Genomic DNA, 72,089 nt, shown 5'->3' with positions numbered 1-72,089 from the left:
TTATGAAAAAGCTCAATATTTTAGTAGCATTGCTATGGAAACCATTAATAATCCAATTCCAAATGTAATCCCATTAGCGCTACTGATCTAAAAAACAACAATTGCGAATCTGATTACGGTAGCTCAAAGATTATATGAAATATGAGCTTCACTGAGAGCCTGATGAATTCGCGCTTGCATGCAATGTTGTCCTTGGTGCAGAGACATTGGAAATAGATAAAAAGACAGACAAACAATAGCAGAAAAAAAACCCTGATGTCATCTGTATGATTTATATCACAAATAAAAGATTTTGGAATGATTGTCATGTAAATGGTCTTCTCTAGTATTTGTACAGAATTATTTAGATTATGAAGAGAAGACGAGCTTTTTATCAGCCCATTGGTTATTATACAGTGATAAAGCTTAAGGTCCTTTGCCATGTGATGCTAGTCTGGGATCGAAGTTTTCCATGAATTTGGATTTCTGTAAAACTGCAGATAAAACCGGCCGACGTGTTTTTTTTTTAACAGCAGCCCATTTAGCTGTTCACTCAATGGTTGAATCTGGGCACAAACCAGCAAAGAAAATACTTGCCAAAACCTTTTAAACGCCAGAATGGTTCATCTCCTGATATATGCGGTGTTCTCGAAACAGCATTGGCAAGGACAGGTGCTGTTTCACATACTGAGCATCAAAACAAATACATAATTGAGGAACATCTTATGCTTGGGATAGGATTTTGTTCTTAACTATTATGTCTAGATAATAAATCCTGCATTATAGGAGTGAACAGGAAGTGCTTTGGTTAATTGGAATTGAATGGTTGGATTGGAATTGTGATGGGGTACATTTGATGTATTGTAATCCAAGACTGCCCAGGGGGAATGAAAGGCTGGGGGAATACCTTTTGTTCAAAACGCTCTCCCATTTTGTAGCACCCTATACCTTAGCTTGCCTCCACTGTCTGTCCGTCTGGCTGTCTGGCCTTATGGTTAGCATGAGTCCAACAACTTCAAAGTGTTCCACATATATAGTATCTGTAAGAGATTGATATAGCACAGAAGGAGCTCATTTGGCACTTTGTGCCAGTGTTGGCTTTTTGAAAGACGTATTCAATTGTCCCATTCCCCTGCCCTCCATCATAGACAGTCCCTCGAAAAGAGGATGACTTGCGTCCACGCCAAAAAGGGATAAGTTCACAAGTATTTCAATTAAAGACCTAATATTCCAGATCTCGAACTGCATCCTGAAGGGTGGAAGATGCCTGTGCGTGGATTTTTTTTAACGTATGGTGGCATTGCACACCAGCCACCACATGGACTTGACAGAGCTAGGTCTTGGTCCAGTGGCAAGGATTACCCAAGATGACTGGAGACCAGCTTTGCTGCACGGACCCAGTGCACACACATATCGCAGTGTGGGCTGGCCCATGCTGCCCCTGGGCCCTCGCCTCTTCTGAACCCCAAACTCACTCCTCTCCTGGGCCCCGGTCACTTCCCTCAACAAACTTTTGCCGCTCCTTCGCCCCTCCTGCTGTGCCTGCCCGCACTGCAATCAGCGACCTGACTCCATCTGCTGCTGAAACCCTCACCCATGCCTTTGTTGCCTCTAGACTTGACTATTCCAACAAACTCCTGGCCGGCCTCCCACGTTCTACCCTCTGTAAACTTGAGCTCATCCAAAATTCTGCTGCCAGTGTCCCAACCCGCACCAAATCCTGTTCACCCATTACCCCTGTGCTCGCTGACCTACATTGGCTCCCGGTTAAGCACCAATAACATAACTGACCGGTGAACCAAGGCCTGGCTTAGGGCCTGGCTGATTTGGAGGGTGTCTAAAATAATTGCCTTCCTGAAGCAGGGGAAGAATGCTGGTGAAGCCTCCACATACCACCCAATCGCCTTACTTTGCACTTGTTATAAAGTGCTGGAGAGGCTACTGCTCCGTAGACCAGCCCCCATCATCGAGCAAATCATTCCTAAGGAGCAAGCAGTCTTCCGGAGCGGCCATAACTGCTGTGACCAAGTGGTAGCCTTAACAACGCACGTCGACCAGGCTTCCAGCACCAGCTCAAGACCACTGCAGCACTCGTGGACCTGTCAGCGTCGCATGACGCAGTATGGAAGCATGGATTGCTTTTCAAGTACTCCACATTTTACCCTGCTGAACAACGATCCAGATTCTCTACTCCACACTTAGCAACCAACGCTGCCGTGTGTTCTCTGGTACCCAGAAGAGCAGATATAGGACATTGAACAATGGACTCCCACAGCGTTCTGTCCTGGCACCCATGTTATTCAATGTTTAGGATAGCACAGATGAATACGTGGCTTGAGCAGTGGTGCAGCAGGGAGGGATTCAAATTCGTGGGTCATTGGAACAAGTTGTGGGGGAGGTGGGACCAGTACAAACCGGATGGTCTGCACCTGGGCAGGACTGGAACCAATGTCCTAGGGGGAGTGTTTGCTAGTGCTGTTGGTGAGGAGTTAAACTAATATGGCAGGGGGATGGGAACCAATAAAGGGAGACAGAGGGAAACAAAAAGGAGACAAAAACAAAAGACAGAAAAGAGATGAGTAAAAGTGGAGGGCAGAGAAACCAAAGGCAAGAAACAAAAAGGGCCACTGAATATAAAAGGGCTGCAGGAGGGGTCAAAACTAAAAATCATGGTTTAAAAACTAGGATGAAAACACTCTACCTAAATGCACGCAGCATTCGAAATAAAGTAAAAGAGTTGACAGCACAAATCATTACAAATGGGTATGATTTGGTGGCCATTACAGAAACGTGGTTGCAGGGTGGCCAAGACTGGGAATTAAACATACAGGGGTATCTGACGATTCAGAAAGATAGGCATGAAGGGAAAGGAGGTGGGGTAACTCTGTTAATAAAAGATGATATCAGGGCAGTTGTGAGGGATGATATTGGCTCCAATGAACAAAATGTTGAATCATTGTGGGTGGAGATTAGAGATAGTAAGGGGAAAAAGTCACTGGTCGGCGTAGTTTATAGGCCCCCAAATAATAACTTCACGGTGGGGCGGGCAATAATCAAGGGAATAATGGAGGCATGTGAAAAAGGAACGGCAGTAGTCATGGGGGATTTTAACCTACATATCGATTGGTCAAATCAAATCGCACGGGGTTGCCTGGAGGAGGAATTCATAGAATGCATACGGGATTGTTTCTTAGAACAGTATGTAACAGAACCTACAAGGGAGCAAGCCATCTTAGATCTGGTCCTGTGTAATGAGACAGGAAAAATAAACGATTTCCTCGTAAAAGATCCTCTCGGAATGAGTGATCACAATATGGTTGAATTTGTAATACAGATTGAGGATGAGGAAGTTGTGTCAGAAACGAGCGTACTATGCTTAAACAAAGGGGACAACAGTGGGATGAGGGTAGAGTTGGCTAAAGTAGACTGGAAACAAGGACTAAACGGTGGCATAACTGAGGAACAGTGGAGGACTTTTAAGGAGCTCTTTCATAGTGCGCAACAAAAATATATTCCAGTGAAAAAGAAGGGCGGCAAGAGAAGGGATAACCAGCCGTGGATAACCAAGGAAATAAAGGAAAGTATCAAATCAAAGACCAATGCGTATAAGGTGGCCAAGGGTAGTGGGAAACTAGAGGATTGGGAAAATTTTAAGCAACAGCAAAGAATGACTAAAAAAGCAATAAAGAAAGGGAAGATAGATTACGAAGGTAAACTTGCGCAAAACATAAAAACAGATAGTAAAAGGTTTTACAGATATATAAAACGGAAAAGAGTGACTAAAGTAAATGTTGGTCCCTTCGAAGATGAAAAGGGGGATTTAATAATGGGAAATGTGGAAATGGCTGAGACCTTAAACAATTATTTTGCATCCGTCTACACAGTGGAAGACACAAAAACCATGCCAAAATTTTCAGGCCACAGGAATGTGGGGAGGGAGGACCTGGAGACAATCACTATCACTAGCGGGGTAGTGCTGGACAGGCTAATGGGACTGAAGATAGACAAGTCCCCTGGTCCTGATGAAATGCATCCCAGGGTATTAAAAGAGATGGCGGAAGTTATAGCAGATGCATTCGTTATAATCTACCAAAATTTCTGGACTCTGGGGAGGTACCAGCGGATTGGAAAGCAGCTAATGTAACGCCTCTGTTTAAAAAAGGGGGCAGGCAAAAGGCAGGTAACTATAGGCCAGTTAGTTTAACATCTGTAGTGGGGAAAATGCTTGAAACTATCATTAAGGAAGAAATAGCGGGACATCTAGATAGGAATAGTGCAATCAAGCAGACGCAACATGGATTAATGAAAGGGAAATCATGTTTAACTAACTTACTGGAACTCTTTGAGGATGTAACGAGCATGGTGGATAGAGGTGTACCGATGGATGTGATGTATTTAGATTTCCAAAAGGCATTCGATAAGGTGCCACACAAAAGGTTAATGCAGAAGATAAAGGTACGCGGAGTCAGAGGAAATGTATTAGCATGGATCGAGAATTGGCTGGCGAACAGAAAGCAGAGAGTCGGGATAAATGGGTACTTTTCCGGTTGGAAATCAGTGGTTAGTGGTGTGCCACAGGGATCAGTGCTGGGACCACAACTGTTTACAATATACATAGATGACCTAGAAGAGGGGACAGAGTGTAGTGCAACAAAATTTGCAGATGACACTAAAATTAGTGGGAAAGCGGGTTGTGTAGAGGACTCAGAGAGGCTGCAAAGAGATTTGGATAGGTTAAGCGAATGGGCTAAGGTTTGGCAGATGGAATACAATGTCGGAAAGTGTGAGGTCATCCACCTTGGGGAAAAAAACAGTAAAAGGGAATATTATTTGAATGGGGAGAAATTACAACATGCTGTGGTGCAGAGGGACCTGGGGGTCCTTGTGCATGAATCCCAAAAGGTTAGTTTGCAGGTGCAGCAGGTAATCAGGAAGGCAAATGCAATGTTGGCCTTCATTGCGAGAGGGATGGAGTACAAAAGCAGGGAGGTCTTGCTGCATCTGAATAAGGTATTGGTAAGGCTGCACCTGGAGTACTGCGTGCAGTTTTGGTCACCTTACTTAAGGAAGGATATACTAGCTTTGGAAGGGGTACAGAGACGATTCACTAGGCTGATTCCAGAAATGAGGGGGTTACCTTATGATGATAGATTGAGTAGACTGGGTCTTTACTCCTTGGAATTCAGAAGGATGAGGAGTGATCTTATAGAAACATTTAAAATCATGAAAGGAATAGACACGATAGAGGCAGAGAGGTTGTTTCCACTGGTCGGGGAGACTAGAACTAGGGGGCACAGCCTCAAAATACGGGGGAGCCAATTTAAAACCGAGTTGAGAAAGAATTTCTTCTCCCAGAGGGTTGTGAATCTGTGGAATTCTCTGCCCAAGGAAGCAGTTGAGGCTAGCTCATTGAATGTTTTCAAGTCACAGATAGATAGATTTTTAAGCAATAAGGGAATTAAGGGTTATGGGGAGCGGGCGGGTAAGTGGAGGTGAGTCCACGGCCAGATCAGCCATGATCTTATTGAATGGCGGAGCAGGCTCGAGGGGCTAGATGGCCTACTCCTGTTCCTAATTCTTATGTTCTTATGTTTACACCAGTGACGTGCCCGAAACAGAGTCCCGCAAGTTCGTATCCGTAAAACATGAATCTGTCCATCACCCTGACCAGTGATTGACAGAGGACAGAGGCCTACTTCCACTGATGGCGACTTCGGCAAATCCCACAACTGACCATCACCTCAACATTCCACCTCAACAGCTATTAAGCAAACCAAGCTTCGAAAGTCTCTTTTGCAGCTCAGTGGTAAACCATGCCAAAAAGACTCTCCTATTTAAGAGTCACGCTCGATCACATCTATTATATAGACAACATCTCCAAAACCAATCCAGGCCGATTTAAGCAACCTACCACAAACCCCTTTCAAATCTGGAAGGCCATTTTGGGCCGTCGCCGAAGCCCTTCAGCAATCTCCCCTCAGCCTTGATGACTGATGGCGAAATTGTGGAAGAACTATGACACACAGAATGGATTCCTTATAGAGGAGCCGACAGTACAACCTGAATGGTCAAACCTTCCTCGCAAACAGTGGACAACCATCAACCACCTCAGAACTGGTCACGGTCTGCCACTTTCTCCACAGGTGGAAAATAAAAGCATTCCCGTCATGCGACTGTGGAGCTCCTAATCAGACCCTGGAGTGCATCATTGAGCACTGCCCTCAGAGGAAATTCACAGGCAGCCTACAAGATATCCACACTGTTAGAAACATAGAAATATAGAAAAATAGAGAAATTAGGTGCAGGAGCAGGCCATTCGGCCCTTCGAGCCTGCACCATCATTCAATAAGATCATGGCTGATCATTCAACCTCATTTCCTGCTTTCTCTCCATACCCCTTAATCCCTTTGGCCGTAAGGGCCATATCTAACTCCCTTTTGAATATATCTAACGAACTGGCCTCAACAATTTTCTGCGGTAGAGAATTCCACAGGTTAACCACTCTCTGAGTGAAGAAGTTTCTCCTCATCTCGTTCCTAAATGGCTTACCCGTTATTCTTAGACTGTGACCCCTGGTTCTAGAACTCCCCAGCAATGGGAACATTCTTCCTGCCTCTAACCTGTCCAATCCCATCAGAATTTTATATGTTTCTATGAGATCCCCTCTCATTCTTCTAAACTCCAGTGGATACAGGCCCAGTTGATCCAGTCTCGCCTCATATGTCAGTCCAGCCATCCCTTGAATCAGACTAGTGAACCTTCGCTGCACTCCCTCAATAGCAAGAACATCCTTCCTCAGATTAGGAGACCAAAACTCAACACAATATTCTAGGTTTGGCCTCAACAAGGCTCTGTACAACTGCAGTAAGACCTCCCCGCTCCTATACTCAAATCCCCTCGCTATGAAGGCCAACATGCCATTTGCCTTCTTCACCGCCTGCTGTACCTGCATGCCAAACTTCAATGACTGATAAACCATGACACTCAGGTCTCCTTGCACCTCCCCTTTTCCTAATCTATCACCATTCAGATAATATTCTATTCCTGTTTTTGCCACAACAGTGGATAACCTCACATTTATCCACATTATACTACATCTGCCATGCATTTGCCCACTCACCTAACCTGTCCAAGTCACCCTGCAGCCTCTTAGCATCCTCCTCACAGCTCACACCACCACCCAGCTTAGTGTCATCTGCAAACTTGGATATATTACATTCAATTCCTTCATCTAAATCATTGATGTATATTGTAAATAGCTGAGGTCCCAGCACCGAACCCTGCGGCACCCCACTGGTCACTGCCTCCCATTCTGAAAAGGACCCGTTTATTCTGACTCTCTGCTTCCTCTCTGCCAACCAGTTCTCTATCCACGTCAATACATTACCCCAATACCATGTGCTTTAATTTTGCACACCAATCTCTTGTGTGGGACCTTGTCAAAAGCCTTTTGAATGTCCAAATACACCACATCCACTGGTTCTCCCTTGTCCACTCTACGAGTTACATCCTCAAAAAATTCCAGAAGATTTGTCAAGCATGATTTCCCTTTTATAAACCCATGCTGACTTGGACCGATCCTGTCACTGCTTTCCAAATGTGCTGCTATTTCATCTTTAATAATTGATTCCAACATTTTCCCTGCCACTGATGTCAGGCTAGCCAGTTTATATAATTCCCTGTTTTCTTTCTCCCTCCTTTTTTAAAAAGTGGTGTTACATTAGCTATCCCCCAATCCATAGGAACTGATCCAGAATCAATTGAATGTTGGAAAATGATGACCAATGCATCCACTATTTCTAGAGCTACTTCCTTAAGTACTCTGGGATGCAGCCTATCAGGCCCTGGGGATTTATCGGCCTCCAATCCCAGCAATTTCCCTAACACAATTTCCTGACTAATAAGGATTTCCTTCAGTTCTTCCTTTTTGCTCGACTCTCGAACCCGGAAGTTTATTTGTGTCTTCCTTAGTGAAGACAGATCCAAAGTATTTGTTCAATTGGTCTGCCATTTTTTGTTCCCCATTACACCGGAAGCTTTCTCCGGTATATCTGACTTAGATATTGACACCTGATTTGCTTTACTACTACCAAATGGAAGAAGAAAAAGATGAAGAGGATAACAGATGATGTTTTCATGGGAACTTGCGCTTGTAAAATCCCAGTGAAAGAACCAGGTAATGAGAGGATCTATCTGGTTAGATGGGCCAAGTGGCCTTTCTCATCACTAACTATCTTATGATCTGCAACATTTTAAAATTCCCATCCTTAAAATTCAAATCCCTCCATGGCCTTGCCCCTCTCTATCTCAGTAACCTCCACCAGCCTCTACAACCCTCCAAAATCTGCTCTCCTCCAATTCTAGGCTCCTGCACATCCCTAATTTCCTTTGTTCTCCCATTGACAACTGTGCCTTCAGCTGTCTAGGTTCTAAGTTCCGGAATTTGTTCCCTAGACCTCTCCCTCCTTTTAAGACGCTCCTTAAAACCAACCTCTTCGACCGAGCTTTTGATCATCTGTCGTAATATACTTTATGCGGCTCGGTGTCAAATTTTGTTTGAAAACGCTCCTGTGAAGTGTCTTGGGACATTTTTACTACTTTAAAGGCGCTGAATAAATGCAAAGCTGATCGACTGACCATGCTCGACAAGCTCCATTGGGCGGGCCACATTGTCTGCATGCCCGACACGAGACTCCCAAAGCAAGCGCTCTACTCGGAACTCCTACACAGCAAGCGAACCCCAGGTGGACAGGGGAAGTGTTTCAAGGACACCCTCAAAGCCTCTTGATAATGTGCAACATCCCCACCGACACCTATGAATCCCTGGCCCAAGACCACCCTAAGTGGAGGAAGAGCATCTGGGAGGGCGCTGAGCACCTCGAGTCTCGTCGCCAAGAGCATGCAGAAATCAAGCGCAGGCAGCAGAAGGAGCGTGCGGCAAACCAGACTCCCCACCCACCCTTTCCTTCAACCATTATCTGTCCCACCTGCGACAGAGACTGTAATTCTCATATTGGACTGTTCATGCACCTGAGAACTCACTTTTAGAGTGGAAGCAAGTCGTCCTCGATTTCGAAGGACTGCCTGTGATTGATGTTGATGATAAATGCAAGTTGTTATTCTGCTCTGAGAAGTTCCACGCACGCACACACTCAGATAATGCTACTTTCTGTTGGACACCGGAACAATCTTACTGTTTCTTCTCTTCAAGAAGTGGACAGAATGCAATGAGTGTGTGAAGACAACTTTGCCTGAAGGACTGTGACTGACAGGATGATGTTCGCGTAAAACCAATTGGCTTTTCTATTACCCCATGTTGCCTCTACAGAGTAAATACAAGTACTTTAAACCAAAGCATTAAATAAGGTTCTCCAATACACCATAACTTTTAATAGGATTTTGTTTGTTCCTTTATGACTCTCTCACTATTGCAAAACCTTTCTAAAGCAAGGTCTGTATACAACCATTTTCTTGTATTGCTCCCAGTGTTACCACTATAAAGGGTCTTTATTGCGGTTGCCAATGGGAAAATAGATGAGAGTAAAGAGGTGGGTGGTGAATGTACAGTGTTCGTTTGAAAACCAGAAGCTTATTCTGTGCTTCCAACTCCCTCGGGTGCCGTTAGCACAATAGCAGTAGGGATTGTTGCGGACTGCGACTTTCATCTTTTCTCGGGCCCCTTCAGTGAATGGAGCTAATCCCTCATCCACCATCGGTGGTCACAGCCATGATTCACAGCACGCCGTCCAGCACTGAGAGCTCCCGAAAGGTACAACGTCTACGGGCTGGATTTTCCGGTGATGTCTGCCTCTGTTTTTGCCCCGGAGTGGTGGCAATGGCGGCAGTGAGCTCTTCTGGTCGGGCGGTCAGCCTCCAGGGTTTTTCGGGGCTGGTTTTGCGGGAGGCGTGGAGCATTCCCGCCCGGAAGAGTTGAGCCGGTATGTAACGACCCAGGGGTTGCAACACCGGCTCGCCTTTGGACTCCCGCCCGACCCGTATGCCCCGCAGCGCCCCCTGCTGGGACCCCCTGTGAAAACGGGCGATCCCAGCTATACTGGCTGCGCTGAGGTAAGTGATGTCCACCTCTGGTAAGTGTGTTTGTTTTTTCTTTTATTTCTTTTTTGAGATTTATGTTGTGGTGGCGTGGGTTATATATTGGAAATGTTGTTGGTCAGGTTTTTGTCAGGTTTTTTCTCCCCAGGCCTCTCTCAGAACGCTCCCAGGCCAGCTCTTTTGTTCGGGATTTTTGCATGCTCAGCTGGCCTAGCGCCCTAAGAGAGGTCTGCAATGCCTCCCTTAGCGCTCTGTCCCACACTCAGGACCCAGCTGCCCAATTTTGATGACTGAGATGCAAACTGTTTACTGCCCCACCGCCATTAACGCCTCAAAATCATCAAAGCCAAAATTCTAGCTACCTGTATGACACCTAGAACATGTCAAAGTGAGTGGCGGCCCCATTCAGAAATGTTGTTTTTGGAAGGACATGAGCTACTGTCAATCATATAGTAATTGGTGACTTCCCTTAGCAACCTATTCATTTCAGAAACCGCAGGAGAGGTATCGAATGCACACCTTCTACCACCTGTAAAATCAGGACAAACAACAACTTGTATTTATATAGCGCCTTTAACATAGTAAAATGTCCCAAAGTGCATCACAGGAGCATTATAAAACAACATTTGACACTGAGCCACATAAAGTTTGGTCAAAGAGGTAGGTTTTAAGGAGTGTCTTAAAGAAGGAAGCAGAGGTAGAGAGGCAGAGAAGTTCAGAATGGGAATTCCAGAGCTAAGGTCCTCAGCAGCTGAAGTTATGGCCGTCAATGGTGGAGTGATTAAAATCTGGATGATCAATATTATGTCTGTAATGTACTTATGAATGACTCCACGATGCAATGTGTTGTACTCAAACTGTAGTGACCTTTGTCATTTATTCCAAACTCCAGAGTAAGGCACAAGCATGGTGAGCAGCCTTTTATACTGGGCCCTGCCACCAGGGCAGGAAACCCCCAGTTGCACCCTCTAGTGGAGCCAGCATGTATATACACAGTGTAATCATTATTGATTGTACATCAGTCTCCATCTTATACAACCACACAGTGACTACACAGAGAGTACATCCATAATCTGCATATACAACACTCAAGAGGCCAGAATTAGAGGGTGGTAGATGTCTTGAAGGGTAGTGTGGCTAGAGGAGATTACAGAGATAGGGAGGGGCAAGACCATGGAGGGATTTGAAAGCAAGGATGAGAATTTTAAAATCCTGGCGTAGCTTCAAAGAGGATGGGGTAACAGGTCAGGTCCATGAGTACCTTCTGGCCTGGGGAGGAATTCCTGAAGAGTCCAGTTAAAATAGATTTCACTTTTTAAAATTATTTGTCAGATAAATTAAGAGTAACGAGGACATAGTCTGTTTGCTTCAGAAACCTAAACACCTGAGGAGAGATAGTCTCAGAGGAGCATAGGTGGAAACATGAGTAGGCCATTCAGCCCCTCCAACTTGTTCAATCAGACCATGGCTGATCTGTACCTCAACTCCATTTACCTGTCTTTGCTCCATATTCCTTGCCTAACAAAAATCTATCAGTCTGAGTTTTGACATTTTTAATTGACTTAATCTCAATGGCTTTTTGGGGAGAGAGTTCCAGGTTTGCATTACCCTTTATGTGAAGAAGTGTTTCCCGACATCACCCCTGAACAGCCTAGCTCTAATTTTAAAGTTATCATAGAAACATAAAACCATAGAAATTTACAGCACGGAAGGAGGCCATTTCGGTCCATCATGTCTGCGCCGGCCGACCAAGAGCCATCCAGCCTAATCCCACTTTCCAGCTCTTAATCCATAGCCCTTTAGGCTATGGCACTTCAAGTGCACATCCAAATATTTTTTTTAATGTGGTGAGGCTTTCAGGCAGTGAGTTCCAGACCCCCACCACCCTCTGCATGAAGAAATTCCCTCTCATATCTCCTCTATACCTCCTCCCAATTATGTTAAATCTAGGCTCTGTCAAGTTATCAGATCAACCATGAAGGGCGGAGCAGGCTCGAGGGGCCATATGGCCTACTCCTGCTCCTATTTCTTATGTTCTTATTATGCCCCACCAGACGAAACAGCTTATCTCTATCTACTCTATCAAATCCTTTATGCATCTTAAACACCTCAATGTGACCACCCCTTAATCTTCTATACTCAAAGGAATGTAAATATGTCTTCAAAATGTAACCCCTTTAGCCCTGGCATCATTCTGGTGAATCTGTGCTGCACCCCCTCCTAGACCAATATATCCTTCCTGAGGGGCAGTGCCCAGAACTGAATGGACTACTCCAGATGCGGTCTATCCAGAGCAGAGACCTGTGCTCTCCTGACCAGTCTATCCGGAGAGCATTAACACTCATGTATTTGAACAAAATTAGCAGGCATTCCAGCCATGGTGTACAATTTATCTTGGTGTACAGTGGGTATCTTGCTAGCCTCCACCTGTGGTCTGCCAATCTACCTGCTTCATTGTTTATCAGGTCTTGCTACCCAGAACTAAAACAATATCTGATACTGATGAGCCTATCTAGAGAAAACTAACTGTTGAAGGAAGGGCGAACTTGCATTTGCACAGCACCTTAACAAGCATATGAACATAAGAATTAGGAGCAGGAATAGGCCATACAGCCCCTCGAGCCTGCTCCGCCATTCAATAAGATCATGGCTGATCTACAACCTCAACTTCACTTTCCTGCACTATCCTCATATCTCTTGATTTCCCTACAGTCCAAAAATCTATTGATCTCAACCTTGGATATACTCAAGCACTGAATTACTGTTGAAGTGCTGACATTGTTGTTATGGAAGCAATCAGGGCAGCCAATTTACACACAGCAACTTACTAAATGACCACGTAACTTGGTTTTGGTGGTGTTTGTCAAAGGGGTTAGCTAACGCCATGGAATCTTTTACGTCCACCTGAGCAGGCACGCGGGGCTGCGCTTTAATGTCTCATCAGAGAGACGACAGCTCCAAAATTGCAGCTCTCCCTCTGTGCTGCACTGAAGTGTCAGCCTAGATTGTGTGCTCAAGTCTTGGACTGGGGCTTGAACCCATGACTCATCGAGGCAAGTCGACCCCGCCAAGGTCAACCAATTGAACACAGAGCGCGGATGAACGTGACATATTTCTGGTCTGTGTAGCTCCGTTTCTGAGCACTAAATATACTAAACCATTGAGAGAGCCCTGTCTGTCTGTCTACACGGTCTGACATCCGGTGTTCTTATTGATGCTTGTAACACTTGTGAGAAGGAATCTCAGAGTACTTTAGCTTCACCAGGTCAGCTCATGCTTATGATTCATGTTCATTTTTTTTCTGTCAGACTACTTCCACGCTACTTAGAGATCGACTCCAAGCATTCTCATGGGTTAGTGAACAAGAGCTGTACCATATAAAATTGCCCCTATAAGCAGGCTACAGTACAAGCACAATCCTGTACGCTGTCTGGTTACCTCTTAGACACTGAGAGATAAATAAAACAGACAGTCATGGGATTTCAAAAAATGGATTTATGTTTGCCACATTGAGCGTATCGTAACACAATAGATTGCGTATCATTAGGATGTTTTCATTCCAGTGAAATAACTTGCCGTGAAACATATTCCAGCTCAGAGTCCCAACTTTATAGAATCATAGAATGGTTACAGCACAGAAGAAGACCATTCGGCCCATTGAGCCCGTGCCGGCTCTCTGCAAGAGCACTTCAGCTAGTCCCACTCCCCCGGCCTTTCCCCGTAGCCATGCAAATGTTTTTCCTTCAGGTACTTATCCAACTCCCTTTTGAAAGCCACCATGGAATCTGTCTCCACCACTCTCTCAGGCAGTGCATTCCAGATACTAACCTCTCGCTGTGTAAAAAAGGTTTTTCTCATGTCGTCTTTGGTTCTTCTGACAATCACCTTAAATCTGTGTCCTCTGGTTCCTGATCGTTCCGCCAATGGGAACAGTTTCTCTCTATCTACTCTGTCCAGACCCCTCATGATTTTGAACACCTCCATCACATCTCCTCTCAACCTTCTTTGCTCTAAGGAGAACAACCCCAGCTTCTCCAGTCCATCCACGTAACTGAAGTCCCTCATCCCTGGGACCATCCTCGTAAATCTTTTCTGCGCCCTCTCTAAGGCCTTCACATCCTTCATTAAAGTGCAGTGCCCAGAATTGGACACAATATTCCAGTTGATGCCGAACCAGTGTTTTAAAAGATTCATCATAACTTCCTTGCTTGATTCTATTTAAATAACATTTATCATTGTAAAATTTTACTTGTCAACTGCTTTAACTCAAGGGCTTTTCTTCCTTAGGGCTGGATTATCGGTCTTCTACTGCCCCTGTGCATTGGTGGTGGTAAGCACTTCCAGTGCCCTGCCAGAACATTCAGTGCCGGTTTGAGGGGGGGCCGCAGAGCATTACCGCCCAGAAGTTGCGAGCCAGTGTGCAATGCCTCTGGTTGCGACACCGGCTCGATTTTTGGCTGCCGCCCGATCCGTAACGCTCCGTAGAGCGCCGTGCTGGGAACACCTGTGCAAGCTGGCGGTCCGAGTTGTAGCGGCAGCTGTCAGGTAAGTAATGTCGACCTCAGGTAAGTGTGATTTGTTTTTTTTCACAATTTATGTTGTGGTGGCGTGAGCTATGTATTGGGAATGTTTTTGGTGTTTATTATCGGGTATTTTTTTTTTCCCCTCTGGCCTCTCTTAGTGTGCTCCGAGGCCGGCTGTTTAGCTCGGGATTTCCACTTGCTCAGTCGGCCTAGCACCCTAAAAGAGGTGTGCAATGCCTTCCTTCGCGCCCTGCTCCAAACCCAGGCCCAGCTGATGAATTTTGCTAACTGAGGCGCAAACAGTTCCCAGACGCAAACTTTACCGTCCCACCACCATTACCGTCCTGAAATGACCAGAACGGAAAATCCAGCCCTAAAGCATATTTTTTAAGAACTTTATGCTTACCACGCTGATGGTTGTCAGTGCTGAAATGAGATACATTTCCACTTCCTTTGTTCCCAGTATTACCGTTAAGCACTCCCATATTAGGTGCAGCACAGGTTATCTGCAAGGTACAATGTGTTGCCTTGCGAATATGCCTGAGCCACCAACCTCTGAAATGGTTGCTTGATTCGAGGACTAAGAGACACAGTTTGAGGTTTAGGATGTCAAAGTAAAATAGAATATTTAGGCAAAATCCCTTCGAAAGAAGGCGAGAAAATGATTGCACCATGGAGGATGTTAAACGCGAACTGAATAAATTAATATTAGGATATGGAGCTATTTGTTCTACATCCATGGCAAGGAACCTGATAGGAGATTTGTAGAGATGCACCAATGGTCTTCTCCTGCCCAAAACGTTACGATGAGAGTGAATTTCCTTATTGTCTTTGTTGCATTAGCGATGCTGCAATGATGTTGGAACAATTTTTAGCGAGGAAACTCTTTTTAAACAACTTGATTTTATTCTTCATGAATAACAAAGCAATCTATTTTAATAAATTATTGGCCAATCTAAACATCTAGTCACCCAACTCTTGTCTAGCAGCATGCTTCCCTTGCCTTTCCATCACCCATTCCAGGGCCAGCTGAGTGCCAGGATCGTGGGAGATGGCTGGCTCCTCATGTGATACAGAAGGATCATGGGACTGAAATGGCCATTGACATTTTGCAACCCTGCTGTCACATTTGACCCTGAAATGAGCTTTCAACCACATATCCGCAGCATAATTAAGACCGCCTATTTCCATCTCTGTAACATCGCCCGTTTCCGCCCTTGCCTCAGCTCATCTGCTGCTGAAGACTAATCCATGCCTTTGCTACTTCTATGCTTGACTATTCCAACACACTCCTCCCAAATTCTACTCTACCTAAACTAGAGATGACCCAAAACTCGCCTGCCCATGTTCTAACTTGCACCAAGTCCCGTTCACCCATCACCCCTGTGCTCGCTGACCTACATTGGCTTCCGGTTAAGCAAGCCTCGATTTCAAAATTCTTATCCTTATTTTCAAATCTCTCCATAGCTTCGCCCCTCCCTATCTCTGTAATCTTCTTCAGCCCCACAACCCCCCGAGATGTCTGCGCTCCTCTAATTCTGCCCTCTTGAGCATCCCTGATTATAATCACTCAACTATTGCGGGTCGTGCTTTCTGTTGCCTGGGCCCCAAGCTCTGGAACTCCCTGCCTAAACCTCTCTGCCTCTCTACCTCTCTTTTCTCCTTCAAGACGCTCCTTAAAACCTACCACTTTGACCAAGCTTTTGGTCACCTGCGCTAATTTCTGCTTATGCGGCTCGGTGTCAAATTTCTTATCTCATAATACCCCTGTGAAGCGCCTTGGGACGCTTCAGTATGTTAAAGGCGCTATATAAATGCAAGGTGCTGTTGTTGTTGTTGTGGCCTATCAGTGAGCTTCTGGAATGAAGACGCTGCTGGCGAGGTTATGGTGGCGTGAGTGGGAGCAGCTCTGAGGAATTTCAAGGCTCGGGATTCAGAAACTAATATAGCGTGTTTATATTTGCTAATAACACCAAACTACAAGGGGCAGCAGAATAAGAGGAGGTAGCTCTGAAATGACAGCATGAGTTGGATCAAAGATGTGTGTAGACAGAACAATGAAATTTAATGCAGACAAGTAAAATACTGCACGTAGGAAGAAAAAGCTATTATGGATGTACTCTGTGAATCGCGTTGAAATATCTAAAGAAAGATTTATATCGTACCTTTCATGACCACTGGACGTCTCAAAGCACTTTACAGCCAATTAACTACTTTTTGAAGTGTAGTCACTGTTGTCATGTAAGTAATGCAGCAGCCAATTTGCGCACAGCAAGCCCCCATAAACAGCATCATGATAATGACCAGATAATCTTTTTTTCTGTTATGTTGAAATAGTGCCATGGGATCTTTTACATCCATCTGACAGAGCAGGCGGGGCCTCGGTTTAACGTCTCATCTGAAAGACAGCACCTCTGACAGTGCAGTGCCCCATCAGCACTGGAGTGTCAGCCTAGATTTTTTGTGCTCAAATCCCTGGTGTGGGACTTGAACCCCCAACCTTCTGACTCAGAGGCAAGAGTGCTACCCACTGAGACACAGCTGACACTGCAAGGGTAAAACCAAAAGACCGAGGAGTCCTAGCAGGCTCATTAATGCAAAATTACAATCAATAAAGACAACAGAATGGTGAAGTATATATTTTTTTAATTCATTCTGGGGATACCAGCATTTATTGCCCATCACCAGTTGCCCTTGAGAAGATGGTGGTGAGCTGCCTTCTTGAACCGCTGCAGTCCATGTGGTGAAGGTAACTCCCACAGTGCTGTTAGGGAGGGAGTTCCAGGATTTGGACCCAGCGACGACAAAGGAATTATGATATATGTCCAAGTTGGGATTGATACGTCCTTACTACACAGTATAAATGCACAAGAGGCCCATGCTTGAGAGAAGGTCAGTCTGTGACCTGTCCTTTATTCCTTAGCACTCAAGTGATGAAGGTGGGTGGAGCTTCCCCTTTTATACCTGAAGGTCCAGGTTAGGAGTGTCTCCCACCTAGTGGTCAGTGTTCTCACGGTGTACAACTTAGGTCAGTTTATACATGGGTTACAATGCTGGTTGAATACATGACATCACCTCCCCCCGCAAAGTCTTATTGGGATCACAGGTTGAGTCTCTGGTGGTTTACGTTCCCTTGTAGAGCGCCTGAGTTGGGGCTCCGGTTGTTGGGCGCTGACCTGAGTGTCTGCTGTTTGCAGTGCCTCAGGCCTGTCTGGACTGCCCACAGTGACTGGGCTCTCCTCCCTTTGGTTCCGGTGTTCGGTCACCTGTGGTGGAGTGAACTCTATATCGTGTTCTTCCTCTGCTTCTTCTATGGGGCTGCTGAACCTCCTTTTTGTTTGATCCACATGTTTGCGGCAGATTTGTCCATTGGTAAGTTTAACTACCAGAATCCTATTTCCCTCTTTGGCAACCACAGTGCCTGCGAGCCATTTGGGCCCTGCAGCGTAGTTGAGGACAAAAACAGGATCATTTACATCAATACATCGCGCCCTCGCATTCCTGTCATGGTAGTCATATTGTGACTGGCGCCTGCTCTCGACAATTTCTTTCATGGTGGGGTGTATAAGGGATAATCGGGTTTTGAGCGTCCTTTTCATTAGTAGCTCTGCGGGTGGAACCCCTGTGAGCAAGTGTGGTCGGGAACTATAGGCCAAAAGGAGGCGTGATAAGCGGGTTTGTAGGGAACCCCCTTGGAATCTGAGCATCCCTTGTTTGATTATCTGCACTGCTCGTTCTGCCTGGCCGTTTGAGGCAGGCTTGAACGGTGCCGTTCTAACATGGTTAATTCCATTGCCTGCCATGAAGTCCTGGAATTCAGTGCTTGTGAAGCATGGACCATTGTCGCTGACCAAGATGTCCGGTAGACTGTGGGCGGCGAACATTGCCCATAGACTTTCTACCGTGGCAGAGGATGTGCTTGAATTTAAAATGTCACACTCGATCCATTTGGAGTAGGCGTCTACTACAACCAAAAACATTTTCCCCATGAAAGGACCTGCGTAGTCCACATGGATGCGTGACCAAGGCTTGGCGGGCCATGGGCTAAGGGGGGCTTCCCTGGGCGCATGGCCCAGCTGGGCACACGTGTTGCACCTGCGAACACAAAGTTCCAGATCTGCGTCTATCCCTGGCCACCAAACGTGTGACTTGGCAATTGCCTTCATCGTGACAATGCCCGGGTGCCCATTGTGGAGTTCTCTGATGAACACCTCTCTGCCCATCTGGGGCATGACTACGCGATTTCCCCACAGTAAGCAATCGGCCTGAATCGAGAGTTCAGCCTTGCGCCTGTGAAATGGTTTAAATTTCTCAGGGCATGCCCTGTACGTGGCTGCCCAGTCCCCATTCAGGACACATTTCTTGACTAGAGACAATAGCGGGTCTCTATTTGTCCAGACTTTAATCTGACAGGCTGTCACGGGTGAACCTTCACTTCCGAAAGCTTCAACAGCCATGACCATCTCAGCACCATGCTTAGTAGCCCCCTCAGTGGTGGCTAGTGGGAGCCTGCTGAGTGCATCGGCGCAGTTTTCGGTGCCCGGTCTGTGCCGAATTGTGTAGTCATAGGCAGCTAAAGTGAGTGCCCACCTCTGTATGCGGGCCGATGCGTTTGCATTTATGGCCTTGTTGTCGGCCAAAAGGAACATTAGGGTTTTGTGATCTGTCTCCAGCTCAAATTTCCTGCCAAACAGGTACTGGTGCATTTTCTTTACCGCATATACACATGCGAGCGCCTCCTTTTCTACCATCCCATAGCCCCGTTCTGCCTGGGACAGACTCCTGGAGGCATAAGCTACCGGCTGTAACTGACCCTTGGCATTGACATGCTGCAACACACACCCGACACCATAGGACGACGCATCGCACGTTACCACAAGTTTCTTACATGGGTCATATAGCGTTAACAGATTGTTGGAACATAACAAATTGCATGCTCTATTAAAAGCCCTTTCCTGGCTGTCCCCCCAGACCCATTCGCGACCTTTGCGTAGGAGCACGTGTGGCGGCTCTAGCAGCGTGCTCAATTTGGGAAGGAAGTTACCAAAATAACTCAGGAGCCCCAGGAACGAACGCAGCTCCATCATGTTATGGGGCCTGGGTGCTCTCTGGATCGCTTCCGTCTTGGATGCAGTCGGGCTGATCCCGTCTGCTGCTACCCTCATCCCCAGGAATTCTACCTCTGGAGCTAGGAAGACGCACTTCGCCTTTTTCAGTGGCAGACCTACCCGGTACAGTCTGCGTAGCACCTCCTCCAGGTTGTGGAGGTGTTCTTCAGTATCGTAACCCACAATGAGGATGTCGTCCTGAAAAACCACCGTCCCTGGAATCGACTTGAGGAGGCTTTCCATATTTCGTTGGAAGATCGCGGCGGCCGAGCGAATCCCGAATGGACATCTGTTGTACTCAAACAACCCCTTGTGTGTCGTGATGGTGGTCAGCTTCTTCGACTCACTCGCCAGCTCCTGGGTCATGTAAGCTGAGGTCAGGTCTAATTTGGAAAAATGTTTGCCACCGGATAGCGTCGCAAAGAGGTCCTCCGCTCTCGGTAGCGGGTACTGGTCTTGGAGTGACACCCGATTGATGGTGGCCTTGTAATCGCCACATATCCTGACCGACCCATCCGCCTTGAGCACCGGCACAATCGGGCTCGCCCAGTCACTGAATTCGACTGGCGAGATGATGCCTTCCCTCAACAGGCGGTCCAATTCGCCTTCTATCTTTTCCTGCATCACGTACGGCACCGCTCTGGCCTTGTGGTGTACTGGTCTGGCGTCCGGGTTTATGTGAATCACTACCTTGGCCCCCATGAAAGTGCCAATGCCGGGTTGAAATAATGAGTCAAATTTGTCCAGGACCTGTGAGCATGATACTCGCTCCACAGAGGAAATTGCATTGACATCGCCCCATTTCCAGTTCATGACAGCAAGCCAACTCCTCCCCAGTAGTGCGGGACCGTCCCCTGGGACAATCCAGAGTGGCAACCTGTTCTCCGAATCTTTGTGGGTCACGACTACCGTGGCGCTGCCTAGCACCGGAATTATCTGCTTTGTGTAAGTCCATAGCTATGCGTCAATCGGCGATAATTTTGGCCTCCTGGCCTTGGATGCCCACAACTTTTCGAACTGTTTGATACCCATCAGGGACTGGCTGGCACCCGTGTCTAACTCCATTGATACTGGGATGCCATTGAGGAGCACTTTCATCATTATCGGTGGCGTCCTGGTGTATGAACTGTATACGTGCTCCACATGAACTCGCTGAACTTTAGCTTCCAGCGATTTCCCCCAGTGTCCATTTCTGCAATTTCTGCAGGTATTTTGCTCATCTCTGCAAACTCCGGCTGAATGTATGCCTCCACGCCTCCAGCATGAGTTGCGGTTTGAAACAAAAGGTTCCTTGCCAGTCGATCGTCCCTGACTGCCCCTGTTATTGTCCTTGAGTGCACCATTAACAGGTGTTGATGGCCCCAGTACTGGCCGCATTGTCCCTTGCAATGGCGTGAATCGCTGTTCAGCTTGCCATTGTCTCTGTTGAACTCCCCCTCTGGGTTCGACTACATGTTGGGGCATGCCTGACTGCCCTTGTCTGCCTGGAGAACTGTGTGCTGCTTTAACAATGTTGAATCTCTGTCCCAACCATTCCTTAACACGGTACCTCTCGTCTGTTCTGCTAGTGGCCATGCTCGCGTGGTTTAAATCCCAGTTTCTTGTCGCCATTGATACGTCCTTACTACACAGTATAAATGCACACAAGGCCCATGCTTGAGAGAAGGTCAGTCTGTGACCTGTCCTTTATTCCTTAGCACTCAAGTGATGAAGGTGGGTGGAGCTTCCCTTTTATACCTGAAGGTCCAGGTTAGGAGTGTCTCCCACCTAGTGGTCAGTGTTCTCACGGTGTACAACTTAGGTCAGATTATACATGGGTTACAATGCTGGTTGAATACATGACAGGGATGGTGTGTGACTTGGAGCGGAACATGGAGGTGACGATGTTCCCATGCACCGGCTGTCCTTGTCCTTCACGGTGGTGGAGGTCACTGGTTTGGGAGGTAAAAACTAAACAGTAGAGTGTAAGTTAAAGGAAAGATGAAACGAAGGAAAAAAGATTTGGACTTATATAGCGCCTTTCACGACCACCGGAAGTCTCAAAGCACTTTGCAGCCAGTGAAGTACTTTTGGAGTGTAGTCATTGTTGTCATGGTCAAACAGAACAGTGCTGTGTTCAGACCATACCTTGAATGACTGTATACAGATCTGATCACCAAGTCAATAGGGAGATAATCAAAGACTGGGGACAGCGCAGAGACGAGCCACAAAGTTGATCACTAGTGTCAAAGGTCTCAGTTAAAAGGAAAGACCGGAGGAATGCGCATTTTTTTCAGCCTGGAGATTTCTATGTGATGACATTTTTAAATTATATAATCTAGATAAGGGATTGGAAAAAGTAAATCCAGAATAGAACCTTTTTAATTGTAACAGTAATTTTAAATTCAGAAATGGTAAATTTAGGACTAATATCAGGAAATTTTTGAACGCACATGTGATCAACAAAGGGAATAAATTTCCAGGAAGGCAGAAAACCTGGAACCTTTTAAGAACCAATTGGATGCTGCAAGGGGGAAGGGTAACTTTAGAACCTTTCTGGATAGATGAATTATGAAGAGCTGAATGGCCTTCATCATCCATAACGATCTGATGATTCCAACAGGCTTCTCCATCCCAGCCGCAAGGCAAAAAACACAGTGTCAGATCAATACCTACAGCTAAACTACTTGGTCACATCTATCTACAGGTTCAATAATCCACAGAAACCGGACACATCAAGATATTGAAATACTGGGAAAAAAATTAAAACACAGGTGAGATGGGCCAAATGGCCTTCTTCTGTGCTGTAAGATTCTATGATTAGTCTAATAGGGCTTAATATATACTATTTAGATTGTGTCTCTTATAGAATTTAATACACAGCAAGACTGTGGAGCTGTCAACGTGTTCAGGAAGTGAGGGGAGAAGAAATTTAACGAAACTATCGAATCGCTTGTGTTGTTTCTGGCAAGTTAGAGAACATCATAGATTCATAGAATGGTACAGCACAGAAGGACCGGCTCTTTCAAAAAGCAATCCCACACCCCCCAGCTCTTTCCCCATACCCCTGCAATGTTCAAGTCCCACTCCAGAGTTTTGAGCACAAAATCTAGGCTGACATTCCAGTGCAGTGCTGTGGGAGTGCTGCACGGTCGGAGGTGCCGTCTTTCGGATGAGACATTAAACCGAGGCCCCGTCTGCTCTCTACAGCTTCTCCCTTTGGGTAAATGATCCCATGGCACTATTTTGAAGAAGAGCAGGAGAGTTATCCCCGGTGTCCTGGTCAATATTTATCCCTCAATCAACATCACAAAAAACTATTATCTGGTCATTATCACATTGCTGTTTGTGGGAGCTTGCTGTGCGCAAATTGGCTGCTGCAGTTCCTACATTACAATAGTGACTACACTCCAAAAGTATTTCATTGGTTGAAAAGAGCTTTGAGACGTCCAGTGGTCATGAAAGGCGCTATATAAATGCAAGTCTTTCTGTTCTGTTTTCTCTTTCAAGCATTTATCCAATTCCCTTTTGAAGGTTACTATTGAATCTGTATCTATCACCCTATCAGGCAGTGCATTCCAAATCCTCAGCACTCGTTGCCTAGAAGGTTTTTTCTCATGTCGCCTTTGGTTCTTTTACCAATGTGACTGCCAGTATGTTTTCTAGTGCCAGGGGCGTGATATCCGCCAATGTATTGTCTTGTAGTTTCTTTTTGTCTGGTCTGTCCTTCTGAGACAAGAAGGTCTGACTGCGATAAGTAAGCTTACCCTGAGCCGATTGGAGGAGATTTCATTGGTGCTACGGAGGGAGGTCAGTGTCTAGATTGACAGCTGCAGGTAAATCTACAGCTCCTCCCCTTGGGCAAAGTCCAGTTTCATCATAGGCAGTCCCTCGAAATCGAGAAAGTCTTGCTTCCACTCTAAAAGCGAGTTCTCAGGTGACTGTACAGTCCAATACGGGAATTACAGTCTTTGTCACAGGACAGACAGTCATTGAAGGAAAGGGTGGGTGGGGAGTCTGGTTTGCCGCACGCTCCTTCCCCTGTCTGTGCTTGTTTTCTGCATGCTCTCGGCAACATGACTCGAGGTGCTCAGCGCCCTCCCGGATGCTCTTCTTCCACTTAGGGCGGTCTTTGGCCAGGGGCTCCCAGGTGTCAGTGGGGATGTTGCATTTTATCAAGGAGGCTTTGAGGGTGTCCTTGAAATGTTTCCTCTGCTCATCTGGGGCTCACTTGCCGTGTAGGAGTTCCGAGTAGAGCGCTTGCTTTGGGAGTCTCGTGTTAGGCATGCAGACGATGTAGCCCGCCCAACGGAGCTGGTCGAGTGTGGTCAGTGCTTCGATGCTGGGTATGTTGGCCTGATCGAGGACGCTAACGTTGGTGCGATTTGCAGGATCGTTGGTGATATTTCTCCAGCGAATTAAGATGTCTACTGTATATGGTCCACATCTCTGAGCCATACAGGAGGGCGGGTATCACTACAGCCCTGTAAACCATGAGTTGGTGGCAGATTTGAGGGCCTGATCTTCGAACACGCTCTTCCTCAGGCAGCCAAAGGCTGCACTAATGCACTGGAGGCAGTGTTGAACCTCGTCGTCATCTCAGAGATGCAGTAATTGTGACCATCTTTAAAAAAGAGGACAAGTCCGACTGCGGCAACTACAAAGGAATCTCCCTGTTATCAGCCACTGGGAATGTCATTGCCAAAGGCCAGTTTAGAGTGGTGATAAGAAACCAGCAGCAAGTGCTTGTCTTTCTTGCTTTAATACTTTTTTTTCCCAAAGTGTTACTTATAGATGGCAGGCTCCCTCACTGTTCATGTGATTTATTCTTTTACGAAAATACGCCTGGAATGTCTGTGAGGGTTCTCCCAATCTACAGCCCTAACCTCGAAGGAAACTTGAAGAATTGGTTAAAAATGGCCATTTACACCATTTCCCCAGAGTTGCCGCTGAAGTTATGGCGAGCGATTGGGCAGAGTCTGCAGAAATTTTCCCCCGTGATATCTGAGCCAATGAGGTGCCAATGTGCCACAAACCTTGCACTTGTGACACTTTTAACACGTGACATTTTCAAATGTTAGTTTTCCAGTGTCAATGGTGTCAGCTGTGGCTAAGTGTTAGCATTCTTGCCTCTGACTCAGAAGGATATGGGCTCAAGCCCCACCAGAGATTTGAGCACATAATCTCGACTGATCCTCTCTGCAGTAGTGAGGGAGTGCTGCACTGCTGGAGGTGCCATCTTTCAGATGAGATGGTAGGTCGAAGTTTGGAACTCTCTTCTGCAAATGGCAATTGATGCTAGATCAACTGTTAATTTTAAATCAGAGATCGATAGATTTTTTTAAGCAAAAGTACTAAGGGATAGGGGTCAAAGGAGGATCTATGGAGTTAGGTCGCAGATCAGCCATGATCTCATTGAATTGTGGAACAGGTTCGTGGGGCTAAATGGCGTACTCCTATTCCTATTTTCCTATGAGACATTAAACCAAGGCCTCGTCTGCCCTCTCATGTGGATGTAAAAGATCACATAACACTAATTTGAAGAAGAGCAGGGGAGTTATCCCTAGTATTCTTAATCCCTTAATCAAATTATCATATTGCTGTTTGTGGGACCTTGCTGTGTGCATATTGGCTGCCGCATTTCCTACATTACAACAGTGACTGCACTTCAAAAAGAACTTCACTGTCTGTAAAGTGCTTTGGACGTCTTGTGATCGTGAAAGGTGCTATATAAATGCAAGTCTTGATTTCTTTTATGTTTCAAGTATTTATCCAATTCCTGTTTGGAAGATTACTATTGAATCTGTATCCACCACCCTGTCAGGCAGTGCATTCCAAATCCTAACCACTCGTTGCTAACATGGGGCTCAATTTTCCCCAGTTGTTTTTTGCCGTATTGCCAGAGTTATGCCCGTTTTGCTTGGCCCCAATTACTCCAAAAAAAAGTAGCAAGTTTCCCCGTTCTATTTTTTGAAATTGGCGCCATGCAGCCTATTCTGTTGCCTCGGGGGGTGGAGCCTAATGTCTGCGCCGAAAAAACAATGCCCTTCCACGCACCCACCCCCACCCCACCGGCCCCTTCTGTGCATGTGCGGGAAAAAAAGGACTTTTTGATGTGATTCCTATGGGCGCACATGTCCAGTACAGCTCCTGGTCTGCATTCGGCCATTTTTAAAGAGCCAGTTGTGTGTGAGGATTTTAATTCTCATTGGAAAAATCGGAGCTGCAATACACTACGCTACGCGGCTCAAGGAACAAGAATTTCTTACAGGATGAAGTGGAGATACTAGTTACTGTAATTGAGGCCAGATGGCATGAGCTGGATACGAGCAGAGGTCACATAAAAGTTCCACTAAAAGAAATGAAGAAACGCTGAAACCAACTTGCAGAAGGTTACTGTGCACTGGTGACCACCCCGAAGTCTGGAAGCCAGTGCAAAAAGAAGTGGCAGGACCTTGATCAAATAGTTATTGTAAGTAATATTTAAATTTATTCACTGGAATTACAATTGTAAATGTGACCAGCTGTATATGTCCCACCCAGCAGAAAGACACCCTCTCTAAAAAGTTATATTTTCATCTTTTCAGAGGAAGGTGGCACACAACAAATAAGAAAGAACTCGAACAGGAGGGGACCTGGCAAATCAGCAGCCACTGATATTACACTAGACCCTGTCCCTGTTTATGTTATACTAGACACTGTCTCTGTTTATATTACACCAGATACTGTCCCTGTTTATATTACACCAGACCCTGTCTCTGTTTATATTACACTAGACGCTGTCTGTTTATGGACAATGAGAAAGTTGGATCTCAATCCAGCGTACTCAGCTTAAATAAAGGGGACTACAGAGATATGAGGGCAGAGTTGGCTAAATTGGATTGGGAAAATAGATTAAAGTGTCGGGCGGTTGATGAATAGTGGACTACATTTAAGGAGATATTTCTCAACTCTCAAGAAAAATATATTCCAGTGAGGAGGAAAGGGTGTAAAAGAAAAGATAGCCATTGTGGCAAACTAAAGAAATAAAGGACGGTATCCAGTTAAAAACAAGGGCATACAAAGTGACCAAAACTAGTGGGAGGACAGAAAATTGGGAAGCTTTTAAAAGCCGGATAAGAATGACTAAAAACATGATTAAGAAAGGGAAGATAGACTATAGAAACATAGAAACATAGAAAATAGGTTCAGGAGTAGGCCATTCGGCCCTTCGAGCCTGCATCACCATTCAATATGATCTTGGCTGACTATGAAAGTAAACTAGCACAAAATACAAAAACAGATAGCAAGAGTTTCTATAGGTATATAAAAAGGAAAAGAGTGGCAAAAGTAAATGTTGGTCCCTTAGAAGACGAGACCGGGGAATTAGTAATGGGGAACATAGAGATGGCAGAAACTCTGAACAAATATTTTGTATCAGTCTTTATGGTGGAGGACACTAACAATATCCCAACAGTGGATAGTCAAGGGGCTATGGGGGGGAAGGAACTTAACACAATCACAAACACGAAGGAGGTAGTACTCAGTAAGCTAATTGGACCAATGGCGGATAAATCCCCTGGACCTGATGGTCTTGCATGCTCGGATCTGAAGAGAAGTAACGGCAGGGATAGTGGATGCATTGGTTGTTATTTACCAAAATTCTCTGGATTCTGGGGAGGTCCCAACAGATTGGAAAACCGCAAATATAATGTCCTTATTTAAAAAAGGAGCCAGACAAAAAGCAGGAAACTATAGACCAGTTAGCTTAACATCTGTGGTGAGGAAAATGTTGAAGTCCATTATTAAAGAGCAGGACATTTGGAAAAACATAGTTCCATCTGGCAGAGTCGGCATGGATATATGAAAGCGAGGTCATGTTTGACAAATTTGCTGGAATTCTTTGAGGATGTAATGGACAGGGTGGATGAAGGGGAACCAGTGAATGTGGTGTATTTGGACTTCCAGAAGGTGCCACATAAAAGGTTACTTACTGCACAAGATAAAAGTTCACAGTGTTGGGGGTAATATAATAGCATGGATAGAGCATTGGCTAACTAAGAAAACAGAGAGTCGGGATAAATGGTTCATTCTCGGTTTGGCAATCAGTAACTAGTGGGGTGCCGCAGGGATCAGGGCTGGGACCCCAACTATTTACAATCTATATTAATGACTTGGAAGAAGGGACCAAGTGTAATGTAGCCAAGTTTGCTGATGATACAAAGATGGAAAGAAAAGCAATATGTGAAGAGGACACAAAAATCTGCAAAAGGACATAGACAGGCTAAGTGAGCGGGCAAAAATTTGGCAGATGGAATATAATGTTGGAAAGTGTAAGGTTATGCAATTTAAAAAAAAAAATCAAAGAGCAAGTCATTATTTAAATGGAGAAAAATTGCAAAGTGCTGCAGTACAGCAGGACCTGGGTATCCTGGTGCCTGAAACACAAAAGCTTAGTATGCAGGTACAGCAATTGATCAGGAAGGCCAATGGAATCTTGGCGTTTATTGCAAAGGTGATCGAGTATAAAAGCAAGGAAGTCTTGCTACAGTTATACAGGGTATTGGTGAGGCCAGACCTGGAATACTGCGTATAGTTTTGGTTTCCATATTTAAGAAAGGATATACTTGCTTTGGAGGCAGTTCAGAGAAGGTTTACTCGGTTGATTCTGGAGGTGAGGGGGTTGATTTATGAGGAAAGGTTGAATAGGTTGGACCTCTACTCATTGGAATTCAGAAGAATGAGAGGTGATCTTATCGAAACGTATAAGATTATGAGGGGCTTGACAAGGTGGATGCAGAGAGGATATTTCCACTGATGGGGGAGACTAGAACTAGAGGTCATGATCTTAGAATAAGGGGCCGCCCATTTAAAACTGAGATGAGGATAAATTTCTTCTCTCAGAGTGTTGTAAATCTGTGGAATTCGCTGCCTCAGAGAGCTGTGGAAGCCGGCTCATTGAGTACATTTAAGTCAGAGATAGACAGTTTCATAACCGATAAGTGAATAAGGGGTTAAGGAGAACGGGCAGGGAAGTGGACCTGAGTCGATGATCAGATCAGCCATGATCTTATTGAATGGTGGAGCAGGCTCGAGGGGCCGTATGCCTGCTCCTATTTCTTATGTTCTTATTAGGTCGCTGCTTTGATGGGTCCTGCCTGGAGAAAAGCAACCACCACTGCACAAGCTGGGCCCACATTCGAGGGAGAGGGTAAGTCCTGCAAATTCCACAGTCTGGCTTTGCTAAATGTTAATTACTGCGCGGGCTAGCCATGCTTCGGTTCATGGGGATGTCTCCGTCAGCTACACTTTGGTTGATGCAATGTGCTATCATTCATTGTGGTCCTTCAAATCAGCCTGCTGCCTGCGCTGTATGTGCCTACTTATGCCACCCACCCTGCCCCCTCCTCTGCTGCAAACCATTGGCTGTTCTGTTATATATGAGATTTATATGTAACCTTGAGGGCTGCTGACCAAGGGCCATGTGGTTCTTTGTCAGCCGGCGCGAACACGATGGGCCGAAATGGCCTCCTCCTTCGCTGTAAATTTCTATGTTTCTATATTTCTATGTTTCTATGTTTGACCATCAGAAGAACTATCTACTAGTGGGCATACTGGTTGCCATCTGCACTGAGACTGAGAGATAGTCATCCAGAAGGCTCAACTGATGACGATATGTCTCCAGTTGAGCATTCTTGATATCTATCATTTGGGCAGTAATATTTCCACAGTTCTCCTTTGTCGCAGCATCTGAACGAGAGATGGTGGTCTTGGGGCACAGTGCCCTCCAGGCATTTGGGCTACAGCCATCAGGCTCTTCAGGTAATGCTGCGACATTGAGGAGGAATGGGCTTCAAGGCCAATGGACATGGATGAGTTAAATTGTCATTTCAGCAGGCTCGGGATGTGAATGGTATAATAGGACATTGTACACTTGCAGACTCAGTGCGGGGTAAATCAGCATGTCTATGGTTGATAATGAAGAGGAAAGTTATGGACTGCAGAAGGGTATCAATCTACTGGTCAGGTGGGCAGAGCAGTGGTAAATGGAATTTATTTCAGAGAAGTGTGAGGTGATGCACTTCGGGAGGGCTAATAAAGAAAGGATATACACATTAAGCGGTAGACCACTAAACAGTGTAGATGAACAAAGGGACCTTGGAGTGCTTGTCCACAGATCACTGAAAGTAGCAGGCCAGGTGGATAAGGTAGTTGAGAAGGCATATGGAATGCTTGCCTTTATTGGCTGAGGGATAGAATATAAGAGCAGGGAGATTATGCTTAAATTGTTTAATACTTTGGTTCGGCCACAGCTGGAGTACTGCATGCAGCTCTGGTCGCAGTATCATAGGAAGGATGTGATTGCACTAGAGAGGGTGCAGAGGATGCTGCCTGGAATGGAGAATCTAAGTTATGAGGACAGATTGGATAGGCTGGGTACATAAGGAAGTGGCCCGAGAAATAGTGGATGCATTGGTGGTCATTTTCCAACATTCAATAGACTCTGGATCAGTTCCTATGGATTGGAGGGTAACTGATGTAACCCCACTTTTTAAAAAAAGAGGGAACGAGAAAACAGGGAATTAAAGACCGGTTAGCCTGACATCGGTAGGAAAATGTTGGAATCAGTTATTAAAGATGTAATAGCAGCCCATTTGGAAAGCAGTGACAGGATCAGTCCAAGTCAGTATGGATTTATGAAAAGGAAATCATGCTTGACAAATCTTCCAGAATTTTTTGAGGTTGCAACTGGTAGAGTGGACAAGGGAGAACCAGTGGATGTGTTGTATTTGGATTTTCAAAAGGCTTTTGACAAGGTCCCACATAAGAGATTAGTGTGCAAAATTAAAGCACATGGTACTGGGGGTAATGTATTGATGTGGATAGAGAACTGGTTGGCAGACAGGAAGCAAAAAGTAGGAACAAACGGGTCCTTTTCAGAATGGCAGGCAGTGACTAGTGGGTACCACAATGTTCAGTGCTGGGTCCCCAGCTATTTACAATATACATTAATGATTTAGACAAAAGAATTGAATGTAAGTTTGCAGATGACACTGAGCTGCGTGGCAGTGTGAGCTGTGAGGAGGATACTAAAAGGCTGCAGGGTGACTTGGACAGGTTAGGTGAGTGGGCAAATGCATGGCTGATGCAGTATAATGTAGATAAATGTGAGGTTATCCACTTTGGTGGCAAAAACAGGAAGGCAGAATATTATCTGAATGGTGACAGATTAGGAAAAGGGGAGGTGCAACGAGACCTGGGTGTCATGGTACATCAGTCATTGAAAGTTGGCATGCAGGTACAGAAGGCGGTGAAGAAGGCAAATGGCATGCTGGCCTTCATAGCGATAGGAGTTGAGTATAGGAGCAAGGAGGTCTTACTACAGTTGTACAGGGCCTTGGTGAGACAACGCCTTGAATATTATGTACAGTGTTGGTATCCTAATCTGAGGAAGGACATTTTTGCTATTGAGGGAGTACAGCAAAGGTTCACTAGGCTGATTCCTGGGATGGCAGGACTTACATATGAAGAAAGACTGGATCGGCTAGGCTTATATTCACTAGAATTTAGAAGAATGAGAGGGGAACTCATAGAAACATATTAAATTCTGATGGGATTGAACAGGTTCGATGCAGGAAGAATGTTCCTGATGTTGGGAACCAGGGATCACTGTCTAAGGATAAGGGGTAAACCATTTAGGACAGCGATGAGGAGAATCTTCTACACTCAGAGAATTGTGAACCTGTGGAGTTCTCTACCACAGAAAGTTGTTGAGGTCAGTTCATGAGATATATTCAAAAGGGAGTTAGATGTGGCCCTTTCGGCTAAAGGGATCAAGGGGTATGGAGAGAAATCAGGAATGGAGTACTGAAGTTGCATGATCAGCCATGATCATATTGAATGGTGATGCAGGCTCGAAGGGCCGAATGGCCTACTCCTGCACTTATTTTCTATGTTTCTATGTTTCTATATTTTGCAGACCTTGAGGCCAACCCTGACAAGGCAGAGGCCGAGGCAGAAGAAGAGTCAGACGCAGACGAGCCTGAAGAGGAGAACATCTTCCAATCCCACCTTCCAGACCAAGAATATGGAGGTGAGGGGGCGGTGGAAGGGGAGGTGATGGATGAAGTCTACACTGTTGTACTCACATTGTGGGAGGTGCAGGTGCCGACCATTGAGGTGCTATCCCCTTTCCTGAGTAGTGGTTTGAGTGTTAGTGGGACATTCCATGGTTTCCCATGATTCAAGGAATTGGATTCCAGTGAGGTGTAACGAGTCACACCTAGGGCCCCACTGTCCGAGGCTGCGGGTCCCAGTGGGATGCAGCGAGCCACACCCAGGGTGAGGAGGGGAAGGAGAGCTCGACTGCACTCTCCTGAGGTGCAGGATCGAACAGATGTGGTTCAGATGATGGCAATGATTGCGGAGAGCATTGCCCTTACCTGATCACTCCTGGCACCATCAGTGGGTGATGAGGTATCGGGACTGTCAGGAGAAGTAACAACACTCCCATGCGAAATGAGAACACTGTCCGGGAACTTGAGGGAGGGAATGTCTCAGTCAGCTGAAACAATGTCAGTGCACATGAGGGAGGGAATGTTGCAGGTAGCTGATGCGCAATCAGTGAACATGAGGGAGGGATTGTTTCAGGTAGTTGACACACTGTTGCTCAACATGAGGGAGGGCATGTCACAGGTAGCTGAGACACTGTTGGTGAACATGAGAGAGGGAATGTTGCAGGCAGTTGACACACTGTCAGGGCACATGAGGGAGGGCAAGGGGCAATGCAGATACTGCTATCAAGGAGGAGTTTGAAATTTTGGATGAAATAAACATAGTGAGAGAGGGGGTATTAAATTGTTTAGCAGCTTTGAAAGTAGATAAGTCCCCAGGCCCAGATTAAATGCATCCCAGACTGTTGAGTGAAGCAAAAGAGGAAATAGCAGAGGCCTCTACCATCATTTTCCGGTCCTCTTTGGATTTGGGCATGGTGCCGGAGGACTGGAGGACTGCTAATGTGGTACCCTTGTTTAAGAAGGGAGAAAGGGATATGCCGAGTAATTACAGGCCTGTCAGCCTAACCTCAGTGGTGGGGTGGGAAAAATATTGGAAAAATCCTGAAAGACAGGATAACTTTATATTTGGAAAGGTCAGGATTAATTAGCGACAGTCAGCACGGATTTGTTTAGGGAAGATCGTGTTTGACTAACCTGATTCAATTTTTTGAGGAGGTAACCAAGAGGGTCAATGAGGGTAGTGTGTATTATGTAGTGTATATGGACTTTAGCAAAGCTTTTGATAACGTCCCACGTGGTAGACTGGTCACGAAGGTTAAAGTCCATGGGATCCAGGGCAAAGTGGCAAGTTGGATTCAAAATTGGCTTAGAGGTAGGAAGCAAAGGGTTATGGTTGATGGATGTTTTTGTGATAGTTAGAATGTTTACAGTGGGGTTCCACAGGGCTCAGTACGAGGTCCCTTGCTTTTTGTGGTATATATCAATGACCTAGATTTCAATATAGGAAATATGATTAAGAAGTTTACAGATGAAACTATAATTGGCTGTGTTTGATAATGAAGAGGAAAATCATGGGCTGCGGGAGGATATCAACCTATTGGTCAGGTGGGCACAGCAGTGGCAAATGGAATTTAATTTGGAGAAGTATGAGGTAATGCATTTTGGGAGGGCAAATAAGGAAAGGGTATACATATTAAGCGGTAGGCCACTTAAAAGTGTAGATGAACAACGGGACCTTGTAGTACTTGTCCACAGATCCCTGAAAGTAGCAGGCCAGGTGGATAAGGTGGTTAAGAAGGCATACGGAATGCTTGCCTTTATTGGCCAAGGCATAGAATACAAGAGCAGGGAGGTTATGCTTGATTTGTATAATACTCTGGTTCGACCACAGCTGGAGTTCTGCGTGCAGTTCTGTTTGCAGTATTATAGGAACAACGTGATTGCACTAGATAGGGTATAGAGGAGATTTAATAGGATGTTGCCTGAATCTCAGCTATGAGGAAAGATTGGATAGGCTGCGTTTGTTCTCATTAGAACAGAGGAGGTTGAGAGGAGACCTCATTGAGGTGTACAACATTTTGAGGGGCCTGGATATAGTGGATAGCAAGGGCCTATTTCCTTTAGTGGAGGGGTCAATTACAAGGGGGCATAGTTTTAATGGGATTGGTGGAAGGTTCAGAGGGGATTTGAGGGGGGGATTTCTTCACGCAGAGGGTTGTGGGGGTCTGGAACTCACTGCCTGGAAGGGTGGTGGATGCAGAAACCCTCACCACATTTAAAAGGTGCTTGGATGGGCACTTGAAGTACCGTAATCTGCAGGGTTATGGACCGAGAGCTGGTAATTGGGATTAGACTGGATAACCGCTTGTTGGCTGGCACAGATACGATGGTAAGTGCTGCAGTGAATTGAATATGACTAGGGTGATCTCCTGGACTAGTTTCGGTTGCCTGGATGGGTCGGAGAGGAACTTTCCCAGTTTTGTTTTTCCCCAATTGGGTTTTTATCTAGTTTTTGCCTGTCCCAGGAGATCACATGGCTCCGGATAGGATGGAGTGTAGGCTGTCAGTCATTAGCGCCACACTAATGATGTCATCACGCTGACGCGTCGCAACATCGCTCCCCTTCAGTCAAAAGGAGAGCCACTGCGAACTCTGCATTCATTTTAGTTAGGTCCACTGGACCACCAGGGAGGGTTTTGGCCGGCCAGTGGCCTGGCACACAGGAGGGGGTGCCAGGTTGCCTGTTGGCGGCCCGGCTAAACCTGGGGACATAATTGTCAGCACGTGCGCCCTCCCCTTTAAGAGTGGACTCACCGCCATTTCACAGAGAGTGCACCGACGGCAAAACCTGTCGGGGGCACTGGCCGGTGGCGGGCTGCTCTTGCGAGGCAATTTTGCGAGGGGGTCGCCGCCAGATGGTAGGGGTTCGGCACGTGCATGCCGCGATGGGAAAATGGGCGGACCGGTCGTGGACACCGCTCCACTCCTGAGGAAGGGCAATTTCTAAAATGGCGGCCCCTCCACGGAGAGTCAGCGGCCATTCCCCGCCCCACCATGGTGAGAACGCAATTTTCGGCCCATTGTGTTCTAATTGGAAAATGGGTAAAAGAATGTTAGTGAACAATCTCTGCTGTCGAGAGGAGGTTTTTGAATCATGTATTGTGGCAGTCCGTGAAAAGAAATAAAGACATCCTTCTTGGATAGAGCCGTGGCCTAAATTCCTCTGCGCGAGACACCATTTAATTGCTAACTATTAAGTGTGACAGCGGTTTGTTCTTAGAACCGCTGAACTAAATGCGAACAACTGCATCTCAGCTGCACTTATCACTGGTGTTCAGTCTCCTCAGTGCAAGACACATTATTTAATGAAGGACATAGCAGGAAATTACACTAATGTGTCACTTTATCGGGTAATATATCAGAGACGCTTCATTTTAGGCGCGGTTAATAACTCTGAAGCAGACAGCTTCAGACTGCTAGACTGCACACTGTCCTTTGTTACTGGGGCGGTTCTAATGGTGCCTGCCATTGGTTAGAATCATCCTTGCCAGTTTAATCTCGACGATATTTCCTACTGCAAATCGCAAGAAGTGGGAGCTAATAAACCCAGAGCGAGGGCAAACCTGGGCATGTGGGACCTAAGTGAAAGGGACAAGCAACTGTGTATCTCCTTAACCAATCAGATTACAGGATTGTGAAATAAACAGCTCCAGGACTGAGACAAAAGTGTAAATTAGAGTGGGTGAATTCAATGTCAAATCAAGTACAGAAAGAGAAAGAAAGAGAAGGACAGAAAGATTGGATTAAGAGAGAGAGGAAAAAGGACAGGGAAAGTTTTTTTAAAAAGTTCATTTTGAAATTTGCAATTTTAAATCATATAACAACATTTAAGACCTGAAGGAATGAAACTCCACACTTGTAATCCATTGGCAGTAATTAACAATTAGCTCATCGTTAAACAAATCTCTGACAGCCAATCCAGGTTTAATTAAATGTGCGCTGGCCTTAAATGGCCCCAAATCAGGTTACTAGCATTTCTTCAGACTAACTCTAACTTCCTGTGGTGAGTTTAGTTCATATTGACTGTGCAAGTATGTGCAAGCATTTCAATGGTGAACCAGACAGCGAGAGGCCGTTATCGCAAAGCTAACACCTCGGACAGAAGACCGTCTATTTCCACCTCCGTAACATCGCCCGTCTCCGCCCTTCCCTCAGCTCATCCGCTGCTGAAGCCCTCATCCTTGCCTTTGTTATCTCTAGACTTAACTATTCTAATGCACTCCTGGCCGATCTCCCACATTCTACTGAATGTAAACTAGAGGTGATCGTAAACTCGGATGCCTATGCCTTAACTCACACATCACCACTGTGCTCGCTGGCCTACACTGGCTTTTGGTTAAGCAAAACCTCGATTTTAAAATTCTCATCCTTATTTTCAAATCCCTCCATGGCCTCACCCCTTCCTATCTCTGTCATCTCCTCCCGAGATGTCCGTGCTCCTCTAATTCTGCCCTCTTGAGCATCCCTGATTATAATCTCTCAACCATTGGTGGCCGTGCCTTCTGTTGCCTCGGCCCCAAGCTCTGAAACTCCCTGCCTAAACCTCTCTGCTTCTCTACCTCTCTTTCCTCTTTCAAGACGCTCCTTAAAACATACCTCTTTGATCAAGCTTTTGATCACCTGCGCTGATTTCTACTTATGTGGCTCAGTGTCAAAATTTTATCTCTTAATACTCCTGTGAAGCGTCTTGGGATGTTTCACTATGTTAAAAGCGCTATATAAATGCAAGCTGTTGTTGTTAGTCATGTACCTGCCCTCACCTGACATTTCTGTGGTATTTGTGCATAAATAACAGCGAACACTATTAGTCTCACTGCTGTTGACAGTACATGATGGGTCAATATATCTGCATTTGCTCTGCTAATTGTTCCCCATTGATGTTTACCCACGCACATCAGCGGATGGGGAAAGGAAGATTTGCTAGAAAATAAAAGATGTTCTAGTCTTACTACAACGTAATAAGCTCCATTTTACTGGGTTATAATATTAGGTGTCTATTAAACAGTAACAGTAAATGAATGAGAAATTACTGCACTACTTCACACAAGTGCCATTGCAAATTATGCAGTATTTCATTGTGATCAAATGTTTTATTAGTGCAGTAATTAATAAGTAATAAATATACAACAACATCTGCGTTGTAGTTTATTACTGTCACATACTAAATTTGGACGTTGACACTGAAACGTATCTCACACTTTTATATTTACAATGCCAGTGAGTCACAGAGCTTAAAGTATCTTAATCCAGGATGAGTGATTAAAATGGAAGGTTCGTGGATGTATGAGAGCTGTAATTAGAATTAATGAGTGACTGATGGGTAAATTATCGCAGTTCTGGGCCTGAATATATTATGCAAATTAGGGACAGAGGAATCAGATTGATCCCTAACATTGTTTGCCTGTAATGTGCACTTGGATCTGAGTCAGAAGGTTGTGGGTTCAAGTCCCACTCCAGATAATTGAGCAGAAACTCTAAGCTGACACGCCTGTGCAGTACTGAGGGAGTGCCGCACCATCGGAGGTGCCATCTTTCAGATGAGACGTTAAACCGAGGCCCCGTCTGCTCTCTCAGGTGGACGTAAAAGATCCCATGGCACTATTTTGAAGAAGAGCGGGTGAGTTATCCCCAGTATTCTGACCCATATTTATCTCTTAATCAAATGATCACATTGATGTTTGTTGGAGCTTGCTGTGCGTAAATTGACTGCCACATTTCCTTCATTACAACAGTGACGACACTTCAAAAGTACTTGGCTGTAAAGTGCTTTGGGACTTCGTGAAAGGTGCTATATTAAAGCAAGTATTCCTTTCTTTTTTTAAATATAAGTAGATGCCATGATGGAAGAGTTCATGTACTGGAGGGATGAGGTTTGATCAGCTGACTGACATTTCCCAAATACTTTGCCAAATGCACATTTGTGACAAATAAGTGATCACTAATTATTTGATATAAAAGTTTTGGGTTACATTCTGTATGAAGGCATCAATTAATGTATGTTTTTTCTGTGCTGAGTAAGGTGACACAGTTTGCAAGGTGTGTCAAAGCATTTTACTTAAACGTGAAGTAGGCATTTTTGTACCCGTTGTCTTATTATTATAAGTGAGGGGCCAAGACCAGTGATGTCAGAATCCCCTGAAATGAACTTTCGACCACATATCCGCAGCATAACTAAGACCGCCTATTTCCACCTCCGCAACATCGCTCGTTTCCACCCTTGCTTCAGCTCATCCGCTGCTAAAATCCTCATCCATGTCTTTGTTACCTCTAGACTTGACTATTCCAACTGGCTGGCCTACCGTACGTAAACTAGAGGTGATCCAAAACTCAGCTGCCCGTGTCCTAACTCACAGCAAGTCCCGTTCACCCTTCACCCCTGTGCTCGCTGACCTACATTGGCTCCCGGTTAAGCCATGCCTCGATGTCAAAATTCTCATCCTTGTTTTCAAATTCCTTCATTTTCAAATCGCCTCTCCCTATTTCTGTAATCTCCTCCAGCCGGACAATACCCCCGAGATGTCTGCACTCCTCTAATTCTGCCCCCCTGAGCATCCCTGATTATAATCGCTCAACCATAGGTAGCCGTGCCTTCTGTTGCCGAGGCCCCAAGCTCTGGAACTCCCACCTCTCGAAATCTCTGTCCTCGTTCAAGACATTCCTTAAAACACACCTCTTTGAACAAGCTTTTGGTCACCGGCGCTAATTTCTACTTATGCAACGCGGTGTCAAATGTTTATCGCATAACACTCCTGTGAAGCACCTTGGGACATTTCACTACCTTAAAGGCACTATATAAAAATAAGTTGTTGTTGTTGTTGGTGTTAAAAGGATTACAAGGTGAAGAATCGACATTAGTGCTGCCATGTTTGGATCATGAACGCCTGAAAACTATAAGAAGAAGGATTAAGGGAGAGAAGGAGCACTGCGTTTATGGGAGCCTGGGGGAGAATTAATTTGCCTGACTCTAACTCACTCGGGAAAGAATACAAGAAAGATATCGGACCAGAAATACCTGGTGGGCCTGGAGGAACGAACACTTCCTGTCCGAGGCCGAGATGCACAGCCCAGCGCAGGGGCTCACGCATCCCAGGAGCATATGTGCATCCTGGGATCACGGGGCCTGGACCACCAATCATAATGTAGTATTCTCATTCATAGGAATGGGAGCTCCGTTTGGAGGTGCTCCCATGACTATCAGTGAGAATACCCCCCAAAACACAGAAACACAACACAATAAATAAAAAATAACACCTCCACATATTTAAAATTAATTGAAATTGAATTAAGTTAAATATTTGAGGAAAAATTTTTTTTTTTTGAAAATGTTTTAATAGGGTTCAAAATAAACTTACCTCAATGGACAGGGTTTTCAATAGATAAAAATTAGTGATAACATTTAATTTTTCTATCTTTTAAAACTCTTACCCTGGTAAAAGTAGGCCTTAGGCTGCTTTTACCAGGAGTAAGAGTTTTGAGGACATTCGCTGGGCAAGAATTGGGCAAGTAGCCCAAATCTCCGCCCACGAAGGCCCGTCTCCCGGGAATGCATTGGATCTGCCTCTTTGGGCATGTGTGCACATCGTACACAAAAGAACAGAAGAACATAAGAAATAGGAACAGGAGTAGGCCATACGGCCCCTCGAGTCTGCTCCGCCATTTAATAAGATCATGGCTAATCTGATCATGGACTCAGCTCGACTTCCCTGCCTACTCTTCATAACCCCTTATTCCCTTATCGTTTAAGAAACTGCCTATTTCTGTCTTAAATTTATTCAATGTTCCAGCTTCCACAGCTCTCTGAGGCAGCGAATTCCACAGATTTACAACCCTCTGAGAGAAGAAATTTCTCCTCATCTCTGTTTTAAATGGGTGACCCCTTATTCAAAGATCACGCCCTCTAGTTCTAGTCTCGGCCATCAGTGGAAACATTCTCTCTGCATCCACCTTGTCAAGCCTCCTCATAATCTTATATGTTTTGATAAGATCACCTCTCATTCTTCTGAATTCGAATCAGTAGAGGCCCAACCTCCTAAATCTTTACTCATAAGTCAACCCCCTTATCCCCGGAATCAACCGAGTGAACCTTCTCTGAACTGCCCCCAAAGCAAGTATATCCTTTCGTAAATATGGAAACCAAAACTGCATGCAGTATTCAGGTGTGGCTTCACCAATACCTTGTATAGCTGTAGCAAGACTTCCCTGCTTTTATACTCCATCCCCTTTGCAATAAAGGCCAAGATTCCATTTGCCTTCCAGATCACTTGCTGTACCTGCATTCTATCTTTTTGTGTTTCATGCATAAGTACCTCCAGGTCACGCTGCACTGCAGCACTTTGCAAACCTTCTCCATTGAAATAATAACTTCCTCTTTGATTTTTTTCTGCCAAGGTGCATGACCTCACACTTTCCAACATTATACTTCATCTGCCAAATTTTTGCCCACTCACTTAGCCTGCCTATGTCCTTTTGCAGATTTTTTGTGTCCTCCTCACACATTGCTTTTCCTCCCATCTTTGTATCGTCAGCAAACCTGGCTACATTACATTCAGTCCCTTCTTCCAAGTCGTTAACATAGATTGTAAATAGTTGGGGTCCCAGCACTGATCCCTGCGGCACCCCACTAGTTACTGGTTGCCAACCAGAGAATGAACCATTTATCCCGACTCTCTGTTTTCTGTTAGTTAGCCAATCCTCTATCCATGCTAATATATTATCCCCAACCGCGTGAACTTTTACCTTGTGCAGTAACCGTTTATGTGGCACCTTGTCAAATGCCTTCTGGAAGTCCAAATACACCACATCCACTGGTTCCCCTTTATCCACCTCTGGAGAGGCCGCAATTTATGGCCATGAATTCCTTTCCATGGTAACTAAAGGTTAGAGGTTACGGTCAGCAACACCAACATGTTAATGTGACATTCCACTGTTTTTTTTTAAGAAAGGCATTCCTATGTCTATTGTAATATATGCACATAAGCTCTGCCCACCAACAGGGGGCACTGCCGTCGGAGGTCCTAGGGTCATAGGTACACTTGTGCTGGGCCCGGTATATTACCTGAACTTCAACTTTGTGTCTTCACTTCTGGAAGCCATTAAAGACTGACCAGGTTACACCTAGTCACTGGCTCACAGTACGAAGTTCATTGTATCATTTCATACACCACAACTGGCGACGAGGCAAATACGAACCTACGCAAAAGTATGGCGAGCACAGCACGAGTGAGTACTGTTGGAAATCTTGAGAGATTCAATGAGGAAGAGGATTGGGGAGATTTCACGAATTGTCTTGACCAGTTTTTCGTGGAAAATAACCGAAAAAAAAGACAAGGATACAGAGAAGCACAGGGAAGTTCTTCTCACCGTCAGTGGCCCCACGATCTATGCACTCATCAAGAATCTCCTCTCACCCACTCTTCCTACAGAAAAGGATTGCAAAGAACTGTGTGCCCTAGTTCGGGAACACCTTAAACCCACGGAAGGAATCCTCATATCTAAATATCGCTTCTATACGCACGTTCGTCCAGAAGGCCAGGACGTAGTGGCATTTGTTGCCGACCTGAGATGTCTTGCAGGGCCTTACAAATTTGGGCCTGCGTTGGAAGACATGCTGTGTGACTTTTTCGTGATCGGGTTAAACCACGAGGCGATCTTAAGTAAGTTGCTGGCTGCGGAGACGCCGGACCTCAGCAAGGTCATCACCATCGCCCAGGCTTGCATGTCCACATAGTAAAGCGCGAAGCAGATATTGCGACAAAACAGGAACTCTCCACAGCAAGTACTGTGTACAAAATTGTAAATCGACGGCCGGCAGAATTGTACATGATAGGTCCTACTCGACTGCATATGCGAGAATGGAAGCCGCTCAAAGCCCGCTATCGGGCGCAAATCCGAGCTGAACATGTTGGCGTTGCGGGGGCAATCACCGACCCCAGCAGTGCCGCTTCAGGCAGTATGTATAGAAACATAGAAACATAGAAAATAGGTGCAGGAGTAGGCCATTCAGCCCTTCGAGCCTGCACCGCCATTCAATGAGTTAATGGCTGAACATGCAACTTCAGTACCCACTTCCTGCTTTCTCACCATACTCCTTGATCCCCCTAGTAGTAAGGACTTCATCGAACTCCCTTTTGAATATATTTAGTGAATTGGCCTCAACTACTTTCTGTGGTAGAGAATTCCACAGGTTCACCACTCTCTGAGTGAAGAAGTTTCTCCTCATCTCGGTCCTAAATGGCTTACCCCTTATCCTTAGACTGTGGCCCCTGGTTCTGGACTTCCCCAACATTGGGAACATTCTTCCTGCACCTAAACTGTCTAAACCCGTCAGAATTTTAAACGTTTCTATGAGGTTCCCTCTCATTCTTCTGAACTCCAGTGAATACAAGCCCAGTTGATCCAGTCTTTCTTGATAGGTCAGTCCCACCATCCCAGGAATCAGTCTGGTGAATCTTCGATGCATTCCCTCAATAGCAAGAATGTCCTTCCTCAAGTTAGGAGACCAAAACTGTACACAATACTCCAGGTGTGGCCTCACCAAGGCCCTGTACAATTGTAGCAACACCTCCCTGCCCCTGTACTCAAATCCCCTCGCTATGATGGCCAACATGCCATTTGCTTTCTTAACCGCCTGCTGTACCTGCATGCCAACCTTCAATGACTGATGTACCATGACACCCAGGTCTCATTGCACCTCCCCTTTTCCTAATCTGTCACCATTCAGATAACAGTCTGTCTCTCTGTTTTTACCACCAAAGTGGATAACCTCACATTTATCCACATTATACTTCATCTGCCATGCATTTGCCCACTCACCTAACCTATCCAAGTCACTCTGCAGCCTCATAGCATCCTCCTCGCAGCTCACACTGCCACCCAACTTAGTGACATCCGCAAATTTGGAGATACTACTTTTAATCCCCTCATCTAAATCATTAATGTACAATGTAAACAGCTGGGGCCCCAGCACAGAACCTTGCGGTACCCTACTAGTCACTGCCTGCCATTCTGAAAAGTACCCATTTACTCCTACTCTTTGCTTCCTGTCTGACAAGCAGTTCTCAATCCACGTCAGCACACTACTTTAACTTTGCACATTAATGTCTTGTGTGGGACCTTGTCGAAAGCCTTCTGAAAGTCCAAATATACCACATCAGCTGGTTCTCCCTTGTCCACTTTACTGGAAACATAATCAAAAAATTCCAGAAGATTTGTCAAGCATGATTTCCCTTTCACAAATCCATGCTGACTTGGACCTATCATGTCACCTTTTTCCAATCCGCTGCTATGACATCCTTAATAATTGATTCCATCATTTTACCCATTACTGAGGTCAGGCTGACCGGTCTATAATTCTCTGTTTTCTCTCTCCCTCCTTTTTTAAAAAGTGGGGTTACATTGGCTACCCTCCACTCAATAGGAAAATGACTGTCAATGCACCGCTATTTCCAAGGCCACCTCTTTAAGTACTCTGGGATACAGTCCATCCGGCCTTGGGGATTTATCGGCCTTCAATCCCATCAATTTCCCCAACACAATTTCCCGACTAATAAAGATTTCCCTCAGTTCCTCCTCCTTACTAGACCCTCTGACCCCTTTTATATCCGGAAGGTTGTTTGTGTCCTCCTTAGTGAATACCGAACCAAAGTACTTGTTCAATTGGTCTGCCATTTCTTTGCTCCCCGTTATGACTTCCCCTGATTCTGACTGCAGGGGACCTACGTTTGTCTTTACTAACCTTTTTCTCTTTACATATCTATAGAAACTTTTGCAATCCGCCTTTATGTTCCCTGCAAGCTTCTTCTCGTACTCCATTTTCCCTGCTCTAATCAAACCCTTTGTCCTCCTCTGCTGAGTTCTAAATTTCTTCCAGTCCCCAGGTTCGCTGCTATTTCTGGCCAATTTGTATGCCACTTCCTTGGCTTTAATACTATCTCTGATTTCCCTTGATAGCCACGGTTGAGCCACATTTCCTTTTTTATTTTTACGCCAGACAGGAATGTACAATTGTTGTCGTTCATCCATGCGGTCTCTAAATGTCTGCCATTGCCCATCCACAGTCAACCCCTTCAGTATCATTCGCCAATCTATCCTAGCCAATTCACGCCTCATACCTTCAAAGTTACCCTTCTTTAAGTTCTGGACCATGGTCTCTGAATTAACTGTTTCATTCTCCATCCTAATGCAGAATTCCACCATATTATCGTCACTCTTCTCCAAGGGGCCTCGCACAATGAGTTTGCTAATTAATCCTCTCCCATTACATAGCACCCAGTCTAAGATGGCCTCCCCCCTAGTTGGTTCCTCGACATATTGGTCAAGAAAACCATCCCTTATGCACTCCAGGAAATCCTCCTCCACCATATTGCTTCCAGTTTGGCTAGCCCAATCTATGTGCATATTAAAGTCACCCATTATAACTGCTGCACCTTTATTGCATGCACCCCTAATTTCCTGTTTGATGCCCTCCCCAGCATCACTAGTACTATTTGGATGTCTGTACACAATTCCCACTAATGTTTTTTGCCCTTTGGTGTTCTGCAGCTCTACCCATATAGATTCCACATCATCCAAGCTAATGTCCATTCTAACTATTGCATTAATCTCCTCTTTAACAAGCAATGCTACCCCACCTCCTTTTCCTTTTATTCTATCCTTCCTGAATGTTGAATACCCCTGGATATTGAGTTCCCAGCCCTGATCATCCTGGAGCCACGTCTCCGTAATCCCAATCACATCATATTTGTTAACATCTATTTGCACAGTTAATTCATCCACCTTATTGCGGATACTCCTTGCATTAAGACACAAAGCCTTCAGGCTTGTTTTTTTAACACCTTTGTCTTTTTAGAATTTTGCTGTACAGTGGCCCTTTTTGTTCTTTGCTTTGGGTTTCTCCTCCCTCCACTTTTCCTCATCTCCTTTCTGTCTTTTGCTTTTGCCTCCTTTTTGTTTCCCTCTGTCTCCCTGCATTGGTTCCCATCCCCCTGCCATATTAGTTTAACTCCTCCCCAACAGCTCTAGCAAACACTCCCCCTAGGACATTGGTTCCGGTCCTGCCCAGGTGCAGACCATCCGGTTTGTACTGGTCCCACCTCCCCCAGAACCGGTTCCAATGCCCCAGGAATTTGAATCCCTCCCTGCTGCACCACTGCTCAAGCCACGTATTCATCTGCGCTATCCTGCGATTCCTACTCTGACTAGCACGTGGCACTGGTAGCAATCCCGAGATTACTACTTTTGAGGCCCTACTTTTTAATTTAGCCCCTAGCTCCTTAAATTCGTTTCGTTGGACCTCATTTTTCGAAGAAAGGGCATCTTCAGCGGATATGTCCACAGCAGAGCAAGCGGTCTGCAACACATTGCGTGGATAATAATCAATTCAGCGTGGATCTGCCGATGCAGCCCGAGGCATTTGAGAGCTCCAGGGAGGAAGTGTACAGCGTACATGTCTACCCAACAAAGAGCCAACTGATAATGATGGAAGTAAAATTAAATGGCGTGCTGGTATCCATGGAATTAGACATGGGTGCGAATCAATCGATAATGAGCCAGAGGACTTTCGAAAAGCTGTGGAAGACCAAGGCAGAGAGACCCAAGCTGACTCCGATAAATATGAAGTTGCGTATCTACACCAAAGAGCTCATACCAGTGATCGGTAGTGCAGCAGTAAGAATGTCGTACGAGGGAGCGTTTCATGATCTACCATTATGGATTATCCCGGGCAACGGCCCATCATTATTCAGCAGGAGTTGGCTCAAGAAAGAAAATGGAAATGGTACAATAACAAAGCTTTGTCATCAGCGGATGATGATTTGTGTGCTCGAATGCTGAGCAAATTTCCCTCACTGTTTGAACTGGGAATTGGCGGCTTCAAGGGAGCCAAGGAGCAGATTCACAAAGCCAGGGCGGTCCCGCACATGATGAGAGAAAAGGTCGAGCTCGAATTGGACAGGCTACAATGCGAGGGGGTCATCTCACCGGTCGAATTTAATGAATGGGCCAACTCCATTGTTCCGGTGTTAAAGCACGGTCAGGATTTGTGGAGACTACAAGGTCACGATCAACTGAGTTTCGAAACAAGATCAGTACCCACTACCGAAAGCTGATGACCTATTTGCTAGCCGGGGGAAAATCGTTCACCAAATTAGATCTAACATCGGCCGACATGATACAGGAACTGGTTGAATCATAAAATAAATTTACGTGCATCAACACGCACAAAGGACTGTTTATTTGGCATTCGTTCGGTGGCAGCTGTATTTCAGAGAAACATGGAGAGCCTATTGAAATCCGTCCTCAGGACCGTAGTATTCCAAGACGACATCCTAGTCATAGATCACAGGGGGATGGGAACCGATGCAGGGAGACAGAGGGAAATAAAATGGAGACAGAAGCAAAAGACAGAAAGGAGATGAGTAAAATTGGAGGGCAGAGAAACCCAAGGCAAAAAACAAAAAGGGCCACTGTGCAGCAAAATTCTAAAGGGTCAAAGTGTAATAAAAAGGCAAGCCTGAAAGCTCGGTGCATCAATGCGAGGAGTATTTGGAACCCAGGAGAGAGCTCTGAGCTAGTTAGAGTGGATGAGAGCTCAGATGAACAGGACCCCAAGAAAGAATGCAAAAGGCAGGAGGCAACAGAGCAGAGTAGCACTGGGGTGAGTGTAAACCACAAGGTGATAGGAAGGGACAATATGTATGAATATAAAAGGGCTGCAGGAGGGATCAATCATGGTTTAAAAACTAGTATTAAAACACTACCTAAAAGCACGCAGCATTCAAAATAAAGTAAATGAGTTGACGGCACAAATCATTACAAATGGGTATGATTTGGTGGCCATTACAGAAATGTGGTTGCAGGTTGGCCAAGACTGGGAATTAAACATACAGGGGTATCTGACAATTCGGAAAGATAGACAAGAAGGGAAAGGAGGTGGGGTAGCTCTGTTAATAAAGGATGATATCAGGGCAGTTGTGAGAGATGATATTGGCTCTAATGAACAAAATGTTGAATCATTGTGGGTGGAGATTAGCGAGAGTAAGGGGAAAAAGTGGTGGTCGTAGTTTATAGGCCCCCAAATAATAACTTCATGGTGGGGCGGACAATAATCAAAGGAATAATGGAGCCATGTAAAAAAGGAACGGCAGTAATCATGGGGGATTTTAACCTACATATCGATTAGTCAAATCAAATCGCATGGGGTAGCCTTGAGGAGGAATTCATAGAATGCATACGTGATTCTTTCTTAGAACAGTATGTTACAGAACCTACAAGTGAGCAAGCTATGTTAGATCTGGTCCTGTGTAATGAGACAGGAATAATAAACGATCTCCTAGTAAAAGATCCTCTCGGAATGAGTGATCACAGTATGGTTGAATTTGTAATACAGATTGAGGGTGAGGAAGTAGTGTCTCAAACGAGCGTACTATGCTTAAACAAAGGGGACTACAGTGGAATGAGGGCAGAGTTGGCTAAAGTAGAATGGAAAACAGACTAAACGGTGGCATAATTGAGGAACAGTGGAGGACTTTTAAGGAGCTCTTTCATAGTGCTCAACAAAAATATATTCCAGTGACAAAGAAGGGCGGTAAGAGAAGGGATAACCAGCTGTGGATAACCAAGGAAATAAAGGAGAGTATCAAATTAAAAACCAATGCGTATAAGGTGGCCAAGGTTAGTGGGAAACTAGAAAATTGGGAACATTTTAAACGACAGCAAAGAATGACTAAGAAAGCAATAAAGAAAGACTGGATCAACTGGGCTTGTATTCACTGGAGTTCAGAAGAATGAGAGGGGACCTCATAGAAACATTTAAAATTCTGACGGTGTTAGACAGATTAGATGCAGGAAGAATGTTCCCAATGTTGGGGAAGTCCAGAACCAGAGGTCACAGTCTAAGAATAAGGGGTAAGCCATTTAGGACCGAGATGCGGAGGAACTTCTTCACCCAGAGAGTGGTGAACCTGTGGAATTCTCTACCACAGAAAGTTGTTGAGGCCAATTCACTAAGTATATTCAAAAAGGAGTTAGATGAGGTCCTTACTACTAGGGGGATCAAGGGGTATGGCGAGAAAGCAGGAATGGGGTACTGAAGTTGAATGTTCAGCCATGAACTCATTGAATGGCGGTGCAGGCTAGAAGGGCCGAATGGCCTACTCCTGCACCTATTTTCTATGTTTCTATGTTTCTATGTTTCTAAGAAAGGAAAGATAGGTTATGAAAGTAAATTTGCGCAAAACATAAAAACAGATACTAAAAGCTTTTACCGATATATAAAACGGAAGGGAGTGACTAAAGTAAATGTTGGTCCCTTAGAAGATGAGAAGGGGGATTTAATAATGGGAAATGTGGAAATGGCTGAGACCTTAAACAATTATTTTGCTTCGGTCTTCACAGTGGAAGACACAAAAACCATGCCAAAAATTGCTGGTCACGGGAATGTGGGAAGGGAGGACCTTGAGATAATCACTATCACTAGGAGGGTAGTGCTGCACAGGTTAATGGGACTCCAGATAGACGAGTCCCCTGATCCTGATGAAATGCATCCCAGGGTATTAAAAGAGATGGCGGAAGTTATAGCAGATGCATTCGTTATAATCTACCAAAATTCTCTGGACTCTGGGGAGGTACCAGCGGATTGGAAGGCAGCTAATCTAACGCCTCTGTTTAAAAAAGGGGGAGACAAAGGTCAGGTAACTATAGGCTGGTTAGTTTAACATCTGTAGTGGGGAAAATGCTTGAAGCTATCATTAAGGAAGAAATAGCGGGACATCTAGATAGGAATAGTGCAATCAAGCAGATACAACATAGATTCATGAAGGGGAAATCATGTTTAACTAATTTATTGGAATTCTTTGAGGATATAACGAGCATGTTGGATAGAGGTGTACCGATGGATGTGGTGTATTTAGATTTCCAAAAGGCATTCGATAAGGTGCAACACAAAAGGTTACTGCAGAAGATAAAGGACCGCAACTGTTTACAATATACATAGATGGCCTGGAAGAGGGGACAGAGTGTAGTGTAACAAAATTTGCAGATGACACAAAGATTAGTGGGAAAGCGGGTTGTGTCGAGGACACAGAGAGGCTGCAAAGAGATTTAGATAGGTTCAGTGAATGGGCGAAGGTTTGGTAGATGGAATACAATGTCGGAAAATGTGAGGTCTTCCACCGTGGAAAAAAAAACAATAAAAGGGAATATTATTTGAATGGGGAGAAATTACAACATGCTGCAGTGCAGAGGGACCTTGTATCCTTGTGCATGAATCCCAAAAAGTTAGTTTGCAGGTGCAGCAGGTAATCAGGAAGGCGAATGGAATGTTGGCCTTCATTGCGAGAGCGGTGGAGTACAAAAGCAGGGAGGTCCTGCTGCAACTGTATAGGGTATTAGTGAGGCCGCACCTGGAGTACTGCGTGCAGTTTTGGTCACCTTACTTAAGGAAGGATATACTAGCTTTGGAGCGGGTACAGAGACGATTCACTCGGCTGATTCCGGAGATGAGAGGATTACCTTATGGTGATAGATTGAGTAGACTGGGTCTTTACTCGTTGGAGTTCAGAAGGATGTGGGGTGATCTTATAGAAAGATTTAAAATAATGAAAGGGGCAGAGAGAGGCAGAGAGGTTGTTTCTACTGATCGGGGAGACTAGAACTAAGGGGCACAGCCTCAAAATACAGGGGAGCCAATTTAAAACCGAGTTGAGAAGAAATTTCTTCTCCCAGAGGGTTGTGAATCTGTGGAATTCTCTGCCCAAGGAAGCAGTTGAGGCTAGCTCATTGAATGTATTCAAATCACAGATAGATAGGTTTTTAACCAATAAGGGAATTAAGGGTTACGGAGAGCGGGCGGGTAAGTGGAGCTGAGTCCATGGCTAGATCAGCCATGATCTTGTTGAATGGCGGAGCAGGCTTGTGGGGCTAGATGGCCTACTTCTATTCCTAATTCTTATGTTCTTATGTTCTTATGTCATGACACCGCCGAGCACCTTCACAATCTGGAAGCGGTTCTGTCTGGACAAAGTGGGACTCAAGCTGAAACGTTCAAAGTGCGTTTTCATGGCACCAGAAGTCGAATTCCTTGGACGAAAGATTGCTGCAGACGTTATCAGGCCTACAGACTCGAAAACAGAGGCCATCAAAAATGCGCCCAGGCCCCAGAATGTGACGGAGCTGCATTCGTCCCTGGGTCTTCTCAACTACTTCGGTAACTTCTTACCCAAATTGAGCACAGTATGAGAGCCTTTGCACAAGCTGCTCAGGAAAGATGACTGGGTGTGGGGTGAACTTCAAGACAGAGCCTTTGAGAAGGCTAGAAATCTGTTATGTTCCTGCAAGCTACTTGTACTATCTGACCCATGCAAGTGTCTAGTTTTGACCTGTGATGCATCATCCTATGGGGCCGGCTGCGTACTCCAGCAAGCCAATAAGTCAGGTAAACTACAACCAGTTGCATACACGTCTTGAAGCCTGTCCAAGGTGGAAAGAGCCTATGGCATGGTAGAGAAAAAGGCTTTAGAATGTGTTAATGGGGTTAAAAAAAATGCACCAGTACCATAAAGGTATCAATACCAACGCGACGTCCCGCATCCAGAGGTGGGCGCTGACATTATCTGCCTATGATTATGTCATTCACCATAGACCAGGCACCGACAACAGCGCTGATGCATTGAGCCAGTTTCCGTTGCCTGCACCGGGGGTGGAAATGCCAATGCCCGCAGAGCTACTCATGGTCATGGATGCCTTTGAGAGTGAAGGGTCGCCTGTCACTGCTCAACAAGTTAAGGCCTGGACCAGCCAGGATCCGACCCTATCGGTTGTAAAATGTTCTGTTCTTAACGGGGACTGGTCGACCATCCCCAAGGAAATGGGTGATGAAACCAAACCATTCAGTCATCGCAATGATGAGCTTTCCATCCAGTTCGACTGTTTACTGTGGGGTAATCGTATAGTAATGCCCAGAAAAGGCAGGGCGAGATTTGTACGGAAATTACATCGTACGCATCCCGGTATTGTCATGATGAAGGCCATCACCAGGTCCCATGTTTGGTGGCCTGGCATTGACTCGGACTTAGAGTCATGCATGCATCAGTGCAGCACTTGCATGCAGTTCAGCAATGCCCCAAAGGTTATGGCCATCCAAACCTTGGTCTAGAATCCACATCGACTTTGCGGGCCCCTTCCTCGGTAAAATGTTTTTTGTGGTGGTGGATGCATGCTCCATATGGATAGAATGTGTGATCATGTCATCCAGCACTTCCACTGCCACCATTGAGAACCTGAGAGCTATGTTTGCCACACATGGTCTGCCAGACATCATTGTCAGCGACAACGGACCGTGTTTCATGAGCCTGGAGTTTCAAGAGTTCATGAAACGCGATAAAACAGCCCCGTTCAAACCTGCGAACAAAGATCAAGCGGAGCGGGCAGTTCAAACCATTAAGCAGAGCCTGAAACGCGTAACTCACGGTTCCTTGCAGACACCCCTGTCATGCATACTGCCCAGTTACAGGACAAGGTCACACATGCTCACCGGGGTCCAGCCTGTGGAACTATTGATGAAGAGAGGCCTCAAAACCAGGCTCTCTCTAGTCCATCCTGACCTTAATGATCATGTCGAAACCCGACGTCAACACCAGCAGTGGTATCACGACCGCGCTGCAGTGTCACACGACATATCTGTAAATGACTCAGTGTATGTACTTAACCAAGGTCAAGGGCCCAAGTGGCTCCCGGGTAATGTTACGGATAAGTAGGGTAACCGGGTGTATATGGTTAAGCTCAAGAATGGGCAGATGTGCAGGAAACACATTAATCAAATCAAGCTAAGATGCACTGACGAACCGGAACAGTTGGAAGAAGACACCGCGAGCTTAAACGACCAACCAACTCACGTCCAGCCATCAGAAGAACCCACTGTGGTCAACGCCCAGCCTCAAGTCGTGAGAGACTCGGAAAGCACTGGGATTGTACTGAGACGGTCAACCAGAGAGTGAAGGGCTCTGGACCGTCTGAACTTGTAATATGGACTTGTGCCAAGAACTGTGGCGGGGGCGGGGGGGAATGATGAAACGTATTACATAAGGTCTGCCCACCACCAGAGGGCACTACCGTCAGAGGTCCTCGGGTCATAGATGCACTCATGCTGGGCCCGGTATATAACCTGAACTTCACCTTTGTAGCTTCACTTCTGGAAGCCATTAAAGACTGACCAGGTTACACCTAGTCACTGGCTCACAGTACGGAGTTCATTGTATCATTTCATACATTACATTTATTTTAAATGGCTTAATTACAGCAGCAACAATAACAACTTGCATTTACATAGTGCCTTTAACATCAGAGCATCAGAAAATAAGAAAAAGAAGCAAGAGTAGGCCACTCGGCCCCTTGAGCCTGCTCCGCCATTCAACAAGATCATGGCTGATCTTCTACCTCAACTCTACTTTCCTGCCTTATCTCCATATCCCTTAAATCCCTTAGTTCCCAAAAATGATACAACCTCTGTCTTGAATATACTCAATGACTGAATATCGACAGCCCTCTGGGGAGAATTTAATGTCGTAAAATGTCCCAAGGTACTTCACAAGGAGCGTTACCTAATAAAATTTGATACCGAGCCACATAAGGAGATTTTAGGACCGATGACCAAAAGCTTGGTCGCAGAGGTAGGTTTTAAATCATTGAGTATATTGAAGACTGAAATCGATAGATTTTTTGGGCACTGAGAGAATCAAGGGATATGGGGATGGGGCAGGAAAGTGGAGTTGAGGTAGAAGATCAGCCATGATCTTATGGAATGGTGGAACAGGCTCGAGGGGCTGAATAGCCTACTCCTGCTCCTATTTCTTATGTGCTTAAGTTCTGAAGGATTTTCTAAAAGGAGGAGAGAGAGGTTAGAGAGGCGGAGAGGTTTAGAGAGGCGATTCCAGAGCTTAGGGCCCAGGCAGCTGAAGGTGCGGTTGCCAATGGTGGGAGCGATGAAAGTAGGGGACAAAGAGCATGTCTTAAGAACACGTTGAGTGTCTGTCCGTTGGTACCAATGACTGCAGCTTCTAGGCTTAAAGGCCTGCTCATGAAGCAGTTGCCTCTCCTGATTTATGAAAAGTTTAATTGAAAGCTAGAGGCACAAAGAAGACATTTGACCCCTTGCCTCCTCGACATGAAACGGTAATGTAGACATGCAACAGGAGCTGTGAAAATCCCCTCATTTCATAATGGCATTCATGTTCCCGTAATTAAAATCGTGATTAAAATTGTAACAAACTGGCAATTTATGTGTTGTTAATAATGTATTACCACTTAAACATAGTGAGTTCTGTAATTGCAAATGATGTACTCCATTTATTAATATCAGCAAGAGTTTGCGAATGTATTCCAATGATGGTAACGGAGAGAGATTGCAAACTCAAATGCCAAGGGGGCAGAAGTCAATTGTTTGGAAGTTAAGGGCAGGAAGAGACGTTTGGCAACACGCCTTCGGCTAAAGGGTAATAGAATTGTTGGATAAATAGAAGAACATGAGAAATTTCATGGAATCATAGAACAATACAGCACAGAAGGAGGCCATTTGGCTCAAAAGGCCTGTGCCAACTGTTCAATTGAGCTATCCAGCTAATCCTGGGTCCCTGTTCCATCCCCACAGCCCTGTAATTTTTTTTCCTTCAAGTACTTATCCAGTTCTCGTTTGAATGTTACTATGAATCTGGCATTGCTTTCCAGATCACAGCAACTCGCTGTGGTCGATAGATGATTCCTCAAGTCACACCTGGTTCTTTTGCCAATGACCTTAAATCTGTGTCCTCTGGTTACCAACCCTTCTGCTACTGGAAACAGTTTGGAGCAGAAATTGCCCCTTTCCCTTAAGGCATGTTACCGCCGGAAATCGGCGACCACGCTGCGGAGTGCAATGGCTGCCGAATTTTCGTGTAATGGCCACCATTTTGAGAATTCCGCTCCTGCGGTATCCCGGCGGTGATCCGCTCCCCTCACTATCGCTGCGCTGCTGCTGATCTGTCCTAAGTGCATCATTAGAGCGCACACCGCCGCTGATCTCCCCCCCCGCCGAATGCGAAATTCTGCCGATATAATCTTCCTTCCGCCGCGCGTGCCAAAAGCTGCTTTTTTTCTTCCGGTGCACTGAGCTTGGAGTCCTTCTAAAATGGCGGTGCAACTTCCATTGGAGAGGGGGGACCGACTGCCGCTGCCACCATGTTTTTTTTTTGGGGTCGGCCGACTGCCATGTCGGGCCGACAATTATGCCCCCGGGTTTGGCCGGGCCGCCAACAGGCAGCCGGGCACCCCGTCTCGGGGGTGAAAGAATCGTGCAGGGGAAAGCTGGGGTGGCGTGGCACTGTGATGATGTCATCAGCACTACACCAACGACTGACCCCAACTTCCGCCCCTCGAGAGTGCTCACCGCCGCATACCCGCCCCCGTTATGACATCATTCTGGTCACCGAAAAAAAAGCCAAAGAGCGGAATTTCGCTGAAGAGGCCACCGCATCCACTGCGCCGGTAAAAACACGAGAAACAGGATAAGTGCAGCCCGTTTCTCTCCCTCTCCCTAAGTCCCCGTTTCTAGCAGTGTGCAATCTCGACCCCTTTCTCTTTATTTATTTTATCAAAACACTTCATGATTTTGACCACCTCTATCATATTTCCTCCAGTGACTCTCTTCTGCACCCTCTCCATGGCCTTGACATCCTTTGATGCCCAGAGATGGAGACAATAATCCAGCTGAGGCCCAACGAGTGTTTTATAAAGGCTTAGCATCATTTTCATGGTTTTTAGCTCTACTCCTCTATTAATAAAGCCAAGGATCCCATATGCTTTTTTAACAGCCTTCTCAACTTCACCTTCAACAATTTGAGAATTTCCACCCCCAGGTCCCTCTGTTCCTGCGCCTCCTTTAAAATTCTACCATTTATTTCAATATGCCCTCTCCTCACATTCCCGACCAAAATGTATCACTTCACACTTCTCTGTGTAAATTTAATCTGCCATTTGTCTGCCTATTTCACCACGCTGTCTATATTCTCCTGAAGTCTACAACTATCTGCCTCATTGTTTACTACATTTCTGACTTTGAAATGATGCCATGTGTACATAAGAACATAAGAATTAGGAACAGGAGTAGGCCATCTAGCCCCTCGAGCCTGCTCCGCCATTCAACAAGATCATGGCTGATCTGGCCGTGGACTCAGCTCCACTTACCCGCCCTCTCCCCGTAACCCTTAATTCCCTTATTAGTGAAAAATCTATCGATCTGTGACTTGAATACATTTAATGAGCTAGCCTCAACTGCTTCCTTGGGCAGAGAATTCCACAGATTCACCCTCTTCTGCCTCTGGGAGAAGAAATTCCTTCTCAACTTGGTTTTAAATTGGCTCCCCCGTATTTTGAGGCTGTGCCCCTTAGTTCTAGTCTCCCCGACCAGTGGAAACAACCTCTCTGCCTCTATCTTGTCTATCCCTTTCGTTATTTTAAATCTTTCTATAAGATCACCCCTCATCCTTCTGAACTCCAATGAGTAAAGACCAGTCAACTCAATCTATCATCATAAGGTAAGCCCCTCATCTCCAGAATCAGCCTAGTGAATCGTCTATGTACCCCCTCCAAAGCTAGTATATCCTTCCTTAAGTAAGGTGACCAAAACTGCATGCTGTACTCCAGGTGCAGCCTCACCAATACCCCATACAGTTGCAGCAGGACCTCCCTGCTTTTGAACTCCATCCCTCTTGCAATGAAGGCCAACATTCCATTCGCCTTCCTGATTATCTGCTGCACCTGCAAACTAACTTTTTGGGATTCATGCACAAGGACCCCCAGGTCCCTCTGCACCGCAGCATGTTGTAATTTCTCCCCATTCAAATAATATTCCCTTTTACTGTTTTTTTTTTCCAAGGTGGATGACCCCACATTTTCCGACATTGTATTCCATCTGCCAAACCTTAGCCCATTCGCTTAACCTATCTAAATCTCTTTGCAGCCTCTCTGTGTCCTTGACACAACCCGCTTTCCCACTAATCTTTGTGTCATCTGCAAATTTTGTTACACGACACTCTGTCCCCTCTTCCAGGTCATCTATGTATATTGTAAACAGTTGTGGTCCCAGCACCGATCCCTGTGGCACACCACTAACCATCAATTTCCAACCCGAAAAGGACCAATTTATCCCGACTGTCTGCTTTCTGTTAGCCAGCCGATTCTCGATCCATGCTAATACATTTCCTCTGACTCCGCGTACCTTTATCTTCTGCAGTAACCTTTTGTGTGGCACCTTATCGAATGCCTTTTGGAAATCTAAATACACCACATCCATCGGTACACCTCTATCCACCATGCTCGTTATATCCTCAAAGAATTCCAGTAAATTAGTTAAACATGATTTCCCCTTCATGAATCCATGCTGCGTCTGCTTGATTGCACTATTCCTATCTAGATGTCCCGCTATTTCTTCCTTAATGATAGCTTCAAGCATTTTCCCCACTACAGATGTTAAACTAACCGGCCTATAGTTACCTGCCTTTTGTCTGCCCCCTTTTTTAAACAGAGGCGTTACATTAGCTGCTTTCCAATCCGCTGGTACCTCCCCAGAGTCCAGAGAATTTTGGTAGATTATAACGAATGCATCTGCTATAACTACCGCCATCTCTTTTAATACCCTGGGATGCATTTCATCAGGACCAGGGGACTTGTCTACCTTGAGTCCCATTAGCCTGTCCAGCACTACCTCCCTAGTGATAGTGATTGTCTCAAGGTCCTCCCTTCCCACATTCCCGTGACCAGCAATTTTTGGCATGGTTTTTGTGTCTTCCACTGTGAAGACCGAAGCAAAATAATTGTTTAAGGTCTCAGCCATTTCCACATTTCCCATTATTAAATCCACCTTCTCATCTTCTAAGGGACCAACATTTACTTTAGTCACTCTCTTCCGTTTTATATATCGGTAAAAGCTTTTATTATCTGTTTTTATGTTTTGCGCAAGTTTACTTTCGTAATCTATCTTTCCTTTCTTTATTGCTTTCTTAGTCATTCTTTGCTCTCATTTAAAATTTTCCCAATCTTCTAGTTTCCCCCTAACCTTGGCCACCTTATACGCATTAGTTTTTAATTTGATACTCTCCTTTATTTCCTTGGTTATCCTCGGCTGGTTATCCCTTCTCTTACCGCCCTTCTTTTTCACTGGAATATATTTTTGTTGAGCATTATGAAAGAGCTCCTTAAAAGTCCTCCACTATTCCTCAATTGTGCCACCATTTAGTCTGTGTTCCCAGTCTACTTTAGCTAACTCTAACCTCATCCCATTGTAGTCCCCTTTGTTTAAGCATAGTACACTCGTTTGAGACACTACTTCCTCACCCTCAATCTGTATTACAAATTCAACCATACTGTGATCACTCATTCCGAGAGGATCTTTTACTAGGAGATCGTTTATTATTCATGTCTCATTAAACAGGACCAGATCTAAGATAGCTTGCGCCCTTGTAGGTTCTGTAACATACTGTTCTCAGAAACAATCCCCAGGGCATGCATACCCAGGGCCAGGTCATTAATATATATCAAAAAGGGCAGTGGTCCCAATATCAACCCCTGGGGAACCCCACTGTATACTTTCCTCCGTTTTGAAAAACAACCGTTCACCACAACTCTCTGCTTTCTGTCTCTTCGACAACTTTTAATCCACACTGCCACTATCCCTTTAATCCACATGGGCTTTAATTTTGCTTACGAGTCTATTATGTGGTGCTTTATCAAATGCCTTTTGAAAGTTCATATAGGGCTAGACTTTCCACTTTGCTGGCAATTGCCCACAAAATGGGCGATGTTCCAGCCTTGGCGATGTGTCAGCCTTCATGACCGTTGGAACAGCGCCCATTTTTTGGATTTCGACTTTCGGCTTAGCGATAGCCCAGCAATGTGAAACAGGGGAAGAAATAGCGCAGTGATGTGTAATGGGCCCAGCGATAGTGCAGCGATGTGTAATGGGCCCAGCGATAGTGCAGCGATGTGTAATGGGCCCAGCGATAGCCCAGCAATGTGAAACAGGGGAAGAGATAGCGCAGTGATGTGTAATGGGCCCAGCGATAGCCCAGCAATGTGAAACAGGGGAAGAGATAGCGCAGTGATGTGTAATGGGCCCAGCGATAGTGCAGTGATGTGTAATGGGCCCAGCGATAGTGCAGCGATGTGTAATGGGCCCAGCGATAGCCCAGCAATGTGAAACAGGCGAAAAGATAGCCCAGCGACGGAAATGGGCCCAGCGATAGCCCAGTGATGTGTAATGGGCGAAGCAATAGCCCAGCGACGGAAATGGGCCCAGCGATAGCCCAGTGATATGTAATGGGCCCAGCGATAGCCCAGCGACGGAAATGGGCCCAGTGATAGCCCAGTGATATGTAATGGGCCCAGCGATAGTGCAGCGATGTGTAATGGGCGAAGCGATAGCCCAGTGATGTGTAATGGGCGAAGCATTAGCCCAGCGACGGAAATGGGCCCAGCGATAGCCCAGTGATATGTAATGGGCCCAGCGATAGCCCAGCGACGGAAATGGGCCCAGTGATAGCCCAGTGATATGTAATGGGCCCAGCGATAGTGCAGCGATGTGAAATGGGCGAAGCGATAGCGCAGCGATGTGTAACGGGTGAAGGGATAGCCCAGCAATGTGTAATAGGCGAAGCGATAGCGCAGCGATGTGTAATGGGCGAAGCGATAGCCCAGTGATGTGTAATGGGCCCAGCGATAGCCCAGCGATGTGTAATGGGCGAAGCGATAGCGCAGCGATGTGTAACGGGCGAAGCGATAGCCCAGCGATGTGTAATGGGCGAAGCGATAGCCCAGTGATGTGTAACGGGCGAATCGATAGCCCAGCGATGTGTAACGGGCGAAGCGATAGTCCAGCGATGTGTAACGGGCGAAGCGATAGTCCAGTGATGTGTAATGGGCGAAGCGATAGCCCAGTGATGTGTAATGGGCCCAGCGATAGCCCAGCGATGTGAAACGGGCGAAGCGATAGCGCAGCGATGTGTAACGGGCGAAGCGATAGCCCAGCGATGTGTAATAGGCGAAGCGATAGCGCAGCGATGTGTAATGGGCGAAGCGATAGCGCAGCGATGTGTAACGGGCGAAGCGATAGCCCAGCGATGTGTAATGGGCGAAGCGATAGTGCAGCGATGTGTAATGGGCGAAGCGATAGCCCAGTGATGTGTAATGGGCCCAGCGATAGCCCAGTGATGTGTAATAGGCGAAGCGATAGCGCAGCAATGTGTAACGGGTGAAGCGATAGCCCAGCGATGTGTAACGGGCGAAGCGATAGCCCAGCGATGTGTAATGGGCGAAGCGATAGCCCAGCGATGTGTAACGGGCGAAGCGATAGCCCAGCGATGTGTAACGGGCGAAGCGATAGTCCAGCGATGTGTAATGAGCCCAGCGATAGTGCAGCGATGTGTAATGGGCGAAGCGATAGCGCAGCGATGTGTAACGGGGAAGCGATAGCCCAGTGATTTGTAATGGGCCCAACGATAGCCCAGCGATGTGTAATGGGCGAAGCGATAGCCCAGCGATGTGTAACGGGCGAAGCAATAGCCCAGTGATGTGTAATGGGCCCAGCGATAGCCCAGCGATGTGTAATGGGTGAAGCGATAGCGCAGCGATGTGTAACGGGCCCAGCGATAGCGCAGCGATGTGTAATGGGCCCAGCGATAGCGCAGCGATGTGTAATGGGCGAAGCGATAGCGCAGCGATGTGTAACGGGCGAAGCGATAGCCCAGCGATGTGTAATGGGTGAAGCGATAGCGCAGCGATGTGTAATGGGTGAAGCGATAGCGCAGCGATGTGTAACGGGCGAAGCGATAGCCCAGCGATGTGTAACGGGCCCAGCGATAGCGCAGCGATGTGTAATGGGCCCAGCGATAGCGCAGCGATGTGTAACGGGCGAAGCGATAGCCCAGCGATGTGTAACGGGCGAAGCGATCGGCGAAGCGATAGCCCAGCGATGTGTAACGGGCGAAGCGATAGCACAGTGATGTGTAATGGGCCCAGCGATAGCGCAGCGATGTGTAACGGGCGAAGCGATAGCGCAGCGATGTGTAACGGGCAAAGCGATAGCACAGTGATGTGTAATGGGCAAAGCTTCCCTAGCAACAGCCTTCTGCGCTTGTGTTTATTTTGTGGTGAACAGGTTTTCCCGCGTTTCGGGAGGTCAGTGGTCATCCCCACATGCGCAGAAGGCAAAGAGCAGGGGAGAGAGAGAGAGAGAGGAGGAAAGCAGGAAAGCATAGCAGAGAAGAAAAGAGATAAAACATAATAGAGACACAGATAAGTAAAAAAAGAGATTGAAAGTGATAGAAAGACACAGAGAAAAAGTTAATAAAGAATATAGATAAAAAGATATAAAAAGAATATGTCTTCAACTGGCAGTGATGTGGAGGGCGGGTGAGCAGGGCAAGGCCATTTTCGAAGGAGGCCAACAAGGCCCTCGTGCAGGAGGTGCACTCCCGGTGGGCCCAATTAGCCCGGGGTGGGTGTTGGAAACCTCCACCCTGGGTCGACAGAAAGCTGTGGGCCGAGATTGTGGACGTCGTCTCCTCAGCGTCCCACGAAGCGAGGGGGCCCAACCAATGCCGTAAGCGCTGGAACAGCCTTGTTGCTTCAGCAAGAGTCAGTATCGGTTTTATATTGTAATGATGCAAATTGTAATTAGAATTATAATAATAAATCACCTGGATTTAATTTACTTTTGTTATTCTTACATACATATATATTCTCTGCTAAGATCTGGACAGGGCTATGAACCTGTGCCCTTTTTAAGTCTCTCTGGCTGCTGTCACTTACACAGGGATCCAGCACGGACTCGGGGAGAGCGGCCCTTGCTCACTGTCTGCCCTGGGACATTTTGGGACATTAGCTCCTGCCATTGCCGGGTTCAGTGGAGATTGTAGTATGGAGAGATGTACGTGTCAAGCTGTAGCTCCTAAACACGCCGATCTTTGTTATAACCGTGCATCAATTGTGGATACGAACCCTATTTGCATGTAACATTGGAAACTGTTGTCTCTCCATGATATTACCTAATCAATTAGCTTATGCTATGCTCTTTTCATGTTTGCAGAGGAAGATATCTAACAACCGCTCAGAGCAGAGACGCACCGGAGGGGGCCCTGCCCAGCTATCACGTCTGACGGATCTGGAGGAATGTGCGGCGGCACTTGTGGGCACCCACAGTCGCTCGGCCACCACCCGTGGTGTTGCAGAACACTCCCATGCGTCACGTGAGTAATGTGTAAAGCAGTTTTAAAGTAATGTAACATCATTTAATTATAATACAATATACGAATGACGTCATGTTATGTCATGCAGCCTCTGTGCTACTCTCAGGTTAACAACATAAGAAATAGGAGCAAGGGGCAGGCCATCTGGCCACCTGTCCCCTTCTCTGTCCACTCCCTGTAAACCTTCACTCCCTTATCATTCTGTCTATCTCCGACTGATCCAGCCTCCGCAGCTCTCTGGGGCAGTGAATTCCACATCGATGTACTGCCATAAGTACTACCATATGATGCATTAATATGTAACGTCTCTCGGTGACATTTATTGTAGTAGTGCTGCTCCTCCTATGTATGCCAGCGCAGTGCAAGAATCATGTGTATCCTTCTGTTCTAATAAGCTCGATCAGCTCAATTGTTTTTGCAGGCCGCACAGCTGCAGAGGCGTAAAGGGAGGCGACACCTGCCCCTGCACAGCTGTCATTCACCACGGGTGGTGAAGAGGAGAAGGAGGAGACTGTCAACCCAGAGATGGAAGATGTTACGGAAACGGAGGAGGATGCCCCTTTCATCCCTCCGACAGTGGAACCTGCGGCCACTTTGCCGATTTTGACCGAAGAAGTACTGGGACCAAGCGGCGTGCAGCCGGCAACGCCAAGGCATTTTAGAGTGCACACGCCAACCCCACGGAGGTCAGGTCAGCGAGTTCAACACTCGCCCCCTCTGGCCGATCGGATAGAGGGCTTGATCACGCTGTGCGAGGAGACTGTCTCGCTTAGTCGCGGGCATCTCCAGGCGCTTGTGGCGTTCACGAGGGACATGTCCCGGGTGTGTGCTGTGCAAGCGGAGGTTTCAACAGCAGACGCTCTTGGAGATGCGTGCGCAGGCGGGACACAGCACTGAAACCCAAGGTGCCGCCGTCAGACATACCACGAGCACCAGCACACAAGTGAGTCGGGAGGAAGCACTCCCTTCTGACTCGGAAGACGATGCCCCAGCTTCGACTTCCCCATCCAGCAAACCCCGCAACAGCCGATCGCCCCACCATCAGCCCCGCCACGGCAGGACGTCTTTCCATTGCCCGCTACATGCCAGACTCGTCTCGATACCCGGGGTCCAAAACAGGGTGGGGTTAAGATGCGGGGGCTACAGGATCTGGAGGGGAATGTTGCCGCAGGTAGGGAGGGGGGTGTTTTATTGTTATCGTTGTTATTTTTATTGTTGTGTTTTCTTATTGTTGTTGCTGTTTTTTAAATTTATTATTGGGTGATTGTTGGGGTGGGGGGGAGTGGGGTGGGTGGGGTAGGGGGTTAAATTGTTAAATTATTAAAACATTTGATTGAATTTTACAATTGTTGTGCAGTGTCTTCTAATAATGTAAGTTAAGTTAAACCATTAATGCAAATATTGTACAACAATGGCCAGGTCGGGCCAGACCAGGCAAGGAGAAAACGTAACTCAACGCAAATGCAACTGTTGTCTAACCATAACTGTAACTGTAATTGTCCCCAAGGTAAGTTCATACAAAGCATTCATTTATGAACTGCTGGCACAACAGCTTTGTAGCCGCGTAACTCCCACGGGGTTTCTCCAGTCTTCCGGTGGTGGGGGGGGGGGGTGGGTGGGGCGGGGTGTTACCATGGATTCATCGCCAGGCTGATTGTCCTCCCTGAGGTCCTCACCAGTCTCCTCCTCCTCCTCCTGCTCCTCGTCATCTGCCTCTTCCGCCTCCACTCCTTTCTGAGGTGGACCGGCAGCCCCATCTGGCAATTGTTGTTCTCTCCTCATAGCTTGGTTATGCAACATGCAGCACCCCACAATAAACTCAGCGACCTGGGCAGGGTGGTACTGTCGGCTGCCTCCAAGGTGGTCCAGGCATCTGAAGTGCTGCTTGAGCACTCCAATTGTCTTTTCAACGGTATTGCGTTTAGCTATGTGGCTTTCGTTGTAACGCTTCTCGGCTTCCATCAGGGGATTATGCAGGGGGGGGGTCATGAGCCAGCTGGCATGGCCATATCCTTTATGCCCCAGCATACAACCATGACTTTATGGCTGATTGACAAACAGGTCTGAGATAACGCTCTCACGCAGGATGTGCGCATCATGGATGCTGCCTGGAAATTTAGCATTAACTGCCATGATGATTTGGTTGTAGTCAACAACGAGCTGTACATTCAGGGAGTGGAATCCCTTTTTGATACGAAACACCTCCGTGTTCTGTAAAGGTGCTTTCAAGGTGATGTGCGTGCAGTCTATTGCTCCCTGCACCTTGGGGAAGTCTGCTATTCTGGAGAAACCGAAAGCCTTCCCGGTCTGTGCCTCCCTGGTCATAGGGAAGCTTATAAAGTCCATCCTGCTAGCTTAAAGGGGTTGAGTCATCTATCGAATGGAGCAGTGTGTGGCGTGCTGCTAGATACCACAGATGTCGCCAGCTGAAGCCTGAAAGGAGCCCGATGCATAGAAGGATAGTGCCGCAGTAACTTTTACCTCAACAGGCAGTGCGGTTCTGCTGGTGCTGGATAGGCTGCAGATCCCACTTGATGAGCTGGCATATCTCATCAATGACCTCCTTTCGGAAGAGCAGCCTCCTAAGGCATGTTTTATCAGACAAGTTGAGGTATGATTGCTTTTCGTCGGCTCCTGCATTAGTCTGCCACCTCTTCGATTGGCCCCTTCACTAAACCCTTCACTTAACTCAACTTCAGACGCTAGCATATGAGCATTTACAAGTAATGGTAGAGAAGCTACAGGCCCCATCACTATCACTATTATCACTATCACTATCACTGCTGTTATAAATGCCCTTGGTACTAAAAAAATATATAAAATATAAATTATAAATATACATATAAATATAAGTATAAATGTGAGTGGATCTATCAGTAAAAGACTCTTAAATAACTCACAAATTATAAGCCCCTTGTTTAAGCAGCCTCCTCACTTCCTCCGATGCTCAAAATGGCGTCCGTAGTGCCGAGTTCTGTGAGGGAGGCCAGGTAAAAGCAGCTTTTCTCCAGCGATACCCAGTGATGTTTGCGCCGATCAATCAGCCCGGCGATGTGTGGGCGATGTGCAGAAAGTTGCGCTGGGCGATGTGCGGGCGATGTGTGGGCAATCACCTCAGCGATCACCTCGGTGATGTGACAGGAAAGTTGGGCTGACAATTTTCCGGTGATGTTCCTGCCCATCTTTCCACTTTTTAATCAAAATGGGCGATAGCTTGCCTTTTAGGCGACCTATGGGCACTAGCTTAGTGATCTGAAGTGGAAAGTCTAGTCCATAATACGTGTTTAGAAAATACTTTTGAGTTCCCTTTTATGTTAACCACTAATCTATATTCCTTTGTACTCTGAACATTACAATTGTCATAAGCCTCTTTTTTCTGTCTCATTTTAACCTTTATTTAATCATCCAAGGAGCTCTGGCTTTGGATGCCCTTCTGTTCCCCCTGATAGAAATATGTCTTCCTCTGTACCCAAACCATCTCCTCTTTTGAAAGCCTCCCATTGTTCAATTCCTATTTTGCCTTCCAATTTTTGATTCCAACCCATCTGGGCCAGATCCCTTTTCAATGCACTGAAGTTCGTCCTCCTCCAGTTAAGTATTTTAATGCTTGATTGTACCTTGTCCTTTTCCATAACTGTTCTAAACCCGATGATACTATGATCACTGTTTCCCAATGTCTCTCCCACTGAAACATGCTCCACTTACCCCACTTCATTCTCCAGAACGACATCCAGCACTGCTTCCTTCCCTGTTGGGCTGGAAACACACTGATCAAGGATGTCCTCTTGTACACATTTCAGAAATTCCTCCCCCCTTTGTCCTTTATGCGGTTACTATCCCAGTCTATATTAGAACAGAAGAACCGCAGGGCCCAGCTCTTTACAATCTATACTAATGATTTAGATGATGGAATTGAGTGTAATATCTCCAAGCTTGCTGATGACACTAAACTGAGTGGCGGTGTGAGCTGTGAGGAGGACGCTAAGAGGCTGCAAGGTGACTTGGCAAGGTTAGGCGAGTGGGCAAATACATGGCAGATGCAGTATAATGTGGATAAATGTGAGGTTATCAACTTTGGGGGCAAAAACACGAAGGCCGAATATTATCTGAATGGCGGCAGATTAGGAAAAGGGGAGGTGCAACGAGACCTGGGTGTCATGGTACATCAGTCACTGAAAGTGGGCATGCAAGTACAGCAGGCAGTGTAAAAGGGGATTTGAATACAGGAGCAGGGAGGTCTTACTGCAGTTGTACAAGGCCTTAGTGAGGCCTCACCTGGGATATTGTGTTCAGTTTTGGTCTCCTAATCTGAGGAAGGGCATTCTTGCTATTGAGGGAGTGCAGCGAAGGTTCACCAGACTGATTCCAGGGATGGCTGGACTGTCATATGAGGAGAGACTGGATCAACTGGGCCTTTATTCACTGGAGTTTAGAAGAATGAGAGGGTATCTCATAGAAACGTATAAGATTCTGACCGGACTGGACAGGTTAGATGCAGGAAGAATGTTCCCGATGTTGGGGAAGTCCTGAACCAGGGGACATACTCTTCGGATAAGGGGTAGGCCATTTAGGACTGAGATGAGGAGAAACTTCTTCACTCAGAGAGTTGTTAACCTGTGGAATTCCCTGTCACAGAGAGTTGTTGATGCCAGTTCATTGGATATATTCAAGAGGGAGTTAGATATGGCCCTTATGGCTAAGGGGATTAAGGGGTATGGAGAGAAAGCAGAAAAGGGGTACTGAGGGAATGATCAGCCATGATCTTATTGAATGGTGGAGCAGGCTCGAAGGGCCGAATAGCATACTCCTGCATCTATTTTCTATTTATGTATGTTTCTATAAGAAATAGGAGCAGGAGTAGGCCATTTAGCCCCTCGAGCTTGCTCCGCCATTCAATAAGATCATGGCTAATTTGATCCTGGCCTCAATAATACTTCCCTGCCTGCTCCCCAAAACCCTTGACTCACTTGTCATTCAAAAATCAGTTTATCCCCACCTTACATATATTTCAACCCAGCTTCCCCAGCTCTCTGGTGTAGAGACTTCCAAAGATTCACGACCCTCTGAGAGAAGACATTTTTCCTCATTTCTGTTTTAAATGGGCATTCCTTATTCTGAAACTATTCCTCCTAGTTCTAGATTCCCCCCACCAGTGGAAACATCCTCTCTGCATCTACCCCGACAAGTCCCCTCATTATCTTATACGTTTCGATAAGATCACCTCTCATTCTTCTGAATTCCAATGAGTAGAGGCCTAACCTACTCAACCTTTCCTCATAAGTTAACCCCCTCATCTCTGCAATCAACCTTGTGAACCCTCTCTGAACGGCCTCCAAAGCAAGTATATCCTTTCGTAAATATGGAAACCAAAACTGCACGCAGTATTCCAGGTGTGGCCTCACCTGTATAACTGTAGCAAGACTTCTCTGCTTTTATACTCCATCCCCTTTGCAATAAAGGTCAAGATTCCATTGGCCTTCCTGATCACTTGCTGTACCTGCATACTATCCTTTTGTGTTTCATGCACAAGTCCCTCCAGGTCCCGCTGTACTGCGGCACTTTGCAATCTTTCTCCATTTAAATAATAACTTTCTCTTTGATTTTTTTCTGCCAAAGTGCATAACCTCAAGTTTAGAGGTCTTTTTACATCAGAACATAAGAACATAATAAATAGGAGCAGGAGTAGACCATATGGCCCCTCGAGCCTGCTCCACCATTCAATACGATCATGGCGGATCCGATCATGGACTCAGGTCCCCTTCCCTGCCCACGCCCCATAACCCCTTATTCCCTTATCAGTTAAGAAACTGTCTATCTCTGACTTAAATTTATTCAATGACCCAGCTTCCACAGCTCTCTGAGGCAGCGAATTCCACAGATTTACGACCCTCTCAGTGAAGAAATTCCTCCTCATTCCATTCTAATTTTGCGACCCCTTATTCTGAAACTATGCCCCCTAGTTCTAGATTCCCCCATGAGTGGAAATATCCTCTCTGCAACTACCCTGTCAATCCCCCTCAGAATCGTATATGTTTCAATAAGATCACCTCTCTTTCTTCTAAACTCCAATGAGTATAGGCCCAACCTGCTCAACCTTTTTTCAAAGGACGACCCCTTCATCTCAGGAGAATTGAAGTCCCCCTTTATCATTACTCTGTAGCTCTTGCATTTTACTCTAATTTGTCTGCAAATTTGCTCCACTGTCTCGTTCCCACTATTTGTTGGCCTATAGTCTACACGCAGTAGCGTAAGAGCTCCCCTAGTATTCCTTAATGCTAACCAAATAGACTCTGCCTTTGGCCCTTCAACTACATCATTCCTCTCCAGTGCTATAATAGTTTATTCGATCAATACTGCTACCCCATCCTTTTGTCCTTCCCTATCTTTCCTGAATACCTTGTAGCCCAATACTCCCTTTCTTTGAGCCAGGTCTCAGTTATTGCCACTATATCATAGTCCAAGGTGGCAACTTGTGCCTACATATCACCTTATTTATCACGCTCCATGCATTTACTAACAGGCATATCAAACCATCATACACTGCTTCGCATTTGCCCCGTGACTGAGCTCTCCTATATCTGAACTATTCTTTACTCGAGTGCTACTTGCCTTTCCCAGTCCTCTGTGCACCTTGTTTCTCCTCTCTAGTGTTTCATCTTGGTGCCCATCCCCCCGCCAAATTAGTTTAAACCCTCCCTCACAGTACTACTTAACTTTTCAGCGAGAATATTGGTCCCTGATCTGCTGAGGTGGAACTGGTCCCAATGCCCGAAGATTCTGAAGTCCTCCCTCCTATACTATTTCCCCAGCCTCACATTAACCTGTTTTATCCTACTATTCCTATACTCACTAGCACTAACTGGGAGTAATCCAGACATTACGACCGTAATTTATTTGCTTCATGGGTTATTTACTTCAGAATTCATAGCAACACATTGCTATTAAGAACTAGTTGGTTTATTCACAAGGTTTAACAATCACACTACACATTACCAATTCATCCACGAGGCTCACAGCTGCATACCTCATCGTAGACATAAGAACATAAGAACATAAGGATTAGGAACAGGAGTAGGCCATCTAGCCCTTTGAGCCTGCTCCGCCATTCAGCAAGATCATGGCTGATCTGGCCGTGGACTCAGCTCCACTTACCCGCCCGTTCCCAATAACCTTATTGGTTAAAAATCTATCGATCAACTGACTGGGGTTTTATTGAGTCTTGTGAACATCACATGACTGGCTAAGCCTCTCACAATGCAACAGCTCTACAACTATTTTAATAAACAGATAAAGCCAGGTGACCCCTTGTTAAAGGGACACTAAGGGCCCAAGTTTCCACAAGAAAAAAAACGGGCGCCCCTCCGAGCTGGGAGCCCGTTTTTCGCGCCTAAAACGGCGCCTAAAAAAATCCTCGTTATTCTCCACCTACTTACAGGTCCTCTGGCCCTCGGCGCAGCCAGCACGAGCTGTGGGGGGGGACGGAGCCAGGTCCCTGCGCTGAAAACAGTGCCGGGACCTCTGCACATGCGCGCAACAGTCGGCACGCAAGTGCAGTAGCTCCAGGCGCCGAACTGTGTGGGAGGGGCCCGAAGCACGCAGCCCCTAGCCCTATGGCCTCACTGGGGCTACGTGAATGAGGCTCCTCCCAAGGCCAGCTCCTGCTCCCCGCCCGACCAGATCCGACACTCGCTCCCCCGCCCCCCCCCCCCACCGCCGACCAGACCCGACCTGACACCCGCTCCGAGCCGACACCCGCTCCCCCCCCCCGCCCCGACCCGAGACCCGACACCCGCTCCCCCCGACCCGACACCCGCTCCCCCCCCCCGCCCCGACCCGACCCGAGACCCGCTTCCCCCCCCCGACTGACCCGACCCGCGCTCCTGTTCCCTGACCCGATGCCCCCCCCTCGCTCCCTCTCTCCCTCCCCCTCCCTCCCCCTCCCTCCCTCCTTTCCCCTCTCCCTCCCTCCCCCTCTCTCTCTCCCCCTCCCTCCCTCCCCCTCTCTCTCTCCCCCTCCCTCCCTCCCCCTCTCTCTCCCTCCCTCCTTCCCCCTCTCTCTCCCTCCCTCCCTCTCTCCCTCTCCCTCTCTCTCCCTCTCTGTCTCTCCCCCTCTCTCTCTCTCCCTCCCTCACCCTCTCTCTCTCTCCCTCACCCTCTCTCTCTCTCCCTCACCCTCTCTCGCTCTCTCTCTCCCCCTCCCGCTCAGCGGCACGAATGGCTGCAGAATTCTCCCTGGCTGAAGCACTTTCACACAGGTAGGAAGATGGTTTATTTAATCTTTTCTTGGCTTATAAATGTTTATTCAGGTTGGATTTATTTGTATACTATTTGTAGAAGTGTAAATAAGGATTTATTGTCGAATTTAATGAGTTCCCTCCCCCCCCCCCCCCCCACCTCGTTCTGGACGCCTAATTTGTAACCTGCGCCTGATTTTTTAATGTGTAGAACAGGTTTTTTCAGTTCTACAAAAATCTTCACTGGCTCCATTCTACTTTAGTTTGGAGTACATTTTCACTGTGGAAACTTTCAAATCAGGCGTCAGTGGCCGGACACGCCCCCTTTTGAAGAAAAAGTTCTGTTCTAAACTAGAACTGTTCTACCTGACTAGAACTGCAGAAAAGAAAATGTGGAGAATTGCGGTTTCTAAAATAGTCCGTTCTCCACCAGTTGCTCCTAAAAATCAGGCGCAAATCATGTGGAAACTTGGGCCCTGGAACACACAAATTAACAAATAAAACTTTAAATGGAACTTTAACCAATCAAATTAAAATGTGGTTGCCTGGGGTGATGATGCACTCCAGTCCCTCCGGTACCCACCTCTCACGCAAGGCCATGAACGTACCGGTGGACACTGTGTGGCAACAGCTCTACAACTATTTTTGTTGTAATACTTTAATCAAGTGCCCCCTGATTAAAGGGGGGTGCACACTCCAAGTACTTTTCAGGTGCCCGCTTGTTTTTTTTTGAGGGCACCAAAACACAAATTATACAAGTGCCCCCTGGCTAAAAGGGGAGGGGGGTTGGGGAGCAACAGCTCTACAAATCTGAGAGCATACTCACAGGTGTATACATTACAATTCCCTTTTAACGTGCTTCCGAGGGGCAAATAAGTGAAGAATTGTTCTATTTTCAATGTCAGTTTTAAGGAAACTAAAGGATTGGCTAGAAACCTTGATTAATGATCTGCTAAAGGATCTGCGCTTGGTTAAAAGTATTAATTCGACAAAAGTCATTGTTAAACTGACTGCTCAAGGTGGCATGCTGGGAAGGTTGGCCGAATTTGGTAAGTATTTTTCAGTCTGTCTGGAAGGCTATGGATAAGGAGGCTTCGAGAGACTGTGGGAAATTGTCATGGACACCAGGTGCTGTTTCCGTAGCATCAGTCTGTGTAACCATGGGGAAGTGAGAGAGGAAAGTTACTGTGAAAATGGAAGAAGAGCAGCCATTCTAAAGTGAAAGATGGAAAGAGATCACTGGGGCAGACCAGAGACAGACCAGAAGGACATCACGCAGAATGTCAATGGCAAATTAGCTTCTCAGTCTCCCAAAGCTGAAGAATTAGCTAATCTGAGTTTTGAGTTGTACTTCTAACTAAGGTTGGATAAATCTTTATCTGTAAAACTCATATTTTAATGTTAATAACAATTGTTAGAAACGTTTAAAGCCTTGGTTGATAGATATAGATTATTTACTTGTTCATTTAATATAGTTGCTTTATATTTTAAATTTAAATATGAGATCTGATCTGATACTCTGCTTTTGAACACTGAAGTGAGATCTTATGAAGTGTTTAGAAGCAGTGACATAAGAACATAAGAACATAAGAAATAGGAGCAGGAGTAGGCCATACGGCCCCTCAAACCTACTCCGTCATTTAATACGATCATGGCTGATCCGATCATGGACTCAGCTCCACTTCCCTGCCCGTTCCCCAAAACCCCTTATTCCCTTACCGGTTAAGAAACTGTCTGAAATTTATTCAATGACCCAGTTTCCACAGCTCTCTGAGGCAGCGAATTCCACAGATTTACAACAAGGTTTACTGCTTGCCTCCCCAGGTATGTTACCAAAGGTTTACTTGGATCATAAAGTAAGGATGAACTCACTCATGAGAGTGTTCGAAGATACGAGAGCCAAGCTGATCCAGTGTAAGGCTTAGAAAGGCCCAAAGTGCAACATAAGTCTTTGTCCATGACCCTTAATATCCTCAGTTCCTAATTACCTATCACCCTTTTAACTATCTCATGTCATTTTCCATCAATCCTCTTTTCAGGCAGTTCACTCCACATTCTCCCAAATCTTAGATCACTCTCGTGGGTGAGTTCCCACTCCTTGGTTCTCCTGCACGCAAGTGGCCTGGTGCCGGCTGCATTCAGGGGAGCCCAATTTAAGGAAACGGGTCCTGAAACTTGCGTTGAGCCGCCTATTGGCACATGCAAAGGGAATTATGGCTGTTTATGGAAATAAAAATCGGGAAAGACATAAAACTCGCTGACACCGGACAACGCACAAGTTCAAAATCTAACCCCCACGGTGTTTTAACAAGTGATTTTTTTTGTGTAGAAGCACCTTGAGTTGACTCAGCATGGTAAGCAAGGCACTGTATCATTGCAATTATTAGTGTTGGATTATTGTTACATTAAAATACAATGCATGCTGGAATGTTATCTGAACGCGATACTCAGGGTGCTAAAAATAGTGCCAAAAGGAAATTCAATCCCTTAATGAGCTTATTGGTGTTGAAGAGAATGTGACAGTTTGACGCGAAGTGTTTCAGTCGGAAGTGGATTTGAAGTGTGAGATGATGAGAAGTGCTCCTCGATAAATTAAAAATTTATGCAAGGATGACTGATGGATTTAGAAAATTACCAACAAAAAAATCACTGCTTCAAATGTTCGTTTCCCTTAATGTTTTTGACGCACTTGAAATGTGCTAGGTATACAGTCTGAAGGACTTCGGGCAAAAGCCATTAACATGAATCATTCATTGCTGCCAGACCCAGACCCCGATACATGAAAGCTGTGCATTAGTTTAGCACTTGGCAGCTACTTAACATTCTGTCACTGAGGTGACTGGGACATATGTTGCTTAAATATATTGATGACTTTACTAAGGATGGAGAT

This window comes from Pristiophorus japonicus, chromosome 2 (genome assembly GCF_044704955.1).
Source record: "Pristiophorus japonicus isolate sPriJap1 chromosome 2, sPriJap1.hap1, whole genome shotgun sequence".
Taxonomy (NCBI): Eukaryota; Metazoa; Chordata; class Chondrichthyes; family Pristiophoridae; genus Pristiophorus; species Pristiophorus japonicus.
Note: the sequence above shows the minus strand (reverse complement) of the source record.